General features: G+C 35.0%; 2 protein-coding genes and 2 pseudogenes across 2 annotated transcripts in view; all 4 read left to right on the forward strand.

Annotated features, from left to right (window-relative positions):
- LOC149170756 (uncharacterized) overlaps nucleotides 1-200 on the forward strand; it is an 889-nt gene extending 689 nt beyond the window's left edge. The window contains exon 1 of the mRNA XM_089427348.1: nucleotides 1-200. This exon is cut by the window's left edge and continues 689 nt beyond it. Within this exon, the coding sequence (XP_089283474.1) occupies nucleotides 1-44 (44 nt within the window). The 3' untranslated portion in view covers nucleotides 45-200.
- A 21,948-nt stretch (nucleotides 201-22,148) lies between these two features.
- On the forward strand, nucleotides 22,149-22,557 carry LOC149170757 (uncharacterized). The gene has a single exon (XM_089425716.1). It carries the CDS (start codon nucleotides 22,210-22,212, stop codon nucleotides 22,555-22,557), a length of 348 nt encoding a protein of 115 aa, XP_089281842.1. The 5' UTR covers nucleotides 22,149-22,209.
- A 9,220-nt stretch (nucleotides 22,558-31,777) lies between these two features.
- On the forward strand, nucleotides 31,778-33,090 carry LOC149170758 (uncharacterized; annotated as a pseudogene).
- A 938-nt stretch (nucleotides 33,091-34,028) lies between these two features.
- On the forward strand, nucleotides 34,029-35,251 carry LOC149170759 (uncharacterized; annotated as a pseudogene).
- The last annotated feature ends 36,838 nt before the right edge of the window (nucleotides 35,252-72,089 follow it).

Genomic DNA, 72,089 nt, shown 5'->3' on the forward strand with positions numbered 1-72,089 from the left:
GCCAGGTCATGTTATTTGACGGGGAAATTTTTTCTGCTGCTTGAGGACTGTAAACTGCCGGCGGTTTTGAAGTTTGAATGAATGCAAGATTTGCTTATTTCTGTATAGCCGGTGCTTCAATCTGGTGCGGACCAGAAATAGATATGGGATACAAACAATGCTTGTACCATTAAAAATTTCTTTTATTTATTTTGTGCAAACTGTGCGACATTGTTTTTTTGGCATTCTTACAAATTTGGTGTCGGACATGGCGGATTAATCTTAACTATGGCGTAATTCATCCGAAATTCGTTTTGCTGGATCTCCTCGGAAAAAACAAAATGAAATATGATACCTGTCCAGAATTATTTTTTTGGCCTAACATCTCAATTTAGGTTGTTAAATGTTTGCTATGGCTTCTTATTAATCCCGATTTTCAGTTATTTTAATTCCCGCGATCCACTGATAGTTCTGGTCTGATGCTTTAAGCTGTGGATTAACTGTTTTATTAAAGACTAATTTTGTGAATATTATATGATCGGTATATTTAAAGAGGTCGAAAACGAACATTCTCTTTTTATTATAATAACATTTTTTCAGTTTCAAATTCAACCCTTACCAGCAGTCTGTGACATTGGCGATGACCTTATCCTTTTTATGTTCAGCGGAGGAAAAACAACCGAAAGAGGCAAAATCTGTGTCTTAATTTAGAAATAGAAATGCTCCAGATCTTTAAACATTATACCATATTTATTTCATCTAGAAACAAAACCTATTTATTTCATCGTGTTGGATTAAAACATTTTGATACTGTCACTTGTAATTCCGATGGCCGTCTCTGCAATGTTTGCAATCGAGGATTCTGACTTTTTGCCAGTGTGCAACTTTTGATTGTGTTAATTTTGTCTGTGTGTACCCACCACTATCTTCACTATTTCCTTTCGATCAGTTTCAGAAAACATAAATATACTTCTTCCAACCTGCTTTATCCACCGTTCACTCATTCTTTTCACTTTTTAACTTGATTTGAATTCGGGAACTGTGTACAACGCTGCGTGTGACCACTTATAGGATGAGAAAATCCCGGAAACAAACTTTGATTGTATATTTTGCTCTTTACAGAACTTTTGAGAAGTTCAATTCAAATATTCTATGTCTTGATGCAGAATTATTCTGTACTCTGTCTTTCCTTGTTTTTCCACCATTTTTTTTCAAGTTAATTTTGTGTTTGTGGTGGGGGAGCTGCATACTTTATTTTTTTCTTTTCTGTTTGAACTTAAATTTATTATTCATATGTTTTCACTATTAATATTCAATTATTTACTAATGGTTTATACACTTGCTTACAATTTATGAATTGACTATTTAATTATCTATCATTTATTTTAAAATTATTATATAAATTTAACATTAAAAAAATATTATAAATTATTAAATATAAATATATATTTAAAATTAGAAATACTAATACATTTCAATTTTAAATAACACGGAATTAAATTAAATTAAATAAAAATTAAATACTAAATATAACGAGATTAAAAAAATATGATTAAATGCAATTTAAAAAGAAATAATACATTACATAAAATAAAATAATTATAAAATTACAAAAACCTTAATCCTTATCCATATTTTTAAATTTGATTTACAATTTTCCTTTCGATATCTTATATAATATATTTTATTATTTAAAATTTTCTAATATTCGATATTCATTTTCGAATACATTTTTATTTTGTTATTTTAATAATTTTAATTTTACGTATTAAGTTATTTATATTCTATATTCCTCTTTTACATTATTCATTATTTTTCTTATCACACTGTATAAAATAAAATAATTATAAAATTATAAAAAAAAACTTAATCCTTATCCATATTTTTAAATTTGAATATGAAATTTACAATTTTCCTTTCAGTATGTTATATAATATGTAATATTTTATTATTTAAAATTTTCTTAAATTTTCTTATTTTCGATATTCATTATAGAATACATTTACATTTTTATTTTGTTATTTTAATATTTTTAATTTTACCTCTTAAGTTATTTATAATTTATATTCCCCTTTTACATTATTCATTATTTTTCTTTTCACACTTTAAGGCATTCCTTTGTTGCTATCGATGTTGATCATTGGACACGACCATCAAGCCTTTCTCCATTGTCCATGCCTTGGCACTAACCTTATAGGATAGGTGTGTTGTAGGTGGCATTGTGGGTAAAGTTTCATAACTTTGTATGTTTTGTTATATTTATATTGGATGTGTTTTTTTGTGAGTTTGAGTGAATAGATATTGTTCACCCCAGTCAATGAAGGTGTTGTCTTTTCGAGCTTGCGGTGAGCAGACGTTGTTCACCTTAGCCAATGCTCGCTCTCTATTTTCATTTTCCTTTGTTAAGTTAAAAAAATGTTTTGCACAACCATTGTTCGTTCGCCTTCAATCTCGATGCAATTGACTAAGGCACATGATATGAAATTAGTGGTTCGACATATGATATGAAATTGGTGGAACCATTGGATTGTTTACCATTTGAAACTAGTTTAGTTGTAGGTGAGCTAGCTGAAGTGCTAGAGAAACGAGAATTCACTGGGGAAGAACCAAACAATGGCATTGAATTATCATTACAATGATCTCTAGTGTGATCACCATCAGTTTTTCTTTTTTTCCAAACACAACTTTTATTAACTCGGACACATTTTTCTTCTTTTTTGTGGAGCCGGTGCGAATTTTTTTATGAACCCCGACATCTACAGCCCGTTTGACACAATGATGGGCTCTGTGGTGGCATGCGATTTCACCTGTTCTTGATTCTTTTATGGGTAAGAAATATCGATTATTTTGTTATTCAAAGGCTCTTCATTTGAGTTTTCTTGGACATTTGCAACTCCAATTTTTCTTTTGTCGGGTTTGTCTATGGACAAGCACAACCATCAGTGGGAGCGAAGGTTCAGCTTCAATCGACCCATTCCCAATTTCTCTGTTGTGGGTTACATAATTCCTTATTTCATCTCCCACTATTGCACTCCGTTACTAGCCTCCTTTAATCGTCTCTATAATAACCTGTTGATTGGGTTTACTGAAATCTAATTAATTAAGGAATTATGTGACCCAAAAGCAGTTAGATGTTTCTTCCTTTTTTGGGTTGATGTCAATGTAATGGATTCTGGACATTCCAGCTATTAGAGTCCCCTCTACAACAACTAAACCAATGTATAAAACCTTGATATACTTTCAATGTATTCCTCTTAACATGAGCTCCTTTAATTCTTTTGAAACAAAATTATTTCCTAGGTAACCTTGAGTCTGATCTATTGGGTCATAAATATTTATGTGACTCTTCAAATGGAAGATATGGTAGAATAGATAGGATACAAGCATGAAACAGTTTTTGAACTTTGAAAGGGATAATTCTGATTTTCCAACATGCAATCCTATGTGCTTAAAGGAACACAACTCGGAAAAATAGGCCCATAACAACCATCATTAATAATCCTGAGTTGACAACAGTAACAACCTTATAAAGAACTTGTTTTCTCTTATGGTGAATAACATCACCTATGAAAATGCATATCCAAGCATAAACAACATGTTTGAAAAGACAAAACCAAGTAAAATATCGTTGCTCAATGTAAATAATTATATTATCAAGAGCATATGATGACATGATCATCTCAGTCTTGTTTCCAATTGTATCATTGAAAAGGCCTCCAACTATAGGAAAGTGAAAAATGCTTGCTGCTCTGCCACAAAACCTAATTTCTTAGGAAAAGGTGTTATGTTCAACCAACTGAACAAGTAAACCCATCTATCTTATCCCTTTAACAAATTAGATAAATTCACAATTCACTTGATTTTGTTTGAGTGTAATCAGAGACAGTAGAGGAAGGCCAAAAAAGCAAGTTTGTGAGTTCAACTGAGTATTGTGTAAATGTTCACCTTTTAATCGCCTTCTTCATTACCCGAAGCAACAACAACTTAATTTGGAAGTATGCAATAGATGGACCATAAAAGCGCAACAGAATCTCAAAAATAAATCTCTAGCTATATATCCAAGAATTCTCGAAGGAACTCAATCGAGCTACCAGAAGGCGAAGTATCCATATTCGATTACTTTGAAAATGGAGTGAATCACACCAAAACATTTAATGAAAAGAGAGGTATACAGTTGAGCTACTAGTTCCAAACATTGTGAATTTTTTTGCCAAAGTGACTGTTTGACATAATATCAGAAACATCATAACTGAATCCATGTTTGTCCTCCCGTATTTTGTCAAAACCTCCCGATCTTCTTCTAAAATGCCACATTTTGCTTATATATCAACAAGGGAACTTTCAGTGAAGACATTTATAACTGATCCAATTTTTATGATTTGAGAATTGATCAGCTTCCCCTTTTCAACAATAACTAGGGCACTGCAAGCACTGAGAATGCTCGAGCAGGTCAACTGAAATGGTTTCATGACAATTCGCTACATTTGCTGAAAGAGATTTCAGAGCATCCTCACTTTGCATATTCTCGGCATATATTGTTAAATTCAAAGGAGGACAAATGCAGCCATTGTGAACTCATGTGGTGGAAGATCTCGACATCTGTTTTAGTTGGCAACTCGCTTTGAACACACTTTCTGGGATTTTTTTAACAAGTTCATAACTATAGGTGAAATGCAGGGGCTAATAGTTGTATGTTGTTTCAAGCTAGCGGTTGCACTCCAATGAAACGTTGCCACCTAGCCACAGGTTGTTTGGAAAAACAGCCCATTGTGAACCCCCCTTTGTTAAACTTCAAATAAATGGGGGTCCCACAATTAAACTGTAATCGTTGATATTTGACCGCCAGCGCCCTCCATTGAAACCTGTAGGGAGCTTATATCTTGTTCATTTTTATTTGTGAGTATGAAATATATCCCACATTGATCGGGTGGATGAGTTTTATGATGTTTATATACACCCTAACTTTCATCTTTGGTAGATGTGTGCTGCACCATATGGTTCTATTCTCCTGTGGCTTGGCATTTGGTAATTGATCGACTTTAATGAAAAATTACTTGTAACCCTAGAGATGAAAAGACAGCGTGCCCACCGATTGTGGAGGAGAGGTGGGTTGTGAAAAGACAGCGTGCCCACCGATTGTGGAGGAGAGGTGGGTTGTGGTTATTGATGGAATGATTTACCCTTGGAGATAGGGATTATTCAATTTTTACCTTTTAGATAGACATCATCCATGGCTGCGTAATTTCCTCTTTTAAATTTCTTATATACAAAATTTATATTACAAGGAGATTGTATGGTGCTAAGACTATATGATATTTGATAACATTTACTTTCAATATTCTAATTTTAATGTCAATATTATGGAAAGTTATTTCTTTATTAAACGTTATTTAAAAAAAATTATTTTAGCAAATGGGGTAGCAAGCTAAGTGGGCTTGATTGTGGGGAAAAACTCCACAGTTAAGCGCGCTTGAGCCAGAGGAGTTCTGGGATGGGTGACCTCCTGGGAAGTCCTGGTTACCGGGTGCAAGCCCCGGAAGTGATGATTGATGCTATGTGATTCGTTCTCCACATTTCACTAGTTTCAATCCCACTTCTTCACCCCTGTGAGCATCACCCGATGCAATGAGTGCTAAGTGAACTATTCAAAAATCATGAGAAATTAGTCACTTTACGACTACCTCTCATGGAAATGGTCATACTTTGAATGACTTACTTAACACAGTTGAATCCCAAAAATGATATCTAATATAATGCACTGCGAAAATCCCCCATACATAAAATTATTTTTAAGAAATTGTCAAACTATTTTTCATTGTTTAAAACTTCATTTTGGTTGAATATAAACAAATCGGCTAACCACTCAAAATTAGAAATATTTGATAATAGTGAAAATTTATCCACATATAAATCACTAAGTTATTATTTTAAATGGTATGGTTTTCTTAAATATAATGACGAGTCACTGGGAATTTGTAGATAACAACAAATAATCACTTTGTTCACTACAATTAAAAATTGAATTATGAAAGGTTCTTGTCATTTAGGAAAGAAATCTTACACACTTAAATGAACAAGAATTTTTTCTATCTATCTAACTATCTACATATATATATTTAAAGAAAAATTATTTTAAATGGCATGATTTTCTTAAATAACAATGATGAGTTAATGAGCATTCGTGAATAAAAACCAAAACCAATATTCTATGCTCACTACCATTTTCAAAGGATGTTGGAATCCAATCATTTATATATATAACTATATGAAACGTTCTGGGTATTCCTAGAATATACCAAAACCCGTGAGAGATAATCTATGAATGTTGATTTTTGAAAATGAAAATTATTTTATTATCCTTTATTTCATTCATGTATGGATTTTTTAAGATCATTTCCAAAGTTTTAATTTTTTTCTCCTCCAAAACGCAAATATATAATGCTAAGAGTATGAGAGGGTCATGATTAACCTTAATGGAAAACATATAGCTTCTTTTTTATCTGTGATGAGCATAGTTTTGAACAATAAAGTAGATGTTTCGACACTTTGGCAAGATCTTATTCTTGTTAACTCTCGAATTCATGAGGCAATGCCTCTTTTAGGGAACTATATGCTTGTCATCATTGCATGGAAATGGCTCAATGAAATCTCCTCTCCCTCCCCTCACACATTATACAAAGACCCTAATTTCTTATCAAGAAATTTGAACAAAGTATCCTTCTTTAATACTTTTGTGACAATGATTTCATTGAAAACACAATGGTCAACTAGGGCCTCATGATAACAAAGGTTGACTCGTCGCTAATAAAAATGACTTGATCCATCCTTCAATATATTCTCATCCATGACATCTCTTGGATAGGTAACAAATAAAATGTTTCAAATAGACAGATTCTTTCTACTAGGTCACATCATGTAAAAGAGGAGAAGTCAGCCTTATTACCCATAATCTTTCCAATGTGACCATCCAGTGGATGAAAAGTTAAAACCTTATATGCATGTTTTTCTCAGATAAATACAAAAAGGGGCTAATTTGTCCCTTTCAAAATGATTTGAAGTCGGCTATATCAATGCGACTGAATTATACATTCACCAATGGTTTGTTTACAGACAGCATGAGACATAAGGGAGGTCTCACAGGAAGAACTTGGAATGCATCCTCATTGGAGTTTTACAAAGGTATGTGGTTTGAAGTGTTTGTATGTTAATATTTTCATGGCCTCTATGTTTCATTCTTTACAAGGAATATGTATTTGGAGTCATACTCTATTGTGTAAGATTCTATGGAAGTGGTCGTTGTCTTGATTATGCAACTATTTAGTTTTGTTGTAGTGATTTAATTGTAGCCTGATTGTCAATTCTAGATATGCTTGTCCACATTTTTGAAAGGTATTTTTTTTACAATCATATACTAAGAATGTAAAAAAAGAGTAAGATATTTGTTTCTATATATAAATTCCCTTGCAATGCATTTTACTTATTCACAAATTTTCAAGGTGCACCATGAATCACTCTCACATAGGCCAAGTGGTTATGTATCATAATATCATTTCTAAGGTTTTAAAGTACAGTAACAAAAAAATGATGAATGAAGAATTTTTTTTATAGAAATGTCATTGATGCCAAAATTATATATTGATCTATAAAAATTATGAAACATTTGAATCAAATGTGAACACAACTAAGAGACAGTTAAACACCAAGGTCATTCTTATTGCAATCATTATAAAGTGTATCCTGGTCAGTGAGGTATGCATTCTAAAATTTGAAGGAAATTTCCTTCATCCTTTATTTTATTTAAACGTTTTGATGGGGATTTGATGTATTTGAGATTCATTTCCCAAATTTTCTATGATAATGCATTTACATTGAGTTTTTTATTACGTTCAAAATAACTTGGATGAGATTTTTAAATGTAATTAGTGGTTTTAGTGACTCAATTATATAATTTTAGTGGTATAGTGGGCACCCAAATTATATATTTTCTTGGAAATTCTTCTGATGGTGTGGGAACAATTCATGTTCGTATTCTTTTTTTTCTCAAACATGTAACCAATTTTCTCACTCTCCCTCCCTAAGAAAGAGTAAGATATTCCTCTTGGTTGATGAAAATCCTCATTCAACAATTAGCTCAGTGAGAATGAATACTATAAATATGTCACAAGTGGGATTTAAACCCAGATGGGGAAATAATTATTCTTCCTACCAATAAGCCAAGCTAGTAAACCTTATTGACAATTCTTGTTTGTAATTTATGGAGAAAATTTGTGATTTAATTAGGAACCATGATATATTCTTATGCAATCAAGGTATTATTTTCTTCTTGCCAAAGCAATTGAATCTCATGAGTTTATATTATTGTTGAAATATCATGCTTCGAAAAAAAATTGAGTACAAATTTACAGATTCTAGGTGAACATTGTTAGAAATCCTTTTTCATGTTAGAATTGTTTAATGCTATTAGTGTTTTTCAAAATTCCCTTTTCACACATTTAATATTGTGGTTATTGGAAAATGATGAGTGTAAATATCTATTTGAGTTTAAAATACGATGTGTAACTATTATAGTAGAATCCCTGTTCAAGGTGATGGCTTTTAAAAGTTCAAATTTATATCATAATTGCTAAAGATTGGCATATTATTCTAGAAAGGATAATATATAAATATCTAGGATGATATTGAAGAAGAATGTTCAACTTATGATGATTACAAATATCATAATCAAATGCGACGATATGTCTTCAATATACTAATTTTTTTACGAATAATGTACTATTTTGGAACGCTGAGAGGTGTATATATCCAAGATAAATTAAAATTATTGGAGTGAAGATCAACTAAAGTGTATGTTGAAAGACATCTACTTTCCATAATCAGGTTGGAATTTTTGTCTCATATGCTATCATAATAGCTTTGGTTGGTTGGACTTGAGGAAAGGTTTGCACTCCTACATTGTTTATTGTTGGAGAAGGTGGACAAGAGAGGAATTAGCCAATAATTATATGTATACTTTGAATTGTATCTTATTTCATTTTCAAAAGAGAAGCTCAATATTGATGGTAAAAAGTTGGAATTAAAGAAAAATAAACAATAACATTAGAGTGACAAATGTAGAAAGAGAGAGAGAGAGAAGAGAACTGGTCTAGTGATACTCTTAAAGCCAATATCCCGCATGAGATCTAGATTGATGGTCAAGCTTTTAAAGTTGGCGAATTCACCTGCAATGCCTTGGAAACATAATGCTCTTTTTTTGAAGTGATGCAACAATATTTCCAAGGAAAATTTTAAGGATGGAAAATTATCTTGAAGTTTAAAAAATTGGTGAATCTCACTAGTCCCAAATATGCAAAATATAAAATGTTTGTTGATGTATTTGTAAAAAAATTCAAATTTATAATGATTTTATATATACTCTATATATAATGTTAGCGATTTTTAAGGTAAAATAATTTTATAATGTAAAATTTGGGCGAATCATTTTTATAAAAAATGGAAATTGGAGGATCTTTTTTTTGGAAACATCATGGAAAATTAGCCCACCTGCGAATATTAGCCCCTAAAATTTTCCATGAATGCTTCATATGTAAATTGTAGCCCAACCAATATTAAGTTTGAAACTCATATTATAATACTTGACATTTCATATAATATAATTTGCGGTTGAAATTATTTATAGTTGTACTTGATATTATTTAGTATTGACATTAATATATGTAACTTTGTGTTTTCATATTAGATGAATATATACATTGCACGACATTTTTTAATTTAGTTGCAAAATCATACTAATTAATTTAAGTTAATTAGTAATGAACACATGAAATCAATCTATAACTATTAAATTAGTAGTCTATATTGATTAAAGATGAGCACAAATAAAATGAATATACAATGACTAAATTAGTCGTTTATAATGATTATTAATGAAAGTAAATGAAATGAATATAACCTACTAAACTAGTTGTTTATATAATGAATATGAAACTACCAAAAAAAGGATAAATGACTATTGTGAATGAAAAAATTGTGATTACAAATGATGACTAAATTTTGCATATATGTGAGTATTAGTAGCTAATTTACAGTATCTTATAACATGACCAAAATTTAGTCATATTTCTTTTGTCATTAATTGGTTTTAAATGATGACTAAAATTTACATGTATATGACTATTAGTAGCTAATTTACATTATCTTATAATGTGACCAACAATTTGATCATATTTTATTAGTCATTAATTGATTTTTTCGGCGATCTGAAAATGAGATCTTAAATCAATATTAAGGTATTACAGACTCATGTGTAGGAATGCCTATATTAATTAGTACAATGGATCGAAAAGATTACGAATAATACAGACATTTAAAAATTGGAAAACATAACAATTCAACACATCAACATAGTAAATAATCAAGGAGTTCACAAGACTTCATGGCTACGTCTCCTGATCCAACTTTCAGTGTCGACCTCTATATTATGTCTTTAAGAGCAGAATATTACAAGTGTGAGTTCAAACAGAATCTTAGCACAACAGTGACAAAACAACAGGGATTTACTCAAAATCCTCGAGCCTAAAAGAGTGCACAGGCTCTCCCTCTTGCTCTCTATCTTCTGCTTTCTATTCCGCTCTCTTCTATGTCCATGCTCCCCTCTGTGCTGCCATTGAATGACTTTTAAGTCTCTTGACCCTGTTTGTTCGCCTTCCCTCTTCAGACTCTCTCGCTCCCAGCCGTTGTCCCTTCATCTCCTTCTTGAATGTTTAACAATCATTGCAAAACACTCTAAGGTATGGTGGCCACCTATTTTCAAACGGAAGGGATCAGCGTGGGTGAAAATCCCAAAGAATCGCTTCTTTGTTTACACAGAGAAATACATAGGAAATACTCTAAAACTGGTGGAAAATCTAACCAAGCTGGACTTCAAAAGATATAAAGTCCGCCCTATAATCCTCTCGGGTCCATGCTTGATCGCTATCGCAAGTCGCAACGCTATGATCATAATCCCTTTGTACTTGGTCCATAGTCGGAATACATAGAAATACATAGGAAAACACTTATTATCAGACTTCAAATTTTATACAGCCACACCTATAAACCCTGTCGGGTCCACCTTGATCGCAATCGCAAGTCACATCGGGCTATGGGTCAAACATCAATACACGGGGAAATACAAAGAAATCCGCAAAAACCAGACTTAAAATATATTTAAATCCAACCTATAATCCTTACCGGGTCCGGGTTTATCACATGTCACATATCGCGAGTCTTTGTATTGTTTCTAGTGCACTCACCGATCGCTGATCGCCGATATCGGCGTATCGCATATCAGCCCTTCACACTTCCACAGGCCATGGTCCATTCCCTTATATTGTTGAGATGTGATAAATCGCAAATCACATATTGCATGGTCTTCAGGCCTACGGGTTAAGTCCTCCCCTTTGGAATCTGCGATGCGATAATGTAATCTCCATCATTGATCTGCGCGCTCGATCAACGGTCCGTGTTAAGTCATTGGATCGTGATTGCAATTCCCACAAGGTTACCTCTGATACACTCCACTGGCCTGCTCTGATGCAATATCCTGATTTAATCTCGGTTGTTGATCTCTTTCAATCCGACGACTCTAGTGCAACGAGACTTCAACCTCTGCTTAGCTTTGTTTTTGTCCATTCCTTAGTGTTTTCCTTTGATATAATTTTTCATGATAGTTTTATATATATATGAGGACTTAGACTTAGAGGGTTTTAAGATCCATTTTGGATCACGCCTTCCCACTAAAAAGCTTTTGGACCACCAAAAGTTGGTTTTAGGCATCGATCAAGTGAGGATACTGCTCCCTCACCTGTCTAACTTCTATCCATCATGCTTTGCTTGGATTTGAACCTTTGAGTCCCACTCTCAGGTACTCAACATCCCCTTGATGCGTAGTTCTTACCTTCTTGTCTAGAATTGTGTCCTCCTGTAACTCATTGAGATACTCAGGCAACAAATACCCAATAGAAGGCAACTAACTTTGCTCTTCAGGATCTTCAATCAATGAAGGTTCATACAATCTCAAGTTTTCAACATTAACGACTGAATATATCTGCATATAAGCTGGTAAATCAAGGCGAAAAGCATTTTCACTAATTTTATCAAGTACCTTGAAAGGTCCATACCTTATTTGTTTTAGCTTCTTACCTTCACCTTGCATTCTGTCTTTGTTGATGTACAACCAGACTTGATCACCAACTTGAAAACTATGCTCAACTCGATGCTTGTCATGTCTAGCCTTGTACTTGGCTTGACTTCTTTCCAGCTATTCCCGTACTGCCTGGTGAATTTCCTAGATTTTTTCAATGAAATTGGTTGCTTTGTCCACATTACTGTGTCCATCAATTGTTGTGTCTTTACCAAAGACAAAATCCAAGGGAGACTTTGGTATAAAACCAAAACAAGTCTGAAAAGGAGATCTATGAGTAGAAGAGTGCTTGGCACGGTTGTAAGCATGCTGCACATAATACAAATGCTCATCCCAAAGCTTGGGATGCTTGCTGCAATAGCCTCTGAGCAACGGGATCACTATCTTGTTGACCACTTCTGTCTGACCATCTGTTTGTGGATGAAATATTGTGCTCTTCTTCAACCTGGTGTCCATCAACTCCCATAGATTTGACCAAAACTTCCCAACAGATCGAGAATCTCGATTAGATACAATAGAAGTGGGTAACCCAAAGTGAACCAATACATTTTGAAAGAACAACTTTGTTGTTTGTTCAGCTGTAACTTGCTTGTTACATGGTATCAAAATACACATTTTACTGAACCTATCCACAACAACATACAAATAATCATGACCTTTCCTAAATGTTGGCAATCCCCCAACAAAATCCATGGAAGAACTTTCCCAAGGACGAGAAGGAATTGGAAGTGGAGTGTACAAGGCTAATTTCCTATTATTGGGCTTGTTTGTAGCACATATAGTACCCCCTTTGATATATCTAGAAACTGTCTCATGCATTCTTGGCCAATAATAGAACCTTTGCAATTGTGCAATTGTTTTACTTACACCAAATGAACTGATATAAGAGAAGTATGTGCTTCTCTAATTATGTTAACTCTTTTAGTTTGTGGAATGCATAACTTTCCCAAATGATATAAGAGTTGGTCCCTTACATAATAATCCAATTCTTCTACTTGCTTGCCATGACTTAAAGTTGCATATACATCTTTAAAATCTACATCTTGAGCATATTGTTCAATGTAACTTTCATGCATTACTGAGTTATGCTTAAGTATAGTAGATGCATTTATGATTGGTCTTGATAGCATGTCTACAACCTTATTGTGTATGCCCTTCTTATATCTGATGACAAGATGAAATTTCTCTAGAAAAGCCATCCACCTATAATGTCTTGATTGCTGCAATTTAGTTTGTGAGTGCAAATATTGAAGTGGTTGATAATCTGTATGTATGATTGTTTCTTTACCCATTAGGTAATGTTTCCACTTTTTCACACTTTGTACTAATGCATACAATTCTTTATCATATGTGGGATAATTAACTACTGCAGAAGTAAATGTCTCAGAATGATAGCATATGGGTTTTCCATGTTGCATCAACATTGTTCACATGGCATAGTCACTGGCATCTGTCTCAATCTCAAATGGATGTTGAAGGTCTGGAGTGCTAGTAATGGTGTTGTACTAATTTTCTCCTTTAGGGTGTCGAAGGTTTTCTGCTATTTGCCTCCCCACTTAAACACCTGTTTCAATCTTGTTAAAGCATGTAATGGAGCTGCAATCAAAGAAAAGTTAGCAATAATTTTTCTCCACTATTGTGCTACCCGTAGGAAACTCCTAACCTCTGTAGCAGATTTGGGTTTAGGCCAGTTCACAATGACTTCAACCTTAGAGGGATCTATCTTCAATTCACCATCCCCTACAATATGACCCAAATAATTTAAAGATGTTCTGCCAAATTCACATTTTGACAGTTTTACATAGAGATTTTCTCTTTCTAAAACATCTAAAGCTGCTTTACATGCTTTCCATGGTCTTCCCATGTCTTACTAAAAGCAAGAATGTCATCTAAATAAACAATTACAAAGTCATCAATAAATGGTTTGAGTACATCATTCATAACTCTCATAAATGTAGCAGGAGCATTAGTTAAGCCAAAAGGCATAACCAACCATTCATACAGTCCTTGCTTTATCTTGAAAGCAGTCTTCCATGCATCATGTTCTGCAACTCTGACCTGATGATGACCCCTTCACAAGTCCAACTTAGAAAAGTAAACGGCTTCTTTCAATTAATCTAATAAATCATCAATATGAGGAAGAGGATAACGATTCTTGATCATTATTTGATTTAGTGCTCTATAATCAATGCACATTCTCCACGAACCATCTTTCATTCTCACCAGCACGACTATAGATCAACATGGTGATGTACTTGCTCATATAAACCCTTTATTGAGCAACTCCTGTACCTGCTTCTTTATCTCTGCATTCTCTAAAGCTAACAACCTGTACATTCCAATGTTAGGTAATGGAGCATCTTATTGCAAATAAATATCATGTACTATTTCTCACTTGGGTGGCAGACCTTTTGGTTCTTGAAATAGAACATCATACTCTGAAACAGCTTTAACTAAATCAGCTTTCTGTTTAGAATCACAACCTTCAAATGCATTGGATGTTTCAGGATCCTTTGCCTTTATAACCATTAGTAAAAATGGCTTACTTTCATTCAAAATTCTTTTCATCTTTTCTGAATTTATGAGAGAATATTTATCTTTGATTTTATGAGCTCTTACAATATACTCTATTCCATATTTAGTGAGTTGATACTTATTTTCAGCTCTATAGAAAATAACTTTCCTATCATACAAGTATGGACTTCCCAAAACAATACCACATATATCCAATGGAACTATATCTAACTCGGCCTCATCTAAAAATATTGATCCAATAGCAAACCAAAGTTTACATTGTCTCGTTACTTGTAGCTTTGTTTTATCACACACCCGACCTAATGGATATGGCTTCTCATGAGGTTTTGTTTGTAATCCCAATTTCCTTACAATTGTTTCAGAAATCAAATTTACTTTTGATCCACTATCAAAAAAAGTATCAATCTTATTGTGCTTGGAAATTACTCTAATATGAAAAAGCTCATTTCTTTCCCTCTCATTACTTTTATTATCAACAGATTGTGCAAAATTACTTGTGGATGCTTCAAAATCTTTACCTTTAATACATGTGGTTGTAACTGTTGTTTCATCGTCTGAATCTGATCCCAAGTCCTACTGAATAGTAGAAACATTCTTTTTCTTCTTTCCACCAAACTTCTTAGGTTTCTGTTTTGGATGCAAAAACCAGTAGTGTGCCTCATCATGTCCTTCTTTCTTGCAATGAGTGCGCGAAGGTTTATCCTTCTGTACATTGTTTGCTTTCCTCTCCTTCCATTTCAGTTTCTTCTTTTCCTTGCTCTTGCTTACAGAATATTTAGATGATCCCCCAACCTTTGGGTTTACATTCTTACCTCTAGCTTCTAGATGTGTGGCTTGAACTGATACATCATCTAAGCTAGTGGGATTAAACATGAAAATAGTATGCTTTAAATAGCTATGAAGACCACCTATATAATTCATAAAGTCTCTGGTGAATCTAATGATATACCTAGATTTAAAGCTCTCTTTCTGAATTCCTGAGTATAACTCTTTACACTCTGACCCTTCAACTGACAAAGAGTTTGCCAACTCATCATTACCTGCTGCATGTAAGCTAAAGGATAGAATTTCTTTTTGATCGCATAAACAAATTAAGTCCAAGTAGAAATGATTTTACCATGTTTTTGTAGATCAGCTTGTGTCTTTCCTTCCCACCATACTAGTGCAGTTCCTCCAAATCGAAGGCTAGCCAGCTGAATCTTCTTCCTTTCTGAATCAACGTTCTGCACCCTACAATATCCATCATTTTGTCTTATCTAATTATCTAGCTTTTCTGCATTGAGTTCTCATCATAAATTGACAAGTCAAACTTCACAACTAATTTGATTAAGGAGGTTTTCTTCTTCTTCTTAGAAGAGCTAGAAGATGATGAGGATGATGAAGGTGATGATGGAGGAGATGGTGGAGGAGGCATTCCTCCTTTTCCTTTGCCTTCTAGAGAGGCAACTAGAAAAGGTTCCTCTACTCCTTTGTTTGGTTTAGGTGTTGAAGTGCTTCCACCTCGACCCTTCTTAAATTCCAGATACATCTCTTCCACCATGGCTTGGAGTGCCTTAAAACTTTCTATAAATTGAGATTCTGATCCCAATGGAGCTTCTTCGACCATTCTCCTATGAGAATAGACTCTTCTAATCTCTGGATTAGCCTCAACAGGTTCTCCTTCTCCTAGTCCGTGCTTTAATCTAGTTAGCATTCAAAATCCAGCACAAACTTGTCTAACCTTAATAAAACCAAAACCAAATGCTCTGATACAACTTGATCTGAAAATGAGATCTTAAATCAATATTAAGGTATTACAGACTCATGTGCAGGAATGCTTATATTATTTAGTGCAATGGATCGAAAATATTGCAAATAATACAGACATTTAACAATTGGAAAACATAACAATTCAACACATCAACACAATAAATAGTCAAGGAGTTCACCAGACTTCCTGGCTACATCTCCTAGTCCAGCTTTCATTGTTGACCTCTATATTATGTCTTTAAGAGCAGAATATTACAAGTGTGAGCTCAAACAAAGTCTCAGCACAACAGTGACAAAACAATAGGGATTTACTCGAAATCCACGAGCCTAAAAGAGTGCACAGACTCTCCCTCTTGCTCTATTTCTTCTACTTTCTCTTCCGTGTTATCACCTAGATTGACCTCAGGCTAAAGGGAGGCAATTCCATGGTAACCACAAATCATTCTTAGGCTGGTTGCTAGCCCTACCAGGTCGGGAGAGGGCTCTCTCTGTAAGGATCTCAGTCAAGATGATTGGATCAGGTAAAGAATTTTAGGCTGGGTATAGTAGCTCAAAACGTTTTGATTGAATTTATTGGGGTTTTGCTAGATCAGGTGGAGCTGGGCAGTTTAGGTCTGGGAAATTAGGTCAGAAATGCAGGGTGTTCTATGGGGAAAGGTAGGCATAGGATTTAGCACTTCAGGCTTAATAGTGTGAGGTGTTTAAGACTGATGAGGAGATGAGGATGGTATGTGACAATCACGAATCCTTCTCAAACAGTAGAAAACATGAAGATGTCAATCTCAGAATAGTTGATAAGCCAAAGCTTGTAAAGCTATCAAAAACATTGTCTCCCGAGGTAAAGGCCCAATATGTTAGATTACTTTCTAAATTTTCTAATGTTTTTGCATGGGATTATTCATATTTGAAGGTGTATGACAGGGATATAATTCAGCATACTATTCCCATCAAGCTAGATCAAAAGCCTTTCAGACAAAAGTTAAGAACGATTAATCCGAAGTTGCTGCCATCTACCGAGAAAGAGGTGAATAGATTGTTCAAAGCTGGCATCATTGTTCCAATCAGATTATTTAATTGGATTTCTAATTTAGTCCCGGTACGAAAGAAGACTGGAGAAATAAGGTTGTGCATAGATTTCTAGAACCTCAACAAAGTATCCTTAAAGGATAACTATCCACTTCCAAAAATGGATCATATTCTGCAAAGAGTAGTTGGAGCATCGCGAATGTCACTACTCGATGGTTACTCGGGCTATAATCAGATCTTGGTGCATGAAAAAGACCAAGACAAAACTGCTTTCACAACACCTTGGGGAACTTTTCAGTAAACTAAAATTCCATTCGGATTGAAGAATGCTAGAGCCACCTTTCAGCGAGCAATGAACATCGCTTTTGCTAATGAGAAGGATGTATTTTTAGTTGTTTATTTAGAAGATTTGACGATATTTTCTGGTTCTAATGATGAACACTTGCACCACTTGAGGATTTCCTTTCAGATTATATTTCATAGAAGATTTTCCATGGGAATACTGGAATCTTAGATTTTTGAAAATCTCCCTAGATCAAGCTGAAACACGATGTTTGTTTTAGTGAATTGAAATTGGACCGAATGAAATCTCAGTCTTGTAGAAATTTACAAGAGGTTGAACTTAGAATCAAAAGCCTTCTAGATTTCTTGGTGGCAACTTACTCTCAATCTTTTACCGCTTCATGCTTGACTCAGAGACTTCAGCCTCGCTCACCTATACGTCATACGAACACGGGAAAGCCTCAATCGGCTATACGTCATACGAGCAGGAAAAAATCCTCGAATGACATGTGAATCTGACTTTGACTTTTCAAACAACATGTGAAGTCGGCGGTGACTTTTCCATGTTTTGCATTTTAATCGGAAGAGAACGACAAAAATGGATGGCAGTGATTGGCCGGCTAAATAGTGTTATGCCAACCCAACTCTATAAAATAAACACTGTCGGTGAACCAAAGGTATAAAGTTCTTATCAATTAATAAATTCTAAACTAAAGATACAAAATTATTATCATAAATTTGTATTCTTATATTAATATAATAATAAAATAAAAGAGTAAAAATAGATAATTTCAAAATAGAATTAGCCTTAGCGTTGTGTTCCCAAAACACCACGTCATCCAAATGTCTAGCTTCGACGAACAGATATCATACATATCGTCCACGTAAACTCATACCTACAACAAATTTAATAAGACACAGACAACCTGGAAGCGCTATCTGTGTAGGCGGAGAACAACAAATTTAGTAAGCACACAGTCAACCTGGAAGCGTTGTCTATGTAGGCAGAGAACAACCCACGGTTAGAATTTTGATAAATTTTTGAAAGATATGTAAACATATTTTTTTATATTTATATTTTATCTTGGATTTTGAACAAATTTGTTCATATTTTTTCAGTAGGTCAGAAAAATTGAACTTGAAATTCCATTCAAGGATCTCATGGGATCCTAAATTTTAACCTGCATTTTTAAATTTGGTGTTTGTATTCGAACTCCAACTTGGAAAGTTGACCAATTGTCTTTTCCAAATTTGGGGCCATTTTACACGCTAACCTCGAAATTTGAACAACTTTATCACATTACTTTGGAGATATGGAGTTTGTATTCGAACTCCAACTTGGAAAGTTGACCAATTATCTTTTCCAAATTTGGGGCCATTTTACATAACAACTCTATCACATCATTTTGGAGATAATGGGTATTGGGTACATCTGGTCTTATTAATTAATAAGTCCCTAAAATTCTTATCATAAATTTATATTCCTATGTTAATAGAATAATAAGTAAGAGAGTAAAAGTAGATTGTAAAACATTATGCTAATAAAATAATAAGTAAGAGAATAAAAAGTAAATTGTAAAACATAATACTCATTGTGAGAAACCTCACAAATCACATTTAATAATATTTTTTCTGGTAAAAAAAACCAAGTGCAATTATAATGATATTGTGGAAGCTAACATACCAGACCTGAATCAAAATTAGATTAAGATAAACAACTTAGACTTATTGCCTTTTTGTCAATTAATTTTTTTTGACTTTGGAGATGTGCAAATTAGATTAAGATAAACAATTTAGACTTATTGCCTTTTTGTCAATTAGTTTTTTTGACTTCGGAGAGGTGGTTAGGGCTAGCAAATTACAATATGTTAAGTATGGATTCTTTTGGGAAATTGAGCTCCACATGCATGAATTAAATAGTCTTTTCAGATAATTTCATTAAAAACAAAATCAACATCATACAAAGAACATGCTAGCAAATCAATGCTTTATATTTCACTATTTTCTATTATATTATTTTGGACATTATTTTAAAACTAAATTTATGTCTAGTTTATTTAACACTTAACGCATGCATTAATGTTAAAATCTATTGAAGACATCATCATTAATTTAATGTGTGAACAATTTCATCTTTTATCATTAAAAATATATTACTAAATCAATGTTGTTTTGTATCAATTTATAATTTTGTGCAAATATTAATACTAATATAACAATATTTTTTTTTGTTAATTTTACATACAGAAAAATAGATTATCTTGCAAACTCAAATAAGAAATGATGCCTTACTTTTTTTATTTTTTAATTACATCTCTCGCTCCAAAACAAGATAACTCATCTAAATTTCCAATACTTTCAATTGCATAATTACAAATTTCCAATAAATAATCACATTTCCTAAACGTTTATATTTCAAATTTATAATTACTAGTTAACCAATTTCATAATATATAACCTATATGTCTTACATTCTTATCTTGGTTAACTTTTTATTTAAAAATAATCAAATATATTATCATATCCAATCATCATAGTTTTAAATAAATACAAATTTTTAACTCTTTAGTTTACATTTATTCTAAAGTTAATGAATGTTTAAATAGACTTCATAACTATTGGAGTAAAAATTAATAGTAAAAATAATATATTTAACAATAACATATATTTTAATATAATTATGTTTAAATTAGAGAGAAAAAACTAACTACTATATAACACTTATTTTATTTCATGATAAATACTAAAATATAGATAATTCCGCACATAAGGGCACTTATTTTATTTCATAGTAAATAATAAAATATAGATAATTCCGCACATAAGGTCATTCAAAATAGAGAACGTGGAGTTCCTCATTTGAAAACCAGGCATCTAGAAGCAAATCGGCGGACAAAAGCAGTGAACAAATAAGGACGGCACATTTTCGTAATAGAACTTGGAAAATTAAGGGCGACAACTATTGTTTGTCATTGACTCGATATTTCTAGATGGAAACATATAAAGGGACTCAGGAACCCACACAAATGAAAAAGTTGAAAGATGCACATAGAATTCAAATGTATTTCAGCGATATCTAAAAATTAATAAAAGGATCTAAAATTGTCCTTTTCTTTTGGTGTGGACAGGGGCCTATGCCCTGGTGTTATGCTTGAAATTCATAAAAGATTAAATCTGGATGGGTGGATGTCATTCATATCTTAAAATGAGTGCGGGAAGTTCCCACGTATGCCCGCCTATCCAATTGGGAATGTCACGCTCCCTAACGTCTCGTTTAGAAACTTATGCATGCGATATTTTAGCATGGAAGTTTGATGTGAATCTATGGGCAATGTTTTCCAATTTCATCTGTGCCAAATTACCTTATCACATTGATTACAGTGTATTTTTTATTTAATATAAAGCAATTCACGATGGGTTTTTCCTTAACAATAGCTTCGGTAATAAAATTAGCTTAAAATATTGCACTGGACACTATATTGAACTTAAGGCAACTTTTTAGGGGTTTTTCGGGTCAATAATGGATTCTTTCTGATCGTCTCGGTTTTTCTCTGTTTAAAGAAACTTTAATTAATGATTTAAAACATAAAATAGTAGCAATTTGAATGAACTAAGCATCATCAAATCGATCAGCCAGAGTCGAAAGTGACACACCTATGAAAGTTAATCAGCAATCTTACCTCGTTTTCGTCGGGCCACATGTTATCACGTTCGTGCAACCACTTCAAACGTTGTACGCTGAAGCCATTCAACGAACCACCAGTATTCCTAGAAGTTACACCGTTGGATCAGTCAAAGGATCACCAGTATTTCTAGAAGTTACACCGTTGGATCAGTCGTGCATTATTAGGTAATGCACGACTAGCCGGCCACAACCACATACACCTGTGGAGGTTGATCACCAGGCGGGTCAATTTTTTGACCACGCCCATGTCCTTAAGATTCCCAAATGTTGAGGGAATTTATAATCGATTTAAGCTAACTAGAATATTAGAGAATCTGCAATCAACTTAAGCTCACCAAATCTGTTAAAAATTTCCTATTTCAGTTGTATAAATATTTTTTAATTTTTTGACTAGGCCCATGTCCCTAAGATTCTAGAATATTGAGGAATATTGAGAGAATTTACAATCAACTTAAGCTAACTAAAATATTGGAGAATCTGCAATCAACTTAAGCTGACCTAAACTGTTAAAAATCTCCTATTTCAGTTGTAGAAATATTTTAACTAAGTGGATATGGTCAGAGAATTTGAATGGTTGATATTGAGTATCTAAACTCCTCTATTAGTCACAGAATTTGAATGGTTCATATAACGTTATATATAGCCAATCCTGCTATCCTCTACAAAAGTATAAGGAAAGACGAGCTCTTCGATGCAAGACAACAATAATCATCCCCTGATCATTGCAGCACCGTTGTGTTCCGTGTTCGAATCTCCAGGCCGTTTCTCGATCATGACTGAGGTGCTGCTCAGGAAACGCAACCGTGACCTCGAACCTCTGCCAGAGTCCATAGACGTCCAGGAGCAGAAACGCTTTCACGGCAAAAAAAGAGACCAGTTCCTTCATCTACTCCAATTAGATCAAACTTTAGCAGAAGACGGCGAAGAAGATGAATTCACTCCCAGTGAGCAGGCTGTAAACGGAGTCATGAGAACCCTGGAGGAAGAGATCGCCGCGACATGTTCCACTTCTTATCCTTCCCCAAACTTGGGGTATAATTCTGCGGCCACTGATAGCTCTGGCAACCACGAAGGCCTAACTCGAGATACAGACTCCGTCGTTGATTTATGTTATTGTTGAAATCGTAATTTCAACGCAGCTGGAAACATTGCCAGAAACCGGTCAGCAAACCCGCCGGAGAGTTCTCGGGTCACATTCCGGCAAAGGGACTTTTCGTAATTTTGAACCCGAGAAATTTTGGAGCTGACGCGTGGTTCACCCCTGACGTAAGCCAACGTAATTTTCTCGGGTGGTAAAGCTCTACAACAAAGTGCCTTCCGATATCGTTATCCGTCGTTCGATCTGGTCCACCTTTTTCATCCGTTGATTGTCTGAAGCTGCTCCAAACCTGCATACGGCAAACATTAATTTCATTGCGTGGAGTAGATCTAAGTTTTGGTTGACCATACGTTTTAAAGAAATGTCATAGTGGTAGGTAGGATATTGAAGTTTCTTATATAGAGCACGTAAGTTTTTTTTATGAAAAAGGTATGGTGCATTTAAACATAGGTATGGGCACGTTTTAATAGATGTCTATGTTTTTTTACGGCATGTATTAAAAATACAAAAATCGTATGTAATATGTTTGTGTGTTGACTTTTTATTTGTTTTTGTTGCACACGGGAGAAAGAGAACAACTGGTGTTCGCAGCAGCGAGAGAGAACCAGAGATGTATGCACAGCAGTGCTCAAAATATACTTTGTAATGTTCTGTTTTGACTTTTGTAATGGAACGGTGAAAATGCAAGGTGAAATGAAAATGTTTTATGTGCTGAAGGTTTAGTAATATCCATGAGCGCATTTGTTTTGGATGTAAATGTAATTTTTTTTTGATTTACAGTAGCGTGTAAAAAGAGTTTTACATCAGTAAATGTAAATGGAGATTTCACAGCAGTGAATATAAAAAGGATTTTACAGTGGTAAATCCCTCTCAGTAAAAGAGGATGAAGTTTGTATCAGTTTTTAATGAATAGAATGTTTTTATGGTGGTGAAATACTCTGTCTCTCAGTGAATTTTTTTTTAATCTTACCTGAGCACAAAAGATCCTGGAGTAAAAGAAACAGAGCATTGCCTCTGTGGTGTTTGTTTAAATCTTGGTTTTTGGTATTTTCTCCATTCAAAAATACCCAACAGTGGTATCAGAGCAGGCTTAGGCTCTTTAAAGAAGTTAAAGAAGCTGAAGGGAGAAGGTTGTTGCTGCAACAAAACTTCTCAGGCAGACAGAAGACTCAGACAACAAAGGATTCAGGTATTTTACAAAGTTTTTTTTGTGTTGCTGAAGAAGCAGTGATTTGTTTTAAACATAAAGTCAAGGATTTAGAGGCATAGATCAGAATGCAAGGAATGGCCAACACAAGCACTGGTATGGGTATGTTTAACACCCAGCTCCCACAGTTTAATGGGAAAAACTATGACTATTGGGCAATAACTATGAAAGCCCTGTTTGCCTCTCAAGATTTATGGGAAATAGTTGAAGATGGTTTTGAAGAACCAGCAGATGAAAATGAATTTAATAGATTAACTCCAGGAGAGAAGGATCAGTTGAAGATCAATAGGAAGAAGGATTCAAAAGCTCGTGTGTTGTTGTATCTAGCAGTAGACCAGAGTGTATTTCCAAGGTTAGCAGCAGCTAAGACAGCAAATGAAGCATGGGAAACCCTTAAGACAGCCTATCAAGGCATGGAGAGAGTGAAGACAACAAAACTACAATTGTTGAGAAAGGATTTTGAGAATCTGTGCATGAAGGAGTCAGATAACATTGACTCATTCTTCACTCATGTGATTGGTGTAATCACACAACTGAGAACTCATGGTGAAACCATTGAAGATAGAAGGATTGTGGAAAAAATATTGAGGGTCTTACCCTCAAGGTTTGATGCCATAGTCACCACCATTGAAGAGACAAAGGATCTCTCAAACTATTCAGTTGATGAGCTACATGCATCACTGATAACACATGAGCAGAGGTTGAGTAGGAATGAAAACTCATCTCTTGAACAAGCCTTCAAGACCCAGATGTCCTTTGGAAGAGGAAGAGGTCAAGGAAGAGGAAACCGAAGAGGAAGAGGCAGAAGCCAGAACAGAGGAGGAAGGAACAGCTCATCAAATGCACAAGGAAGAGGCAGCAATCCAAATCAGAACCAAGGCCAAGGCAGTAGCCAACAAAGAGAACAGTATCATGCTCAAGGAAAAAGGTATGATAAATCTAATGTTCAATGCTATTATTGCAAAAAGTATGGACATTATGCTAGTGATTGTAGAAAGAAACAACATGATATGAACAGTAGAAAAAATGCAAATGTTACAAGAGAAAACAGCAGTCAAAGTAATGTGTTGTTAGCATGTAACATGGCTGAAACAAACAGTGAGGACATATGGTTTTTAGACTCAGGTTGTAGCAACCATATGACAGGAAACATTGCCCTCTTTTCAGCCTTAAATCAGAATTTGAAATCAGAGGTCACACTAGGAACTGATAGTAAAGTGTCTGTTATGGGAAAAGGAGAAGTAAAAATATTTACAAAACAAGGAGAAAAGAAAACCATAGCAGATGTCTACTATGTCCCCGGAATGAGATGTAACCTCTTGAGTATTGGACAACTTGTCCATAAGGGGTACAATGTTTTCTTTAAAAATGATGTGTGCACCATCATGGATATACCACCCAGCAAAAGATGCATTGTTGAAGTGAAGATGACAAGGAACAGGATGTTCCCTCTCAGGATCAGGGCAGATTTGAAAAACAAAAATGAAATTGCAGCAGTCACCCAAGAGGCCTTCCAAAGCGTGCCAAAGGATGAAAATTGGTTGTGGCACTTGAGATTTGGTCATCTCAATTTTGGAGGTCTAAATTTGTTGAGCAGGAAAGGAATGGTAAGAGGATTACCATTGATAGAGAAGCCGGACAACCTTTGTGAAGGTTGTATATTGGGCAAACAACATAGAGAAAGTTTTCCATCAGGGAAAAGCATAAGGGCAAAGGCACCCTTAGAGATTATCCACTCAGATTTGTGTGGACCAATGCAAGCTCCATCATTAGCAGGCAACCTATATTTCTTAACATTCATTGATGATTTTACAAGGAAGACTTGGATATATTTCCTTAAAAACAAAAGTGAAGTCTTTGAGAAATTCCAAAACTTCAAAGCACTTGTGGAGAACCAAAGCGGACTGCACATAAAGGTATTGAGAACTGATAGAGGAGGTGAGTATATCTCAAATGAATTCCTAAAGTTTTGTAGAGAAAATGGAATTCATAAATAGTTTACAGCCAGGTACACCCCACAGCAAAATGGAGTTGCTGAAAGGAAGAATAGGACCATCATGGAGATGGCGAGGAGCATGTTGAAGGCAAAGCATTTGCCAAATGAGTATTGGGCTGAAGCTGTACATTGTGTAGTTTATATACTGAACAGGTGTCCTACAAAAGCAGTCATGAACAAAGTGCCAGAAGAGGCATGGAGTGGGAGAAAGCAAGGTGTCACCCACATGAGAGTTTTTGGGTGTGTGGCCTATGCACATATTCCAGATCAGCTAAGGAGGAAGTTGGACAGCAAAGGGGAGAAATGTCTTTTCATTGGATACAGTGAGGAATCCAAAGCCTACAGGTTGTATATCCCATCTACCAAGAAGTTTTTCGTCAGCAGAGATGTTCAATTCATTGAAGAGGAAGCTTGGGATGGAAGCATAGAGAAAACAGTGAATGTCAAGAACTGTTTGTCTCATGATGAAGATGAAGAGGAGGTGGCTGAAATGCATCCCCAAACAGCAGCGCCAACACAAGGACAGCAAGGGACACCATTGAGGATAAATGAGAGTGCTTCTCCAAGCACACCACAAGGAGGAAATTCAAGTGTATCTTCAAGCACTTGCACACCAAGTGAAAGAGGTAAGAAATTTAGAAATCTAAGCGACATTTATGATGAAGGAATGAATTCCTTATTTGCCTTGTATTGCCATGTTGATGATCCTATTCATTTCGAAGAAGCAATTAAAGATAGGAAATGGATAGAAGCTATGGATGAAGAGATGAATGCCATAGAGAGAAACAAAACATGGGATTTGGTTGAGCTACCAAAAGGCAAAGAAGTCATTGGTGTGAAATGGGTCTATAAGACCAACAACAATGCTGAAGGCAAGATAGAAAGGCACAAGGCAAGGCTGGTTGTCAAAGGGTACAAGCAGCAGTATGGGAGAGATTATGAGGAGACTTTCGCACCGGTTGCAAGAATGGAAACAGTGAGAGCAGTTCTGTCCATAGCAGCACAAAACAAATGGAAAGTCTACCAAATGGACGTGAAGTCAGCATTCCTAAATGGAGTGTTAAAGGAAGAGGTTTATGTTGAACAGCCTCTAGGCTATGAGAAGAAAGGTGAAGAGCACAAAGTGTGCAAATTGAAGAAAGCTCTTTATGGGCTGAAGCAAGCACCAAGAGCATGGTACAGCAGGATAGATTCTTATCTATTGGATAATGAATTCGACAAGTGTGAAGGAGAACCCACAGTCTACATCAAGGAAAAGGATGGTAAAATTTTAATTGTTGTCTTGTATGTAGATGATGTTATTTTCACTGGAAATGATATTTATCTTGTTGAGAATTTTAAATCAGTCATGAAGGATGAATTTGAAATGACTGACATGGGTTTGTTGAGATACTTCTTAGGCATAGAAGTAGATCAAAATGAAAAAGGAATTTTTATATCTCAAGCAAGATAGGTAAATCAAGTTTTGGGCAGATTTAAGATGGAAGAATGCAAGGCAGCAATCACTCCCACAGTGATGGGATTAAAGCTCAGCAGAGAGGACAACAACAAGGATTTTGATCCTAGCTTGTATAAAAGCATTGTGGGCAGCCTTATGTATTTAACAGCAACTAGGCCTGATTTAATGTATGCTGTTAGTTTAATTTCCAGGTTCATGGAGAGGCCGAAGGAGGCACATTGGCAGGCAACAAAGAGAATTTTAAGGTATGTCAAAGGTACCAAAATGTTTGGAATTTTATATAATGCCTCAGAACATTCAGATTTGGTTGGATACACTGATAGTGATTGGGCTGGAAGTGTAGATGATCAGAAAAGGACTTCTGGTTATGTTTTTCATATGGGTTCAGGAGCCATTTCATGGGCTTCTAAGAAGCAATCCATTGTAGCATTATCTACAGCAGAGGCTGAATATGTGGCAACTACAGCAGCAACATGTCAAGCAGTATGGATGAGAAGGATGTTGAGAAGCTTAGGCCAAGAGCAGGCAAAAGCGATAGTGATCTTTTGTGACAACAGCTTAGCTATTGCATTGTCAAAGAATTCTGTGTTTCATAAGAGAACGAAACACATTGATACAAGGTTTCACTACATAAGAGAATTGGTGAACAATGGAGAAATTGTCCTAGAACATTGCAGGACTCAAGAAAAGGTAGCAGACATCTTGACAAAGCCATTGGATCAGAAAAGCTTTGAATTTTTGAGGAAGTGTCTGGGTATGACCGAATGCCCAACTGTTGAAATTAAAGGGGAGTGTTGAAATCGTAATTTCAACGCAGCTGGAAACATTGCCAGAAACCGGTCAGCAAACCCGCCGGAGAGTTCTCGGGTCACATTCCGGCAAAGGGACTTTCTGTAATTTTGAACCCGAGAAATTTTGGAGCTGACGCGTGGTTCACCCCTGACGTAAGCCAACGTAATTTTCTCGGGTGGTAAAGCTCTGCAACAAAGTGCCTTCCGATATCGTTATCCGCCGTTCGATCTGCTCCACCTTTTTCATCCGTTGATTGTCCGAAGCTGCTCCAAACCTGCATACGGCAAACATTAATTTCATTGCGTGGAGTAGATCTAAGTTTTGGTTGACCATACGTTTTAAAGAAATGTCATAGTGGTAGGTAGGATATTGAAGTTTCTTATATAGAGCACGTAAGTTTTTTTTATGAAAAAGGTATGGTGCATTTAAACATAGGTATGGGCACGTTTTAATAGATGTCTATGTTTTTTTTACGGCATGTACTAAAAATACAAAAATCGTATGTAATATGTTTGTGTGTTGACTTTTTATTTGTTTTTGTTGCACACGGGAGAAAGAGAACAACTGGTGTTCGCAGCAGCGAGAGAGAACCAGAGATGTATGCACAGCAGTGCTCAAAATATACTTTGTAATGTTCTGTTTTGACTTTTGTAATGGAACGGTGAAAATGCAAGGTGAAATGAAAATGTTTTATGTGCTGAAGGTTTAGTAATATCCATGAGCGCATTTGTTTTGGATGCAAATGTAATTTGTTTTTGTTTTACAGCAGCCTGTAAAAAGAGTTTTACATCAGTAAATGTAAATGGAGATTTCACAGCAGTGAATATAAAAAGGATTTTACAGTGGTAAATCCCTCTCAGTAAAAGAGAATGAAGTTTGTATCAGTTTTTAATGAATAGAATGTTTTTATGGTGGTGAAATACTCTGTCTCTCAGTGAAATTTTTTTTTAATCTTACCTGAGCACAAAAGATCCTGGAGTAAAAGAAACAGAGCATTTCCTCTGTGGTGTTTGTTTAAATCTTGGTTTTTGGTATTTTCTCCATTCAAAAATACCCAACAGTTATCTCCTGGAGGCTTCAGATGACGCTCTCAGCATTCCTTCGAGCCCCGTTTGGGACATAACAGAAGAATTATGCCGATCTTTGGAGGAAACACAGGAGAGTTTGACGGGGAATCCAAATTTTAAATCGCTTTGTGAAAACTGGCACTTCGTGGACGAATTCGAAAACTATGAACTGTTCGAATTCTACGAGCATGCCTGGGATGCGACCCATCTTGAGGATCATCTCAACATAGATTTTGTCAGACAGGTCACGTTATTTGACGGGGAAATTTTTTCAGATGCTTGAGGACTGTAAACTGCCGGATGTTTTGAAGTTTGAATGAATGCAAGATTTCCTTATTTCTGTATAGCCGGTGCTTCAATCCGGTGCTTCAATCTGGTGCGGACCAGAAATAGATATGGGATACAAACAACATTTGTACCATTAAAAATTTCTTTCATTTATTTTGTGCAAATTGTGCGACATAGTTTTTTGGCATTCTTACAAATTTGGTATCTGACATGGCAGATAAAGTTTCAACATCTTTCAGATTAATCTAAACTATGGTATAATTAATTCGAAATTCATTTTCCTGGATCTCCACGGAAGAAACAAATTGAAATATGATATCTGTCCAGAATTTTTTTTTGCCTAGCATATCAATTTAGGTTGTTAAATGTTTGCTATGGCTTCTTAATAATCCCGATTTTCAGTTACTTTAATTCCCGCGATCCACTGATAGCTCTGGTCTGATGTTTTAAGCTGTGGCTTAACTGTTTTATTAAAGACTAATTTTGTGAATATTTGATCGATATATTTAAAGAGGTCGAAAACTAACATTCTCTATTTATTATAATAACATTTTTTTCAGTTTCAAATTCAACCCTTACCAGCCATCTGCGACATTGACCTTATCCTTGTTATGTTCAGCGGAGGAAAAACAACCGAAAGAGGCAAAATCTGTGTCTTAATTTAGAAATATAAATGCTCCAGATCTTTAAACATTATACCATATTTATTTCATCTACAAACAAAACCTATTTATTTCATCTTGTTTGATTAAAACATTTTGATACTGTCACTTGTAATTCCGATGGCTGTCTCTGGAATGTTTCCAATCGAGGATTCTTACTCTTTGCCAGTGTGTAGCTTTTGATTGTGTTAGCTTTGTCTGTGTACCCACTGTCTTCACCTAGAGCATATTTTCCCTCAGTTTCTAGTGTATCTTCACTATTTCCTTTCGATCAGTTTCAGAAAACATAAATATACTTCTTCCAACCTGCTTTATCCACCTTTCAGTCACTCTTTTCACTTTTTAACTTGATTTGAATTCAGTAACTGTGTACAATGCTGCGTCTGAGCACTTATAGGATGAGCAAATCCTGGAAACAAACTTTGATCGTATCTTTTGCTCATACAGTTTAAGTTTACAGAACTTTTGAGAAGTTCAATTCAAATATTCTATGTCTTGATACAGAATTATTCTATACTGTGTCTTTCCGTGTTTTCTCACCATTTTTTACAAGTTAATTTTCTGTTTGTGGTGGAGGAGCTCTCCATATTTTATTTTTCTCCTCTCTTTTCTGTTTTCAACTTAAATTTATTGTTCATATGTTTTCCCTATTAATATTCAATTACTTACTAATCGTATGTTCACTTGCTCACAATTTATCAATTGACTATTTAATTATTTACAATTTATTTTAAAATTATTATATAAATTTTACATAAATTTTTTTTCATAAATTATTAAATATAAATTTATATTTAAAATTAAAAGCGACCTTCTTACTTTTCAACGGCGAGAAAGCAACGGCAACTTCCATTACTTCAGTTCCTTGGTCCTTTATGAAGTCAGGTTCATTAGCACTTAGTTTTATTGATCGGTACTTTATGGTTGAGGATGACTGGATACATCGTTAAGGTGGTGAAACAGGGGTCAGGGACTCTTTCTATTCCTACTAAGAAAGAGAAGAGAGATCGTTCTTCAGTGGTTTTAAATAACACAAAAGTAAATTAAACAAAAAATAAATAACTAAATATAACTAAATATAACAAAATTTAAAAAAAAATTAATACATTACATAAAATAAAATATTTATAAAATTATAAAAAACTTAATTCTTATCCATATTTTTAAATTTGAATACGAAATTTAAAATTTTCCTTGGCATATCTTATATAATATATTTTATTATACTATTTTATTATTTAAATTTTTGTTTATTCATTATGGAATACATTTTTATTTTGTTATTTTAATAATTTTAATTTTACCTATTAAGTTATTTATATTTTATATTGCTTTTCACATTATTCATTAGTTTTCTTATCAATCTATAAGGCATTCCTTTGTTGCTATTGATGTTGATCATTGTACATGACCATCAAGCCTTTCTCCATTGTCCATGCCTTGCCACTAGACCGTATAGCGTAGGTGTGTTGCAGGTGGCATTATGGGGTAAAGTTCTATAATTTCATATGTTTTGTTATATTTACGCCGTAAGGCGTTTCCCTCTGAAATGAACTTTCCTAAAATCTACTTGTCATCCCTATGTGCCCTTAGATTATGTGTTAGACGATTAGATGATTGTTAATCGTTCAATCAAAGGAAGGTAGTTGAGTGGTTGGAACTGTTCACGATATTTACTTGATCAGTCTTCAACTTTCTGAGCGCTCGGAGAAAAAATCCATTACTGTTTCCTCCTTGGAAATCGCGTGAGCAGCGCAAGGAGTGTCCCAAATGGATTATATAGAGAATCATGGCGGTGCGAGGGCTCCTTTATCAAGGTTATCTTCAGGCCACACTTACTACACACTCGAATCTCTGCAAGGCGTTACAACTCTTCCCCCTTACCATTCTCATCAACATCGTTGTCTTCCTCAGCATTTGCTCTCCGCCAATCTGTCCCCATTCACATGGGAGGCAGGGAAATGCCACCTACCCTTTCTCCTCGATTGGTACCCATGACCTTAGAGACACGATGATTAGGGATCCCTATAGACAACCCATTATTGACAGAGAACCCACTTTGAATATTATGAATTTTGGGGCAGAGCCTATTGGATATTCCATTGGCCATTTGCAGAGCTTGAACGAGTCTGTGAATCCAACTCAGCAATATCAACAGCAAGAATTTGTTAATCAAACTTCACCTCCACCTCCGATCTATCGACATCAGTCACGCCAACAAGAGGTATTTGTTTTTTTTTTCAAATTTCCATTCCACATTGTGCAATGTAGACATCCTTTTTCATTCACTTCTTAGCCTCTCAACTTTGAACTTTGTTTTCTGATTCAGTAGTGTATCCATTATTTTTCAACCTTTTCTTATTGTGCTAGAAAAGTTGTTTACTATTTCAGTAATTTGTCCATTCTTTTTGTTTAGTAATTGAGCAATGTTTGATATTGTGGGAGCCTTTATCACTGTTGAGGGCAATACCACATTCACTAGGCACTAAAACAACCTCTCTGTTGTCTTTCTGAGGCTGGGAAAATGCAGAGAGGTTGATCTTCATATTGGAAATTATAGATCATACTATTTTTATTACTAACATTGGGTATGCTTTTCAGATTTTCAAGTCCAGGTTGGGTAAGAACTCAGATTCTAGATTGCAACCAAAGTCTAAAAACAGGGCACATAAGGAGATCCAAGCATCAAAGATATGGATGCTAAGACTCCAAAGATCCCTGGGTGGTGCTCACTCTGTGATGTTACCTATAGAACAAAGGAAGTTCTTCACAAACAACATGTGTTTGGGAAGAAGCACCAGTCCAGGTTAAAAAATTTGAAGGAAAAGGGTTCAAAAGATGTAGTAAAGCCACAAAAAAAGCAGCCACAAGGACTGGTGGGGTGGTGTTCTCTTTGTGAGGTTAACTACGGAAGCCTAGAAAATCTTCATGAGCTGCATATGTTAGGGAAAAAACACCTATCCATGTTAGGAATGGCAAAGACAAAGGAGCAGGAGACAACAGAGACTGGCAAAGACAATGTTCTTGGAAAAAGAAAAGATGATTCAGTGAAGGAAGAAAGAGATATGCCACAAGTTACATAAAGGAGATGCTGCCCATGCCTAGCTTACAGAGGATGGGAATTCTGAAGCCCATTTATCGGTCTATGGTGAGACAGAAAGTGTTGCTGGTCGCAAAGTTGCAGAAGAAGATTTTGTCAAAGCCCAAGATGAAGGGGTAGATTAAATGTTCCAAGCTTTCAACCTGTTGAGCGTAAAATGGTCTGTGTTTTAGGGTTTGTGGACATTAGATTTCAAAATTTTCTTTAAGGTTTTGTGACAGTTGAGACACTTCAGGATTGCAGAACAGAAATCCCTGGAGATTCATAAGAAATGTTTTTGAACATGCTGGAATTAAATATTACGTAGGGTTGAATTTCGAAAATTTTGATGTGATTCATAAGAAATGTTTTTGAACATGTTGGAATTAAATATTGTGTAGGGTAGGATTTAGAAAATTTTGATGTGATTCTAAACTTTCCATATGTAAACAGTTCTTAAGGTGGCTGTGATTACGAAAGAAATTGATTAACCTCTTTGCAAGTTAATTCGTTTATCCTTTCAATGTTGAAATGTTTTTAGAGAAGGTTCTCTGTAGAAAGGGGCCTCTGTAAAACTGAATGGGGATCAACGAACAGAGCGGGATGTTTCCATTTGTGCTAGTAAATTGTCTTCTGAGCAAATTCATCTGTCTAAACTTGATGGAAATATCGCTTCTCCAGGTACTCAGTGTTCAGTTTACATTACAGTCTCCCATGCAATATTTCTTGCAAGTGCCTAGATGGGTAGATTCACGTGTTGGCTCCAGAAAAGTTCAGTTTATTAATGTGGACTAAGTTCTTTTGTTGCAATTTTTATGTAATTCAGGAACAAATGACCGAAAGAGGAACAATCCCGAGGATCAACCAACAGAGCAAGATGTTTCCACTTCTGGTGGTAAATTCTCTTCTATACGGATTCATGTGCCCAATGGAGTGTCCCAAATGGATTATACAGAAAATCATGGTGGTGCAAGGGCTCATTTATCAAGGTTATCTTCAGGCCACACTTATTACACACTGGAATCTCTGCAAGTCATTACAACTCTTCCCCCTTACCATTCTCATCAACATCGTTGCCTTCCTCAACGTTTTCTCTCCGCCAAGCTGTCCCCATTCACATGGAAGGCAGGGCAATGCCGCCTACCCTTTCTCCTCGATTGGTACCCATGAGCTTAGAGACACGATGATTAGGGATCCCTACAGAAAACCCATTACTGACAGAGAACCCACTTTGAATATTATGAATTACGGGGCAGAGCCTATTGTATATTCCATTGGCCATTTGTAGAGCTTGAACCGGTCTGTGAATCCAACTCAACAATATCAACAGCAGGAATTTGTTAATCAAACTTCACCTCCACCTCAGATCTATCAACATCAGTCACGCCAACAAGAGGTATTTGTTTTTTTTTCAAATTTCCATTCCAGATTGTGCAATGTGTCCATCCTTTTTCATTCACTTCTTAGCATCTCAACTTTGAACTTTGTTTTCTGATTCAGTAGTGTATCCATTCTTTTTCTACCTTTTCTTATTGTGCCAGAAAAGTTGTTTACTATTTTAGTAATTTGTCCATTCTTTTTGTTTACTAATTGAGCAATGTTTGATATTGTGGGAGCCTTTATCACTGTTGAGGGCAATACCACATTCACTAGGAATTAAAACAACCTCTCTACTGTCTTTCTGAGGCTGGGAAAATGCAGAGAGGTTGATCTTCATATTGGAAATTATAGAGCATACTATTTTTATTACTAACATTGGGTATGCTTTTCATATTTTCAAGTCCAGGTTGGGTAAGAACTCAGATTTTGGATTGCAACCCAAGTCTAAAAATAGGGCACATAGGGAGATCCCAGGCATCAAAGATATGGATGCTAAGACTCCAAAGATCCCTGGGTGGTGCTCACTCTGTGATGTTACCTGTAGCACAAAGGAAGTTCTTCACAAACAACATGTGTTTGGGAAGAAGCACCAGTCCAGGTTAAAAAAGTTGAAGGAAAAGGGTTCAAAAGATGTAGTAAAGCCACAGAAAAAGCAGCCACAAGGATTGGTGGGGTGGTGTTCTCTTTGTGAGGTTAACTGTGGAAGCCTAGAGAATCTTCATGAGCTGCACATGTCAGGGAAAAAGGACCCGTCCATGTTAGGAATGGCAAAGACAAAGGAGTAGGAGACAACAAAGACTAGCAAAGACAATGTTCTTGGAAAAAGAAAAGATGATTCAGTGGAGGAAGAAAGAGATATGCCATCCAAGAAATGCCACAAGTTACATAAAGGAGATTCTACCCATGCCCAGCTTACAGAGGATAGAAATTCTGAAGCCCATTTATCGGTCTATGGTGAGATAGAAAGTGTTGTTGGTCGCAAAGTTGAGGAAGAAGCTTTTGTCAAAGCTCAAGATGAAGGGGCAGACTAAATGTTCCAGGCTTTCAACTTGTTGAGTGTAAAATGGTTTGTGTTTTAGGTTTTGTGGACATTAGATTTCAAAATTTTCTTTAAGGTTTTGCGACAGTTGAGACACTTCAGGATTGCAGAACAGAAATCCCTGGAGATTCATAAGAAATTTTTTTGAACATGCTGGAATTAAATATTACGTAGGGTTGAATTTAAAAAATTTTGATGTGATTCATAAGAAATGTTTTTGAACATGCTGGAATTAAATATTGTGTAGGGTAGGATTTAGAAAATTTTGATGTGATTCTAAACTTTCCATATGTAAATAGTTCTTAAGGTGGCTGTGATTACGAAAGAAATTGATTAACCTCTTTGCAAGTTAATTCGTTTTTCCTTTAAGAATAAATTCTAGCAGCATGTTCATGAGAAATAACTCCTCAACCCTTCCTAAAAACATAAGGTGTAACATCCCGTTACGAATGCAATCAGTGGCTCGTCCATTGCAGAATGTCAGACATCTACCTCTACAAATGCATCCAGGATAAGTTGTTGGGCCGCCACCTGTGTCACAGTCGTTACCATCAGAGACTCCATGTAGTATCAATTGCACAAGAAACAAGTTAACTTAGGAGTCCTTGGAGCGACATGTCCCAACAGTGCAGTTTCCTCAACTGTGACCCCAATCCGACTTGATGCCACTGCAACAGAGCAACATGTCCCGACCCCTATCTGACCTAATGCCCCTGCAACAGAGCAACATGTCCTGACCCCTATCCGACCTGATGCCCCTACAATAGAGCAACATGTCCCAAGGTGCAGTTCCATTAACTCTAGGCCCAATCCAACTCAATGCCAGAGCAACACGCCCTAGGATTGCAATTGCATTAACTCCAAACCCAATCCGATTAACATGTCCCAAGGGTGCGGCTCCATTAACTCCAACCCGATCCCAAAGAAACATTATTCCATAAAAACAGTTCCATTTACTTCAATGACAATACTATCAACATGTCCCAAGGGTGTAGTTCTATTAACTGTAGTCCCAGTGTGACCCAGTGAAGAATTTGTTGCTATTTTGTTGAACACATATCTAGGCTGTCCTTTGGTAGCAGTTGATGTTGGAACTTGGCAGGTTCATGCTTCTTCGTGAGACCAATATAAATGTACTGTTTCAATGTCGTTGGTGGCAGATTTATGCAACATGTTTGATCATTTAAGTTTAACAGATTTGCCTTTTATTTTCCTACAAAGAATTTGCTCTTTATATGTGCTGGAGTTATTGGGATATTCTTTAGGAACTAGCAGGCATGCAAATTTATATTTTTAAATCCCTAATTCTCCTCATCATTTGCAAATTGTTCGTCTTCATCTATGCTCAGAGAAGACAACTTAGCTTCCGAAAGTTTGTAAGACAGAAAAGGAAAATTTTAGAAAATATGGAGGTAATAATAAACACCCTGTGGTGTCAGAACAATGTTTTCTCGGGTTTCTGTTGAGCAATAGCATTAGAGAGCCATATATTGGTGAGGGACCTTTAACCCAATGCATCAGTGGCTTCATACAGGTGTGATTGGGGTGCTCATCTTTGTATGCAGAAGAAAGGAATGTCATTGATACATTTGTGATTATTTCTTTCAACAGAGCTCTCTGGAGTGTTATCGATCCCAGGTCTGGCATTTACAAAATGTGGCTCAGCTCTTAAAAATGAGGTAACATTCTCTGCATTTTTAGAAAAGAAAGAAAAATTGAACACTTGTTTCTGCAATGATAGAATATGGATATGTTGTTTGCATGATATCAAGGGAAATATCTTATTCAGCTGACATATTCCTTACCTTCCCATGCTATTTGTAATCGTGTTGTTAAGATACTTAATAGTTTTCTTATGCACAACACTCGTGTGAAATTTGCTAATAGTGATTTCTGGTCAAGTTTCCCAGCAGATCTATTTGTAGCCTGAATGGCAGTCACTATTTTATCATAGAAATCTATACTTGAAAAGTGTTGATATTACATTCATAATAAGGCCTCATGCTAATTTGAAATTAGTCTTGAATCCCTACACATTACACACTTTAATTTATGTCATAATGGAACCATTTTTACACCCAGTTTGATGATTTAATGCACCTGTTCGAGATATTCAACTCTATTTCTTCAGATTGAATGCGGTTGTGGGAAGTCATGAAGTCGTTGTCGATGATGGTTAGTGTAATAATTATGTTGTATTTGGCAACAATGTTGAAGATCCAGTAGCTGCTCTTAATGTACAAGGATGGAACAACTCTTGATTTCATTTTTGGGAGGTATCATCTTTTCTTCTCCGCATAGAGATATAAGCTACGGAGGATGAGTGGATGGCTATAATGACTTTGAATGTGTGGTAATCCTCTGGATGGTATTTATTCTGAGAATGTCATGTGCTTGAAAAGGTTTCCAAATCAAAAGACAACGCAACTTGGATGTACACATTCTTAAGGAGAAGGCCATAATGAAGGGTTCATCTTTGTCATTATCTGTATTAAAGATCCTTTGCATACATGCCAATGAAGAATTTGTTGCTATTTTGTTGAACACATATCTAGGCTGTCCTTTGGTAGTAATTAGTGTTGGAACTTGGCAGGTTCATGCTTATTTGTGAGACCAATATAAATGTACCGTTTCAACGTTGTTGCTGGCAGATTTAAGCAACATATTTGATCATTTAGGTTTAACCGATTTGCCTTTTCTTTTCCTACAAATAATTTTCTCTTTATATTTGCTGGAGTTATTGGGATATTCTTTAGCAACTAGCAGGCATGCAAATTTATATTTTTAAATCCCTAATTCTCCTCATCATTTGCAAATTGTTCGTCTGCATCTATGCTCAGAGAAGACAACTTAGCTTTAGAATGTTTGTAAGACAGAAAATGAAAATTTTAGCAAATATGGAGGTAATAATAAACACCCTTTGGTGTCAAAATAATGTTTTCTTGGGTTTCTTTTGAGAAATAGCATTAGAGAGCTGTATATTGGTGAGGGACCTTTAACCCAACGCATTAGTGGCTTCATACAGGTGTGATTGGGGGTGCTCATCTTTGTACGCAGAAGAAAGGAATGTCATTGATACATTTGTGATTATTGCTTTCAACAGAGCTCTCTGGAGTGTTATTGATCCCAAGTCTGGCATTTACAAAATGGGACTCGGCTCTTAAAAATGAGGTAACATTCTCTGCATTCTTAGAAAAGAAAGAAAACTAGACATTGTTTCTGCAATGGCAAAGTATGGATATGTTGTTTGCATGATATCAAGGGAAATATCTTATTCAGTTGACGTATTCATTACCTTCCTGTGCTATTTGTAATAGTGTTGTTAAGATACTTAATAGTTTTCTTATGCACAACACTCATGTGAAATTTGCTAATAGTGATTTCTGGTCAAGTTTCCCAGCAGATCTATTTGTACCGTGAATGGCAGTCACTATTTTATCATAGAAATTTATACTTAAAAAGTGTTGATATTACATTCATAATAAGGCCTCATGCTAATTGGAAATTAGTCTTGAATCCCTAAAAATTACATAATTTATTTTATGTCATAATGGAACCATTTTTACACCCAGTTTGATGATTTAATGCACATGTTCGAGATATTCAACTCTGTTTCTTCAGATTGAATGCAGTTGTGGGAAGTCATGAAGTCATTGTCGATGATGGTCAGTGTAATAATTATGTTGTATTTGGCAACAATGTTGAAGATCTAGTAGCTGCTCTTAATGTACAAGGCTGGAACAACTCTTGATTTCATTTTTGGGAGGTATCATCTTTTCTTCTCCCCATAAAGATATAAGCCATGGAGGATGAGTGGATGGCTATAATGACTTTGAATGTGTACTAATCCTCTAGATTGTATTTATTGTGAGAATGTCATGCGCTTGAAAAGATTTCCAAATCAAAAGACAACGCAGCTTGGACGTACACATTCTTAAGGAGAAGGTCATAATGAAGGGTTTGTCTTCCTCATTATCTTTACTAAATATCCTCTGCATACATGCCAATGAAGAATTTGTTGCTATTTTGTTGAACACATATCTAGCCTGTCCTTTGGTAGCAATTCTGCATGCACCATTGAAAGAAACTTCTGAATGTAGGGAATTGGTGATGCAACATATATTCATTATGTGAGTAATACGAAGCGGAATATAGAGTTTCCCCAAAGAAGTTGAGGAAGATGAAGCCCTAGAAGAAATTCTTATCAAGGCATTCATGGATTGGAGAAGCAGGTCAAATATGGAAGCTTCTAGCTACTTAGGGTGTTTAAACTCCCATGAATGATTTATTGGATTGGGGATGTTGTAACATTTTCTTGGAAAAATGATATAGTTAAAATTTTTGAGATTTTCCAGAAATCCACCAGCTTTATTGGCTATTCTTATTCTCATAACAATTGGTATATGGCCCAAATATTTTTTCACTATGTTCTTTGCATCATAGTCGATCTGTATTCAAGATATTATAGGGTTGTATTACTCAATGATTATCAATGGAATACCTTAGTGTTAGTACTATGACAGGGGAATTATCACCTTTTGTTGCATCTATCACACAATTTTTTTAATTGCACCAACAAAAGTCATTGAATTGTAGTCATAACAATGCCAGGGTTCTGTAATGAATTTGAGGCATATATGTTCATAGAAATGAGATGGAACAGTGAATGGATGGGAAAGCAATATTCTATTTACATTTCGTTTTATGATTGTGATATTGTCAATGGAAATTAGATTAAACTTCCTCATTGGTCATATCAAAGATCTCCTAGGAATATGTTTTATTGCCAAATAGAAGTAGATATTCTATACTTCTAATTAATTAGTCATTCACTAGTGGAGAGAACTCAAGGATGGATCTTCTTACAATCCTTAGTTTTGGTGTTGAATTCACTGGTTGAAAGGGCATTTTCCAGAGGCCAATAATGATTCCGACTGCCATCTTAGTTACATTGCAAGGATCAAAGGATGACACATTTGTTTTTTGTTTGTCTCAATTTGCTTAATTTTGAGAAGCTTGACAACATGTTATAAAAAGGATCAAGAGATTTGCAGACCCACGAACCTTAGTAATTGTATATATGTTAATGCTGCATTGAGATATTGGGGCTGTGAAATTCAAGTTGGAGCTCACGTATATGGTACATTCTACCCAGTTTCCCCTTACTATAGAATCTAGATCAATCAATATATCAAATGATGATATGCTTTTCCTATAGTGACTGCAAGTGTGTCTTTTCTATCAATGGATTCTACAATAAACTAGGACATTGATTTGAAATATTTGAATGCAGATGAAAAAAATCTACTTACAATGAACAATGACAGTGGGAGAAACATATCACTAGTGATATTTGATCAAACCAATAATGAAAATATGGCTAAGTTATGAGCAGAGGCAGATGTGTGGACAACCAGGGTCCAGTAAGATGAAATTAGTGAAGGTTGAAAAAAATGTAATATGCAAAGTCAGAGAGGTAATATCAGAAATTTACAATTGCAGACACGGTTGACAGAGCCAAGAGGTTCATTTTTGCTGGGTGTTTTGGTGACCAAAATGTAGTAGAAAAAGAGGATGAATTCACTAGGATTAGATCCATGATTTTGTTGAGAATTTACCAACCAAGTCGCAACAAAAGGGAGCACATTTTTAGTTGGCAAGGCACTCATCAAATCGCTGTATTGAAGGGCCACAAAATGTTGTTGACAGAGGCGCGATTTCGCTGGGGAAATAGCAACCAAAACACAGTAAATTGTAGCACAAATTAGTCGTGGAAATTGGTATGGTTTCACTTGGTAAAAGGTTCATTGAATCTGTTGTTTTAGGGGCCATTAAATGGTAGTGGTTTGTGCAATGGTTTGCAGAGAAAAGCATAAGAGACACAAATAGAAACTAAGTTAGAAAATAGCCAAGAAAATGGCTAACCTAAGAGGATCATAAATGTGCCAGAAATATGAAATTTTGTTCAAGTCAATTTGGAGTATTGTTTATTTGGATTACAAGTCAACTAGGTGTATATTGTGAATTGGTGAAGCTCACCACCAGGGAACCACCCCACACAATTCCACTTTTGGTTTTTGTCATCCCACTTTTCAAATCTCAACAACGGACTGAGAGTGCCAACAAGAAAATATCCATGTGTTGAAGAAACCAAGCATGTCACCAAGAATCAAACACAAGTGCGTGCCAAGAAAGAGTAAGTGTGCCGAGGAAGAGAACTTATGAATATTAAATGCACAACGCATCCAATAAAGAGATGAACACATTTCCATATATATGTTTTAAAAAATATTTTAGTGTTGGAACTTGGCAGGTTCATGCTTCTTCATGAGACTAATATAAATGTATTGTTTCAACGTTGTTGGTGGCAGATTTATGCAACATATTTGATCATTTAAGTTTAACAGATTTGCCTTTTCTTTTCCTACAAAGAATTTTCTCTTTATATGTGCTAGAGTTATTTTGATATTCTTTAGGAACTAGCAGGCATACAAATTTATATTTTTAAATCCCTAATTCTCCTCATCATTTGCAAATTGTTCGTCTGCATCTATGCAAGAAGACAACTTAGCTTCGGAACGTTTGTAAGACAGAAAATGCAAAGGAATATGTTTTATTTCCAAATAGAAGTAGATATTCTATACTTCTAATTAATTATTCATTCACCACTAGAGAGAACCCATGGATGGATCTTCTTACAATCCTTAGTTTTGGTATTGAATTCACTAGTTGAAAGGGCATTTTCCAGAGGCCAATCATGATTCTGAATGCCATATTAGTTACATTGCAAGGATCAAAGGATGACACATTTGTTATTTGTTTGTCTCAATTTGCTTAATTTTGAGAAGCTTGACAACATGTTATAGAAAGGATCAAGAGATTTGTAGACCCACCAACCTTAGTAACTATATATATGTTAATGCTGCATTAAGATATTGGGGCTGTGAAATTCAAGCTGGAGCTCACGTATATGGTACATTCTACCCAGCTTCCCCTTCCTATAGAATCTAGATCAATCAATATATCAAATGATGATACACTTTTCCTATAGTGACTGCAAGTGTGTCTTTTCTATCAATGGATTCTACAATAAACTAGGACATTGCCTTGAAATATTTGAATGCAGATGCAAAAAATCTACTTACAATGAACAATGACAGTGGGAGAAACATATCACTAGTGATATTTGATCAAACCAATAATGAAAATATGGCTAAGTTGTGAGCAGAGGCAGATGTGTGGACAGCCAGGGTCCAGTAAGATGAAATTAGTGAAGGTTGAAAAAAATGTAATATGCAAAGTCAGAGAGGTAATATCAAAAATTTACAATTACAAACACGGTTGACAGAGCCAAGAGGTTCATTTTTCCTGGGTGTTTTGGTGACCAAAATGCAGTATAAAAAGAGGACGGATTCACTAGGATTATATCCATGATTTTTTTGAGAATTTAGCAACCAAGTCGCAAAAAAAGGTAGCACATTTTTAGTTGGAAAGGCACCCATCAAATCGTTGTATTGAAGGGCCATGAAATGCTGTTGACAGAGGCACGATTTCGCTGGGGAAGCAACAACCAAAACACAATAAATTTTAGCACAAATTAGTCGTGGAAATTGGTATGATTTCGCTTGGTAAAAGGTTCATTGAATCTGATATTTGAGGGGCCATTAACTAGTAGTGGTTTGTGCAATGGTTTGCAGAGAAAACTGGAAGAGACAAATAAAAACTAAGTTCAAAAATAGCCAAGAAAATGGCTAACCTAATAGGATCATAAATGTTCCAGAAATATGAAATTTTGTTCAACTCAATTTGGAGTATGGTTTATTTGGGTTTCAAGTCAACTAGGTGTATATTGTGAATTGGTGAAGCTCACCAGTAGGGAAACACCCCCATGCAATTCCACTTTTGGTTTTTGTCATCCCACTTTTCAAATCTCAGCAGCAGACTGAGAGTGCCAACAAGAAAATATCCATGTGTTGAAGAAACCAAGCATGTCACCAAGAATCAAACACTAGTGTGTGCCAAGAAAGAGTAAGTGTGCCCAGGAAGAGAACTTATGAATATCAAATGCACAACGCATCCAATAAAGAGATGAATACATTTCCATATATATGTTTTAAAAAATATTTTAGTGTTGGAACTTGGTAGGTTCATGCTTCTTCATGAGACAAATATAAATGTATTGTTTCAACGTCGTTGGTGGCAGATTTATGCAACATATTTGATCATTTAAGTTTAACAGATTTTCCTTTTCTTTTCCTACAAAGAATTTTCTCTTTATATGTGCTAGAGTTATTGGGATATTCTTTAGGAACTAGCAGGCATGCAAATTTATATTTTTAAATCCCTAATTCTCCTCATCATTTGCAAATTGTTCGTTTGCATTTATGCAAGAAGACAACTTAGCTTCAGAACGTTTGTAAGACAGAAAATGCAAATTTTAGCAAATATGGAGCTAATAATAAATGCCCTGTGGTGTCAGAACATTGTTTTCTTGGTTTCCTTTGAGCAATATCATTAGAGAGCCGTATATTCTTCAAATTGGTGAGGGACCTTCAGCCCAATGCATCAGTGGCTTCATGGGATTAAATGTTCCTCTTCTAATGGTGGCAGATTTATTCAACATATTTGATCATTGAAGTTTAACAGATTTGCCTTGCCATCACATTCATCTCCTCCAAATTCAACTGAATTTCTTAATGCTGTCTCATTTTCTTCTTGCAATCCTTTGGGAAAGATTCCTATTTCCACCACAATCTAAGTGAAGATGGAACGGTAGCATTAAGAATTTCTAAAGTGATTTTTCCCTTATTTTCTTATCACTTTGGGAAATAAATTAGGGTTTATTAACATATTCCTAATTATTCACTGCATATCTCTGTACAAAAAGCAAGTCCGTTTGGAAGGGCATCAGTCTGAATACAAAGAGCAGTTTGCCCTTATTTATTAACTGTTCAGTTAGGTTGGATAAAGAACCATCTAGAAGATGGAAGCAGAATATTGAAGAAACCAGTTCTATTTGTAGATTTTGGGAAATCCTCTAAAGACCCAGGATTCAGCATCGACTAGAGAGACAATCTATTTGATATGGTTTATAAACAAATATATGCTTCTGCTAGCATGGGAAGAGCACGTGGAGGAGCCATGTTCTGGCAGCTGATGGCAGAAGGAATGAGTTCATATAGAGATGGTATGATATTGTCTTGTCTCAGAGTCCTTCCACAACATCTAACACCAATATGATGCATGTTCACTCAGGAGGATGCACAAAGACTTTATTTGTACAAATTAGTCCCCATGAAAATGACATGGGAGAAACTTTGTGCTCACTGAACTTTTCCAATAGAGTTCAAGGATTAGAGCTTGGTCCTACTCGGAGGTAGCAAGATGTACGTTTTCACTGTAGCATGGTCCTTGCCTTTTCTTGATATTTTTCTGACTTACAAAATTGTCAAAAAACATTAATTAATGTTATCTGCTATTGCCTTACGGCGTTTCCATTACAACATCTGACCCAATTGCTAAATGAGCCAAGATACTGAATGAAAAACAACAACCCACTACAAACTTTTACTGGAGGAAAACAACAAACCCTGCTATGAAATTATGTATTGAGACTACTGATGGTTTTTCCATAGAAGCTAAAGAGAATGCTTTGGTTTGGTATCATCTTGATGCTGAACTAGATTTTTGATCTTGCTAATCCAAGGAGGTGTTTAGATAATTTGGAGAGTGTGTTTGCAAACAAGCAAGTGAATGTCAAAATTGTACAACATATTATTGAGGTTTTTGTTTATAGGTCTACTATGGGGTCAAGGTCTATGGAGAAATATTCAATAGTTAATATTGTATAATGTGTATGTTAGCTACAAGTTTATGTATGTAAGCTAATGATGGCTTCCATCAATTTCAATCTATGCAGTTTCTTAGGCACGCGAAGATTCTACCTCTACAATTTGGTCATGGATTCAAAACAGAGCAGTAAAATGTTGATAATAGAGATGGCTTTAGTGGTGTCTATGACAAAGTTGTTCACATGAAGGAGATTATTTTCCGTGAAGCACATGCAGAGCCATATATGAGGGAATTGACTGCCAGTGATGTTTTCATAGGTACATTCATAACTCTTGTTGGAAAAGAGAGGGTAGGAAAATAACGTACAAATATTGAGAAACACCAAACACAATGGATTTCCAATTATTGATGTACTCCTATATCATTGTTTTATGGCATTAGGATATCAAAGAGATGAAAACCATGGTTTTTGATAGCTATACTTGTATGAAACCAGCTCACAAAAAGATAGAAAAGAGAGATCAACACCTTAGAATTCAACCTCTTCGAGGGGGAAACCTCCTTTACATTACACAAATGAACAATTCTTTGATGATACAAATGAAAAGACTTCCTTTCTATATATAGGAGTCTAAGGGGTCATAATATAATGAGAGCCGACATAACAATAATAATGTAAGGGCACAATAATAACAATAGTGGGCTTCTATGGGGCATAATAGTAACAACATGGGCACTAGATGGGTACATCAATATAATAAGGGCGTTGTACTAATAACAATAAGGGGTTACGCTAGTAGTATAGGGGCCTAACATGCCCCTCTCCTTCAAAAAGTGTTGTCCTCAACACTTGAGTAGTTATTGATGCTTCTGTATAAAATTATTGTCCTCCCATGTGGAATCTTCAGAAGGTAAGTTCTTCCACTTGATGAGATACTCTGAAATTGATCGATTTCGTAGTTGTTGGGTTCTTGTTTCTATGACTGCTCCAGGTTCCAATATGATTTTCCTTCCTCTTCAATTTCTGGCAATATTATTTGAATTGAGTTCTTTTGCAACTTTTGAATAAGTGGCAATACTTCTTCATCCTTCTTCCATTCATCCCTTGCTTCGCTTATCCAATCTGGTTGGATAATAGAAATAGCACAAAACAATGCTTCCACATCCTCATCCTTTCTTGAGTGTGCATCTGCAACAAAATTTTTCTTCCATTTTCTATAGATGATGTCAAAGTCATAACCCAACATATTTATGACACATTTTTGTGTTCTTCTAAAGATAATAGTTGTTCTAAAAAGTATTCAAGACTATCATGATCCATTTTTACCTTGAGGTGTCTTCCCATTTGGTAAGGTTGCCATTTCTTAAGTGCATGTAGTATTGCCAACATTTCCTTCTCATAAATAGCTTGCTTGGGATGTAGTAGTAAAAATACCCAATCATCTACATCAAAACATTTTTCACTACGATGTTGATCTACCTGTTGTTTCATTCGATTGTGCACCAAAGTGGTGTTATCCTTTAAAAGTTGGAGAACTTGTTGTTGATGCTGGATGTGATCTTTCATTGATTGAACCTTTTTCTTCTTGATATGTCCTTCTATCTTTAGAGTTTGAGGAGTGGTAATTTCTTCCAATCCTTTACAAGATATGGTCGGGTTCATTTCTTGATGCTCGATGTGATCTTTCACTTCTTGAACATTTATCTTCTTTATATGTCCTTCTATCTTGATAGTTTGAGGAGTGGTAATTTTGAGCAATGAATTACAAGATATGGTTGGATTCATTTCTTCTTTCTCGATGTGATCTTTGACTTCTTGCACCTTTTTCTTCTTGATATTCCCTTCTATCTTGAGAGTTTGAGGAGTGGTAATTCTTGCCAATGCTTTACAAGATATGGTCTGATTCATTTCTTCTTTCTCCGGGGTTGGGTTTTGGCTTATACCCTCTTCTTTTGATGTTTCTTGATCCTTGTCTTCCTCCTCTTCATACTCTATGTAAAATAATTTCTTCTCAGCACACTTATGACCTTTAGTGCATTTGCTATCACAATTGTAACAAAGCCCTTTTTCTCTTTTTTCTTCTAATTGTTGTGGTGTAACCCTTGTAGGTTGTGGAAGGCTAGGAAAAACAACACTTCCATCTCTATAGTTGTGAGGGGTAGACTTCCTTGTTGCCATAATTTTACTTTCAACTATGTCACAAAGCCCTTTTACTCTTTCCAATTGTTGTGGTGTTGCTCTAAAGAAGGTGTTGATATTTGTATCCTCATAATGTGTTATCATTTCCTTCGTGAGAATTGACCACGTAACAACTCGTTTATGAGAACAAAGCCCTTTATGCAATAAAAATTGATCCGGTTCTAAATATGAATATGCAATACATACCTTTTGTAACAGTGGTACACCATGTAGATCAAAATATTTCTCCATCTAAAGTATCCAATTTACCGGATCCTTGCCATCAAACTTCCTCATATCGCCTTTTCTTGATTTTAGGAGCTCGATCTTGAAATGACTATAACTCTGTAATTTTTGTTCTTCCAATTCTAAAATTGTGACCTGCAGTAGCCCTCTGTGTCCTCTTTCCAATGCCACCAGTTTGATCGAATTTAGATTCTCCAAGACAGAGTTATGCACAATCCCCCAAGATGACCTAATTATAGAGCTTTCCAGAAGAGCGAACTTGAATGAAGTGCCACGTCCCACTGTTTCAACCTTTGGCTCTAAAATATATATATAAGAAACTACAGTCTGTCCTCTTTCTGTACCTTCTTATGAAATTTCAATCCGATGCTCAGAGAGAAAGTTATGATGATTTTACCCAGGTCGCTTGTTTGGAATGTAATTCAGGATTCTGAAAAAAGACCAACTTCCTCATATCATATCTCCGCAAATATAGCGCAAAAAGCTCTGAAATTCAGACCCAAGATTCAACGTGATTTCCTCTCAAATGGGTTTTTTTTAAGCTTCTGAAACGTCTCAGAAAAAATATTATAGCAAAAATTCCACGATGACCTGTTTGGAGCAGCGAAACCCTAGAATCCAAAGCTCTGATACCAAATGTTATGAAATCGGCTCATAAAAAGATAGAAAAGAGATATCAACGCCTTATAATTCAACCTCTTCTAGGGGGAAACCTCCTTTACATTACACAAATGAACAATTCTTTGATGATACAAATGAAAAGACCTCCTTTCTATATATAGGAGTCTAAGGGGTCATAATATAATGAGAGCCGACATAACAATAATAATGTAAGGGCACAATAATAACAATAGTGGGCTTCTATGGGGCACAATAGTAACAATATGGGCACTACATGGGTACATCAATATAATAAGGGGGTTTTACTAATAAAAATAAGGGGTTACGCTAGTAGTATAGCGGCCTAACATTCCTACTAAGTGAACATACATCATATTGGTGTTAGATGTTGTGGAAGGACTCTGAGACAAGATTATTCACTGCATATCTCTGTACACAAAGGAAGTTTGTTTGGAAGGGAATCAGTCTGAATACAAAGAGTAGTTTTCCCTTATTTATTAACTGTTCAGTTAGGTTGGATAAAGAACCATCTAGAAGATGGAAGCAGAATATTGAAGAAACCAGTTCTATTTGTAGATTTTGGGAAATCCTCCAAAGACCTAGGATTCAGCATCGACTAAGACAGAATTTATTTGATATGGTTTATAAAAAAATATATGCTTCTGCTAGCATGGGAAGAGCAGGTGGAGGAGCCATGTTTTGGCAGCTAATGGCAGAAGGAATGAGTTCATATAGAGATGGTATGATATTGTCTTGTCTCGGAGTCCTTCCACAACATCTAACACCAATATGATGCATGTTCACTCAGGAGGATGGACAAAGACTTTATTTGTACAAACTAGTCCCCATGAAAATGACATGGGAGAAACTCTATGCTCACTGAACTTTTCCAATAGAGTTCAAGGATTAGAGCTTGGTCCTACTCGGAGGTAGCAAGATGTAAGTTTTCACTGTAGCATGGTCCTTGCCTTTTCTTGATATTTTTCTGCCTTACAAAAATTGTCAAAAAAAATTAATTAATGTTATATGCTATTGCCTTACGGCATTTCCATTGCAACATCTAACCCAATTACTAAATGAGCCAAGATACTGAATGAAAAACAACAACCCACTACAAACTTTTACTGGAAGAAAACAACAAAGCCTGTTATGAAATTATGTACTAAGACTACTGATGGTTTTTCCATAGAAGCTAAAGAGAATGCTTTGGTTTTGTATCATCTTGATGCTGAACTGGATTTTTGATCTTGCCAATCCAAGGAGCTGTTTAGATAATTTGGAGAATGTGTTTGCAAACAAGCAAGTGAATGTCAAAATTGTACAACATATTATTGACGTTTTTGTTTATAGGTCTACTATGGGGTCAAGGTCTATGGAGAAATATTCAATATTTAATATTGTATAATGTGTATTTTAGCTACAAGTTTATGTATGTAAGCTAATGATGGCTTCCATCAATCTCAATCTATGTAGTTTCTTAGGCATGAGAAGATGCTACCTCTGCAATTTGGTCATGGATTCAAAACAGAGTAGCAAAATGTTGATAATAGAGATGGCTTTAGTGGTGTCTATGACAAAGTTGTTCACATGAAGGAGCTTATTTTCCTTGAAGCACATGCAGAGCCTTATATGAGGGAATTGACTACCAGTGATGTTTTCATAAGTACATTCGTAACTCTTGTTGGAAAAGAGAGGGTAGGAAAATAACGTACAAATATTGAGAAACACCAAACACAATGGATTTCCAATTATTGATGTACTCCTATATCATTGTTTTATGGCATTAGGATATCAAAGAGATGAAAACCATGGTTTTTGATAGCTAGACACTTTTTTTTTTGTAGTTTTTCCAGATGTCTAGGAAAAGAGTAATTAATTTATCCTACGAATTTTACCACTAATTATATTTTTACATGAGGAATTAACCCATGGATAAAGTAGAGTATATTTTTCAAATAAGTTATATGAAACAAAAGGTTTTGTAAACCATACTTCAACATATGACAAAAATTTCTCTTTCAAAATTGGATAAAAGGACCATTGGATAACAGGTGGCATAGTTGACCCTGTTTAAAGGGAGGTCAATAGATTTTCAAGAATATTTACAACAGATTCAAATTTGCAGGCAGGATATCAACAATCAAAGAATCAATTTCCAATTTGATGGCAGAGGATTTTCTATCATTTCCATATTCCTTGTAACAACTTTTTATTAATTTTATTTTAAGTTTACTGTTAGGGTTTTATTCCTAAAATCTTGTAACAGCTTGAAGATTATGTTTTTCCTATATATTCTTTCATTAGAATATATATTTGTAATGTAAGGGAGATTGGATTTTGGTGTTAAAAACCCAGGTTTGTATACTATAGAAGCTTGATAAAGTAATCCTTTTTATGCTTAGAAAACTGGCTATTGCTAACGACTACCTTGGCATTTTGACCCCACAGTGGAGGATGCCCTTTACATACCTAACAAGAAGGGTTCTTTGAGAGTAAGTATAGCTATTAGTTGAATTCCTATATCTAGGCTCCATAATATTGTTGAAATCTTGTAATTTGGCTGTTTTGTGATAATATTTGATGGAATTATTGTTCATATACCGGTGAATATTGATCAATATGAATGATTTTCCTTTCACAGTTCTTGTGTTTTGATTCTTTATGAATAGGAATTGATTCATTCAACTAAAACTGGTATTGTTGATTTTGATGGTACTTCTGTTCTCCAGCTTGATGATTGGGTGTTGTGCCGAATTTACAAGAAAAATGGTCATTCTCAAAGAGTACAAGGGGTAGAACGAGATGAATCACCAAGTGCACATGAAGTGATGGCTTCTTTGCCTAATATTGATCAACAAAATAAACTGCAACTGCCCAAAATTTCCTCTTTCAATGGGTTGTTGGAGAGTGACGATCCTTTCTTAGATGGTTTTTTAAACGATGAAGCCATGGATGGCTCTGCATCAGATCTGTAAAAAATTTTGTGCATATTAGATATAAAAGATTTGAGTTTTGGGTTATCAAAGCTATAGATTGGGAACTACATGGATTGCTTGATAGGATGGTTGGTTCGATTTGTATATCAGGATTGCTAGCTTCTTTATGGTGGTAGTGTGAGATCAATTGGAATTGCTACTCGTTTCATACTTCAAGAGGGAAATGAATTTCCCAATGATGGTGGTTATGAAGGAACCCAACAAAAGCACAGAGAATAGCATAGCTGATTGAATAAAAAAATCAATTATGTAAATAAAAATAACACACCCTACAAAGTGATGTCTTCTTTTTCTGTAAGGTATCATTTTATCAGTATTTTATATAACATAAACAGTTAGCAGAGCTACAAATGTGAAATGTTAATTGGTCTCTATTAGTCAATTCTAGTTTCTGCCCATATGGAATACCGTCCAGTGTGTTTCTTTGCAAAATAAACACATTGCTAAATAGTTATTTTTCAATAGCGAGTTACTGCTGCAACTCCACGTTGTAAATGCTAGAGCCTGTGTAAGGAGACCTCCTTATCAGTATATGTTGTGCTACAAAATTCTTGGATTATATAGTTTATTAGGTATTCATTAGGGCATACGACACATTGGCCAGGGTTAGATACAACGAATTAGATTCCACCCACAAAGGTAGCATAGTATTTGGTTCTCATTGGTTGGCCACAGGAATCTACAATATGGTACAACAAGTTCTATTTGATGTATACTAATATAAATAGTGTACCTTTTTATGTTTTTGGCAACGATAATCCTTGACTGTTCATGGTTCTAATTGGATTTATGGTTTAGCCAAGGTTACACCATTTTGGGTTTTGTAATATACTCGCTAATCCTGGATTGTTCATGGTTCCACTTGGATTATGGTTTAGCCAAGGTTTCACCACAATCCAAGAGATTTTGGCTTTTGTAATATAGTCAATATCAGAGAAAATACAAATGACCCAGAATATCATAGAAAATACAAACGACCCAGATCCATCAAAACCTTGAAAGTTTGTTCATGAACTCTCCGAATCTGGTATAAAATGTGTACTGTATTTGAAACTTCAATTTGCCATTAAATTAATGGGACATGAATTCCCACAAAGGAGTTCAGAAAGGTGCTATTAAGTTGAGCTTTCAACTTGTCATTCAATTGATGGACACTGAATATTAAATATAAGATAGGTATATAGGAGTAGCATGTGAGTGTCAGTCTTATAAAGAAGATTCTTTTTATTATTAATAAAAATATAGATAGTTTCATTTTAAAGGGTTAGAAATATGAGTTATAAATACAAGACTTAAAGGGTTGTAAATATGAGTTATTAATTGTTTTTATGCAAAACCTGATAAATAGCAATTTAGCAATTTATTTTTAATTGAGTGACTGAAATTCATGTTTCTTTAGGTTGAAGGTAAAGCCACTAAAGTGGAAAAAATTGTGATGCCAATAATCAAAGGGATTGTGATAAGAAATTTAATATTCCAAGAAGAGGAGGTAGTAGTAGATTCTAAATAAATTAGCAATGCAACAACATAAATGTTTGCAACAAATTTAGAGAGATCCACCTTGTTGAATAATGCACACACTACATGGATAATGGATTTTCGCACTTTATGCCTTACGACGTTTCCTTTGCAACATCTGGTGCAAATGCTAGTTATATTGAAAGTGTTTTTTTGTGAGTTTGATCACTTGCATGTGAGCAGACATTGTTCACTCCAACGAATGCCCGATCTCTATTTTTACACCGAAGGTGTTTTTTTGCAGGTTTTGGGTGAGCATACACTGTTCACCTAAGCCAATGCCCACTCTCCAATTTCATTGTTCTCTGTCAAGTTAAAATCCAACCCGTGGAAACGTTTTGCGCAACCATTTTTTGTTCGCCTTCTATCTCGATGCCATTGACTAATGTGCATGATATGAAATTAGTGGAACCGTTGGATTGTTTACCATTTGAAATTAGTTTAGCCATAGGTGAGTTAGCTGAAGTGCTAGAGAAACGAGAATTCATTGGGGAAGAACCAGACGAAGGCATTGAATTATTATTACCATGATCTATAGTGCAATCACCATCAATTTTTTCATTTTTCCAAACACAACTTTTATTAACCTTACACCTTCTTCTTCTTCTGCAAAGATCCAGTGTAATTTTTTTTATGATCCCCAACATCTGTAGCCGACGTTTGACACAACCATGGGCTCTTTGGTGGCATGTGATTTCACTTGTTCTTCTTTGATGGGTAAGCAATATCGAAGATTTTATTATTCAAAGGCGAAAAGCATAACTTATTGGTTGTTTCAGGCTCTTCATTTGAGTTTTATTGGACCTCTGCAACTCCAATTTTCTTTCGTCGGGTCTGTCTATGGACAGGCACAACGATTACTGGGAGCGGAGGTTCAGCTTCAATCGACCCATTCCCAGTTTCTTTGTTATGGGTTACATAATTCCTTAATTCATCTCCCACAATTGCACTATGTTACTAGCCTCTTTTAATCATCTCTATAATAACCTGTTGATTGGGTTTACTAAAATCTAATGAATTAAGGAATTATGTGACCCAAAAGCATTTAGATGTTTCTTCCTTTTTTGGTTTTATGTCAATGTAAAGGATTGTGGGCATTCCAGCTATTGGAGTCCCGTCTACAACAACTAAACCAATGTTGTAAAACCTTTACATACTTTCAATGTATTCCTCTTAACATGAGCTCCTTGAATTCTTCTGAAAAAAAATTATTTCCTAGGTAGCCTTGAGTCTGGTCTATGGAGTCATAAACATTTTTGTGACTCTTCAAATGGAATATAGGGTAGAATAGATAGGCTTCAAGCATGAAACAATTTCTCAACTTTGAATGGGATAATTCTAATTTTACAAACATCCAATTCTATGTGCATAAAGTGCAACACAACTAGGAAAAATAGGCCCATAACAACCATCATTAATAATCCTGAGTTGGCAATAGTAAAAACCTTATAAAAACATGTTTTCTCTTATGGTGAATAACACCACCTATGAAAAAGGCACATCCAAGCATAAATAAAGACAAAAATAAGTAAAATATCATTGCGCAATGCAAATAATTCTATTATCAAGAGCATATGATGAGATTATCATCACAGTCGTGTTTCCAGTTGTATCATTCAAAAGGCCTCCAACTATGGGACAAGTGAGAAATGCTTGCTTCTGTGCTACAAAACCTAGTTTCTCAGGAAAGGGTGTTATGTCCAACCAACTGAACAAGAAAAACCATCTATGTTCTCCCTTTAAAAATTGAGCTAAATTCACAATTCTCTTGATTTTGTTTGTGTAATTAGAGACAGTAGAGGAAGGCCATAAAATCAACTTGCCAGTTCAATTGGGTATTGTGTAAATGTTCACCTTTTAACTGCTTTCTTCATTACTTGAAGCAACAACAACTTAGTTTGGAATTCTGCAATAGATGAACCATAAAAACTCAACAGAATCTCAAGAATAAATTTCTAGCTATATATCCAAGAATGCTTGGAGGAATTCAATCGAGCTACCAAATGACAAAGTATCCATATTCAATTACTTTGAAAATGGAGTGAATCACACCCAAACATTTAATGAAAAGAGAGGTATTCTGTCAAGCTATTTGTTCCAAACACTGTGAATGTGTTTCCCAAAGTGACTATTTGACATAATATCATAAACATCACCACTGAATCCATGTCTGGCCTCCCGTATTTTTTCAAAACCATTTGATCTTCTTCTAAAATCCCACATTTTTCTTATATATCGACCAGGGCACTTTATACGAATACATTTATAGTTTATCCAATTTTTATGATTTGAAAATGGATCTGCTTCCCCTTTTCAACAATAACTAGGGCACTGTAAGCACTGAGAATGCTAGAGCAGGTCAACCAAAAGGGTTTCATGCAAATTCACTACATTTGCTGAAAGGGATTTTAGAGCATCCTCACTTTGCAGATTTTGGGCATATATTGTTCAATTCAAAGGAGGATAGATGTGTCAGTTGTGAACTCATGTGATGGAAGATCTTGACATCTGTTTTAGTTGGCAGTTGGTTTAGAACGCACTTTCTAGGATTTTTGAACAAGTTTATAATTATGTTATTGTCATGAAATGGTATGGAGTAAACTGAAGGTGGAATGCAAGTGGTAATAGTTGTATGTTGTTTCAAGCTAGGGGTTGCACTCCAAGGAAAAGTGGCCACCTATCCACAGGCTGTTTAGAAAAACAGGCCATAGTGAACCCCCCATTCGTTAAAATTTTAATATCTCGGGGTCACACAATTCAACTGGGATCATTGATATTTGACCGCCAATGCCCTCCATTGAAAGCTGCGGGGAGCTTATATCTTGTGACTTTTTTATTTGTGGTTATGGAATATCATCACAGTCGTGTTTCCAATTGTATCATTCAAAAGGCCTCCAACTATGGGACAAGTGAAAAATGCTTGCTGCTCTGCTACAAGACCTAGTTTCTTAGGAAACAACTGAACAAGAAAAACCATCTATATTCTCCCTTTAAAAACTGAGCTAAATTCACAGTTCTCTTGATTTTGTTTGACTGTAATTAGAGATAGTAGAGGAAGGCCATAAAAGAAAGCTTGTAAGTTCAGCCAGGTATTGTGTAAATTTTCACCTTTTAACTACCTTCTTCATTACCCGAAGCAACAACAACTTAATTTGGAAGTTTGCAATAGATGAATAGGCCATAGCGAACCCCCCTTCGTTAAAATTTGAATATCCCAGGGGTCACACAATTCAACTGTGATCTTTGATATTTGACCGCCGATGCCCTCCATTGAAAACTGCAAGGAACTTATATCTTGTGCCTTTTTTATTTGTGGGTATGGAATATATCCCACATTGATTAGGTGGATGAGTTTTATGGCATTTATATACACCATAAATTTCATATTATTGGACGTGTACTACACCAAATGGTTCTCTTCTCTTGTGTCTTAGCGTTTGGTAATTGATAGACTTTAATGAAAATTACTTGTAACCTTAGAGTTGAAAAATCAAAATTTTTAAATATGAAACTTAATACCAAACAATGTTCCCACTGATTGTGGAGGAGAGGTTGGTTGTGGTTATTGATGGAATGAGTCGTGCAAGCAAATTCAAGATTACTGACTCTTTCACCACTCACTGGAATCATGTGCTCTCCAAATGGATTCTAATTTATTTCCCCTTGGAGATAGGGATTATTCAATTATATATCTATATATATATATAACCTTTGAGATAGACATCAGTCATGGCCGAGTAATTTCCTCTTTCAAATTTTCTTAGATACAAAATTTATATTGCAACTAGATTGTATGGTGTTAAGACTATGTGATATTTGATAACATTTACTTTCAATATTTTAATTTTAATGTCAATGTTATCGAAATTTATTTCTTTATTAAATGTTATTGAAAATAGAATTATTTTAAGAAATTGCCGAATTATTTTTCATTGTTTAAAACTTTATTTTGGTCGAATATAAACGAATCAGTTAACAACTCAAAATTAGAAATATTTGGTAATAGTGAAAATTTAAATGGTATGGTTTTCTTAAATAACATAACAAGTTACTGGGAATTTGTAGATAGAAACAAATAGTAACTTTTTTCACTACAATTAAAAATTTAATTATGATAGGTTTTTTTCATTTACAAAAGAAAAGTTACACACTTAAATGAACAAGAATTTTATATATAATAAGAACAATTATTTTAAATGGCATGATTTTCTTAAATAACAATGATGAGTTAATGAGCATTCATGAATAACAACCAATATTCTATGCTCACTACGATTTTCAAAATATGTTGGAATCCAATAATTTATATATATAACTATATGAAACATTTTTGGTATTTCTAGAATATACCAAAACCCGTGAGAGATAATCTATGAATTTTGTTTTTTGAAAATGAAAAATATTTTAGTATCCTTTATTTCATTGATGTATGGAATTTTTAAGATCATTTCCAAAGTTTTAATTTTTTCTCCTCCAAAATGCATTTATATAATGTTAAGATTATGAGAGGGTGATGTGGGGTCATGATTAGCCTTAATGGAAAACATATAGCTTCTTTTGCATGTGTGATAAGCATAGTTTTAAACAATAAACTAGAAGTTTCGACACTTTGGCAAGATCTTACTTTTGTGTACTCTTGAATTCGTGAGGCAATGCTTCTTTTAGGGAACTCTATGCTTGTCACCATTGCATGGAAATGGCTCAATGAAATCTCATGTCCCTCCTCTCACACATTATACAAAGACCCTAATTTATTATCAAGGAATTTGAATAAAGTATCCTTCTTTAATTCTTTTGTGACAATGGTTTCATTGAAAACGCAATGGTCAACTAGGGCCTCATGATAACAAAGGTTGACTCGTCGATAATAAAAATGACTTGATCCATCTTCCATTATATCCTCATCCATGACCTCTGTTGAATGGGTAACACATAAAATGTTTAAAATAGACAGATTCTTACTACTAAGTCACATCATGTAAAAGAGGAGAATTGAGCTTTATTACCCATCATCTTGCCAATGCGACCATCCAGTGGATGAAAAGTTAAAACCTTATATGCATGTGTTTCTCAGATAAATACAAAAAGGGGTTAATTTGTCCCTTTCAAAATGGCTTGAAGTCGGCTAGATCAATGTGACTGAAGTATACATTCACCAATGGTTTGTTTATAGACAACATGAGAAATAAGGGAGGTCTCACAGGAAGAACTTGGAATGTCTCCTCATTGGAGTTTTACAAAGGTATGTGGTTTGAAGTGTTTGTATGTTAATGTTTTCATGGCTTCTATGTTTCATTATGTACAAGAAATGTGTATTTCGAGTCATGCTCTATTGTGTAAGATTATATGGAAGTGGTTGTTGTCTTGATTATGAAACTATTTAGTTTTGTTATAGTGATTTAATTGTAGCCTGATTGTCAATTCTAGATTTGCTTGTCCACATTTTTGAAAAATATGTTTTTACAATCATATACTAAGAATGCTAAAAAAGAGTAAGATATTTGTTTCTATATATAAATTCCCTTGCAATGCATTTTACTTATTCATAATTTTTCAAGGTGCACCATGAAACACTCTCACATAGGCCAAGTTGTTACGTTTCATAATATCATTTATGAGTTTCTGAAGTACTGTAATAAAGAAAAATGATGACTGAAGAAACAATTTTTAGAAATGTCATTGATGCCAAAATTGTATATTGATCTATAAAAATTATGAAACATTTGAATCAAATGTGAACACAACTAAGCGACAGTGAAACATCAAGGTCATCCTTAGTCTAATAATTATAAAGTGTATCCTGGTTAGTGAGGTAATCAGTGTAAAATTTGATTCCCTTCGGCCTTTATTTTATTTAAACATTTTTATGACGATTTGATGTATTTGAGATCCATTTCCCAAATGTTCTATGATAATGCATTTACACTGAGTTTTTTATTATGTTCAAAAGAATTTGGATGATATTTGTAAATGTATTTAGTGGTTTTAATGACTCAATTATATAATTTTAGTGGTATAGTGGCCACCAGAATTATATATTTTCTTGGAAATTCTTCTGATGGTGCAAGAACAATTCTTGTTCGTACTCTTTTTTTTCTCAAACATGTAACCAATTTCCTCACTCTTCCACCCTAAGCAAGAGTAAGTTATTCCTCTTGGCTCATGAAAATCCTTATCTAACAATTAGCTCAGGAAGAATGAATATTATAAATATGCCACATGTGGGATTTAAACCAGATGGGGAAATAACGATTCTTCCTACCAATAACCCAAGCTAGTAAACCTTATTGACAATTCTTGTTTGTAATTTATGGAGCAAATTTGTGATAGCATTAGGCACCATGATAAATTCTTATGAAATCAAGGTATTATTTTATTCTTGTCAAAGCAATTGAATCTCATGAGCTTATATTATTGTTGAAATATCAATCTTCCAAAAATATTTGAGTACAAATTTACAGCTTCTAGGTGAACATTGTTAGAAATATTTTTTCATGTTAGAATTGTTTAATGCTATTAGCGGTTTTTGAAATTCCCTTTTCACACATTTAATATTATGGTCGTTGGAAAATGATGAGTGTAAATAGATATTTGAGTTTAAAATAAGATGTGTAAATATTACAGTAGAATCCCTGTTCAAGGTGATGGCTTTTAAAAGTTCAAATTTAGATCATAATTGCTAATGATTGGCATATTAATCTAGAAAGGATAATATATAAAGATCTAGGATGATATTGAAGCAGAATGTGAAACTTATGATGATTACTTATATCATAATCAAATGCAACGACATGTAGGTGCTTATGCATATGTCCTCAATATACTATTTTTTTACGAATAATGTACTATTTTGGAATGTTGAGAGGTGTATATATCCAAGTTAAAGTCAAATTATGGGAATGAAGATCAACTAAAGTGTATGTTGAAAGACATCTACTTTCCACTTATTCAACTTGGACTTTTTATCTTATATGCTATTGTAATAACTTTGGTTGGTTGAACTTGAGGAAAGGTTTACACTCTTAAATTGTTTACTATTGGAGAAGGTGGACAAGAGAGGAATTAATCAATAATTATCTATATACTTTGAATTGTATCTTATTTCATTTTCAAAAGAGAAACTCAGTATCGATGGTAAAAAGATGGAATTAAAGAAAGAGGAGAACAATAACATTGGAGCAACAAATGTAGAAAGAGAGAGAGAGAAGAGAAATGGTCTAGTGATACCCTTAAATCCAATATCCCGTATGAGATCCAGACTGATGGTCAAGCCTTTAAAGTTGGTGAATTCACCTGCAATGCGTTGGAAACATAATTTTAATGTTTTGAAGTGATGAAAAACTATTTCATGTTTAAATTGTAGTCCAACCAATATTAAGTTGGAAACTCATATTATAATACTTGACATTTCATATAATATAATTTATGTGTTTAAAATTATATAGTTGTACTTGATATTATTTAGTATTGGCATTAAGATATGTAACTTTGCGTTTTTCACATTAGATGAATATGTACATTTTATGGCATTTTTAAATTTAGTCACACAATTATACTAATTAATTTATGTTAATTAGTAATGAACAAATCAAATCAATCTAAAATTACTAAATTAGTAGTCTATACTGATTAAAGATGAGCACAAATAAAAAGAATATACAATGACTAAATTAGTCGTTTATAATTATTATTAATGAAAGTAAATGAAATGAATATAAACTACTAAATCAGTTTTTTATATAATGAATATGAAACTACTAAAAAAATATAAATGAATACTGTAAATGAAAAAATTGTAGTTACAAATGATGACTAGATTTTGCATATATATGACTATTAGTGGCTAATTTACATTATCTTATAACACGACCAAAATTTAATTATATTTCTTTGGTCATTAATTGTTTTTAAATGATGACTAAAATTTACATATATATGGCTATCAGTAGCTACTTTACAATATCTTATAACGCGACCAACATTTTGGTCATGTCTTTTTAGTCATTAATTGGTTTTATGGGGTGATCATATAGTAGTATATTTAGTCATTAATTGTGGCAATTAATGATTAAATTGATGACCGAATGTATGACTAAATATACTACTAGATGATAAGTTTGAGACAATCAATTAATCACTAAGATAAATATGACTAAAAGTTGGTTGCATTATAAGATACTGTAAATTAGCCACTATTGGTCATCAACTGAAAAATGGTTGTTTATATTCAAATTTTAGTCATTTTTAAGTAACTAATTAGCCATTTTGTATTTGTGGATTTTCTACTCGTGACTGTTTTTAATCTGCATATCCATGATCCGATCGGTTGTGGCATGTTCCATGTAGTCTGGGTTTAGCTCTATTGGTGTGAGTTGTTTTGCAATGTTTGATGTGTCCTGTAATGGTGGAAATTATGGCCGAAGGCTTTCCACATTGAACATTGGGTGAAATACAAAAATTGGGGAATGTTGAGCTCAAAAGCATTATCTCCCATAACCTTGGTGATATTGTAAGGCCCATATCGGAGTGGTCTAAGCTTCTGATGGTCACCAATAATACATTCTTTCTACAAATGAAACTAAATTATGTCACCCACATGAAGCTTGTGTGGCACCTGATGTTGATCATGTCGCTGCTTGTACTTGGTATTAGACTTCTCTAAGATGTCACAGACCTACTAGCAAATGTGCTAGATGCATTCAATAAAACCGGTTGCTTTATCAACCTCAAATTGTACATGTGTGGATTATGTCTATGCAGTCACAGGAGGCATGGAAACATCAATCAGACACAATGGTTGAACTCCCAAACCCACTTGAAAGGGACTACGAATAGTGTGTTCAAGCATTATTTGGTTTTGATAAGTTAGTATATTTGTCAAAAATAAATTCAAAATATTAAGTTAGGATATGGATGAAAGAAAAAAAAATGCTAGAACAGTTGTATATTCTATATGCATCCATATCAAATAAAATGTTAGGAGTTAGTTTCCCTAAAGAATGAAGGCAAAAGGAAAACAAAAAATGTTAGGAAAGAAAACAGAAAATATATGATTCAGTTTCAAAATAGAATAAATGCAAGGGCTGCTCTTTTTAATGCGCCACATTAGAAATGTTAAGTTTTTATTAATTATTGATTAATTTCCTAATAAGGTATTAATCCTTGTTATAATCTTTTGACATTAAATTTTATTGTATATCGCACATATATATGTGTAGGCCAAATTCGCTAGACAACAAAATATCATGTCAGCTTTAAATAAAAGGAGCGCATCATCGGACGATCGATCTACTCCCTGCCCAGATCAACAGCGGGGAGAGACTTCACACCCCCTCGACCATTTATCATTAACGCGATTGGGAGGGTGTCCGCAAAGTGTTTTTAATGGCGGACGCCCCAACCCTATGGGTCACCACTTTATAGCTCTACACGCCCCCGATCAAAACCATAAACCATTCCTTATGCCCTCCGCAATCTGCTCATGGGTTTTCCTCTGCCAACGGTCCTCCATATCGCGCCTTGACCGTTATCCCTTAACCAATCCAATGTTTTCATCTCATTTTCTCGTTTCCAAGTCATCATATCCGTTGCCACCTCACATGCCCATTACCCTACTATCATGCCCATTCCTATTCGTCTGTTATGGCTCCGCTCCTATACATTAAAGTTGCTACGGTCATAAATATAACCATTGGCCCATCCCTACATGTTATAAATACACCTAAGCCCACCTCTTTACTGTTATTTGCATGTGAAACTGTTTTCTGCAGAACCTTTCCCTATTCGATCAATCTGTCACCAGAGTCGCTCTTTCTTCTATCTGTCAGCATGGCCGCAAAAGGGAAAGTTAAAAAGAAGAGTACTACAAACCAGCCCAATCTTGACCATATTCCTCTCGTTGACTCTCTTTTCAATATTGCATACGGCAAGTGCAAGTTCAATTTCCATGAACTACACCTATCGCTCAAACAAAAATACCTTGACCAGCGAGACCCAATTAGATTCTGGGAATCTCTGTTAGCTTTTTTTAGTTTCCCAAAAACACATGATTTCCCTGACCTAATTCCTTGGTTCCAAGCCAAATATGACCTTGTAAAAAGAGCAGTGGTGGCTCAGAATGGAGACATTCTGATCACTATCTCTGCTGAAACCATAAACCATATGCTCCTAATTCCTCAGTTAGACTCTCTCAGCCATTTTTCACTAGCAACACTTATGGATCTATACCATAAGTTAACCTTTCCACAGAGAGCCCAAATATTTGAATTTTTTTTACCTCAGAATGCAAAATTACCAATAAGGAATCCACCCTACCCATATTCCATGTTTCCTAAGGGATCCAGACATTGTATTTCTCTGCTTTCATACTTGTTAGGATATCCAGATGACCGGTCTGTTGATGAAACTATCCTTGGATTCCTTTCCATCTTTAATAAAGATCAACAACCAGCATTCATGTATAATTACAACCAATTCCTAGCTAATAATATACATGAACAATTCATGAATTTTATTGTAAAAGGATTGTTCAGTTACAACTCTGTAATTTTTCACATGATTCTTTTTCATCAGGGAGATTTTACCTATCAAGATCAGAAAATAGGATGAACAAGGAGTGAATCAATCAGTGATACATTGGACCGAAATATTCAGGACAACTTCTACCAGCTCTTCATTTTCAGATTTTGTAGATACATTCATACATCCAGTGGCATAGCTCCTCAACAGTCAAACAAAGCCAAGGATTGGATATGAGATAAAAAGGATTTTACACTTAAGTGAGCAGACTAAAACTGGTGACTGGTATTTATACATGAACTATATAGAGATAAGGGTATATGGTTGTGAGCTTGCACCATATAAGTTTCCCAAATATGTTCCTATGAGAATATTTTCTCTAGAATATATTAGGTAGATGATCAACATGGATGACTTGCACTTTGTGTCAGAGAAAAGGAAATCTCAATTCAAGATCAAGGTAAAGATAGGATCATTCATTTGCAACACCAGATCAAATGGTGTTGAGGCAGATACATAGTTAAAGAAGATAAATTTCTAGCCTAGATTTACTTTGTCTTATGACCCTTTTGGTATTATTTTTGCATTGAGAGTTGAATTAAAAATGACTCCTTATAGTCATACTCCAAGACCAAAAATATAAAATTTCATGATTCAAGAGTAGTGGGTTGATGGGACACTTCAAGAGGCAGATGAACAGGTGATATCCACCCCCACTGAATAGACTCCATTTGCTCAGAGAAATGAATATAAAAGAGTAAGAGAGGAGACTTCATCTACTAAGAAGATCATTAAAGGATTCATTTTTCAATAGAAGAAGCCAAAGTTTGGCTTTGTCACATCAACAGAAGAAAATCGACCAGTGATAATTGATCTCGGAGATTCAGAAGTTTCTACATCAGAAGGAGTTAGTGCTTCAACAACTCCTCCTACAACTATTGTTTCAAAAACTCCTCCTACAGCTTCACCTTCTATGGAGCCTCTAGAAATCATTCAGTCCACAGGAACCAGTTCCTCTGATGATCAAAACATATTCTCAAGGTTCCTTGAGATCAAACAGAAGAGCAAAACTTTGAAGTCTAATGTATATAGCAAATTCTGGAAACAAACATCAACTTCCCAGCATAAGCTTCTTTCTAATTTTGACAGTGAGAAAGGCAAAATGAAAATGGCTTTCTTGCAAGCCCAAATTCCATTTCCTAAGTCTCCATTAGATTATAAAAAGACTGTGTTTTCATTTGATACCAGTCAAATTCATCCAATTGACAAGATTGATATGCACAGACAAACTAGTGAGATGTTGTTTTCTACCATGACAACTACAACTATGTCTCTTTCCAAACTTAGGATTGTCCTATCCAATGTTCAGTCTCATCTCAAGTTAGAAAATTTTTCTTCCTTAGCCAAAGATAACATAATAAAGGCATTGGAGGACTTTGTAATTGAAGTAGGATATGATCCCAAAGATGTAAATTCTACAAAGTTACTCCTCAAAAAGAAAGATGCAAACATTGTTTCACTCAAAAAACAGTTGAAGCTGCCTTCTACAGAAGATCCTCTAACAAAGGACATAGCAGAAAATAAACAGCAAAAGGAGGACAAGCTCAAGCTTATCATTGGGAAAAATATACAGCTAAATAAAATGGAAGACCAGATTGAAGAGTTACTAAAGGAGAAGGAAGAAACATAGCTTGCTATGGTTCTGGTCATAGCAGTCCCACTAGCCGTTGTAGGTATAGAGCCTAGTTCATCATCAAAAGCCATTGAGTCTACATCAAAAGAAGCTGATCTAGCCAGATTATCACAAGAATTGGCCATACAAAAACAGGAAAATGAGAAGTTACTGCAAAAGTTCCAAAGTTTAGAATTGCAGAAAGTCAAGAATGATACTTTGTACATGAAGGAGATGCAGAAGTCCCACAAACATGAACTTAAGATTCAGAAGTTGGAAAGTGAGTCCCTAATGGCAAATACTTTGGCCCATGCCAAGGAAAATATTTGGACACACATTAGCCAATCTATGACAGATGAATGTCCATCCATACAAATTATTTTTTAGAAACAAGAACTCATCACTAGATGCAGAGCAGTAATGGAAGAACATAAAGAAGCTTTGAAGACTAATCCAGTTGAAGCCACATATATGATCAAAGTGTTAAATTCAAAATGCAGAGAAGAGCTGGAATGAATAAATATTTATGACAAAACAACTACCATATTAGAGATTAGGAAGGTCTTACAAAAGAGTAATTTGATTAACCAATTAGAAACTAAATGTCAAACCCTGGATATTGTTGTCCAAAGGTTTCATTCAAAGTTTAATGTGTTAAATCAAAAGGGACTACTAGGATTGGTAGATCTAAATGATAAGTTGATCAAATTAGAAGATTATTGCAAGAAATTGTATACTATTGCAGTGGATAAAGCCATGTTTGTAGGAATCAAAGGACATATAATAGGGAAGGCCTTGCTGCAAGCCTTGGAGTTTGGTTTGACCATCAAGCATGAAATCATACATTTATTTCTCACCAAGCCAAATTTCAAGAGGTATACAAAAGTGGATGAAACATTTAGGAAGATGGTAAATTTGGAAATCCAAAGTGAACAAAGATGGAATCAATTCTATGAAACAATTAAGTAACTTCTGATCCTAACAGTATGACATCACATCAGCTTTTTCAAGCCAAATCATCAGTAGATTCCCAAAATATAGAGCCACCTCTTCAACAGTTTTTCGGTTCCTACAATATTGTCCTATTTTTGTAATTTTGTCCTATTTTGGTATGTTGTTCCAACATCACGTAGATATTTTTCAATTTTTTATATAAAGAACCCCTTTGAGTTATTATGGGTTGAACCCTTAAACAAACTATCAAGTAGATTTGTACTAAGTTAGAGAAATTTTTGGAATAATAACGGATTCTGGATTTATCTCATATGGTCTGCTTCTTAGTGAGTTATATTTCATGTTGTTCATTCATTATGTTTTCTTCATATAAATTAACTCCTTTACAGTTATCCGATCGAAAATTTAACTGAGTTTCAGTCTCATTTTCAATCCTCTATGAAATTGTGTTTAGAAAAAGAGAATAATTTAAAAAATTGTTTGTTATTGTGAGTTCCTCTCTAATTATAAATTACATTAGATATCTATAATAGTTTAATTATATTTTTTTGATTAAGAAAAATTTGTTTTCTTAATTTCTTCTTATAATTGGTTATGTATTCAGTTTGAATATTAAATGAATTTTACTTCTTCATGTTCTACTTTTCCACCCCCATTAAAATCAAATTATCTATGTGCAGTTAAAGAACAACCTTTTATTTTACTTGGAAATCTATTTGAGTTTACAAGAACCTATTTATAAATTGTTCACTGGTCATCCATCCATTCAAAACAACAAAACATTATAGATTCTTTGGTATAATTAATTGAGCTAGAGTTATCTCAAAGGAAAAGACAGTGGAGCTATGGAGACCTCTGTTATAGTTATGTTTCCCATAGAGAAGACTCTCATCCTAGGTTCATGGATGCCTGAAGTTGTACATGCGTAATATGTGCTCTATCATCCCATTGACGAATTTCGTTGATTGTCAGTATGGGGATGGTAAGTAGTTGACTTGGTGAGCTTGGTGTCAAATAGTGTCCAAATGCTCAACCAGAAAGTGCTTAGGAACATGTTATCTGGATCTGATATAATGGTCTGCGGGATCTCAAAATGTACCCACATTGGTTCAAAGAAGAGTTTGGCAGTGTCCTATGTTGTGATATTCTTTTTACAGGCCACTAATATAGCCATCTTAGAAAAAATTTCCACAACCATAAATACATAATCATTACCATGCTTGGTAGAAGGGAGGCTAGATAGATAGTCCATGGAAATGGACTCCTAGCATTGGCTAGGAGTAGGCAGAGGAGTGTACATGCCTTTCTTCTTGATGGTTGGCTTGATGATGACTTAGGAAGTGCAGGTTCTAATAAATTTGCCAACATCTAGTCAGAGTTTTGGATAATAAAAGTAAATATGGAGTGCAACCACATTTTTCTCCACACCAAAGTGTCTTATGACCCAACTGTAGTGCGTCTCCCAAATCAAATTGACATGCTCGCTTTAAGGAACACAAAGATGGCCCAGGTAGTATAATAATGCATCATGGAGGTGGAAATTGGGAACTTGCATTCCATCCACAACATCTTGTATGTGGTGGCAAACTCTTGATCATTTTTGTATAATTTTGGTCATCCAAAGGTCTTGTGGGAACAAGAGTGGAGACAAATAGCCGGTGCTACAACTGAAGGCTAGATGAGGCAAGTTGCAACATGACTGGTGCTTCCCTTTTTATATTTAATGTTCAAGTGAAATCGTTGCAGATATGTAGACCACTTCTGATGGTGATTGTTCTGCAACTTCCCTTGTGTCTATATAAACTAAAGATGTTGGTTATCGGTGTGGATGACTGTCTCCTTCCCCAGAATGTAATTTTTCCATTGCCAACACACCTTCACTCTATAATAAATCTTTTATCATAGGTTGGGTACTTCCAAATTGTATCGGAAAGTGTCTCACTATGATAGGCCATTGGATGCTTGTGCTGGGTGAGGATTCCACCAATAGCATAGTCAGAGGCATCTGTCTCAATTTCAAATGGATGTTGTAGGTCCGAAAATGGGAGTATAGGTGCAGAGTAGAGACAATGCTTTACTTCAACAAATGCCTTCTATTGGGAGTCAGACCATGAAAAATTTGCTTTCGATGCGCCCTTGGTAATATGACTCAAAGGCAAAGTTATATGGGAGAATCCCAACACAAACCTTTGATAAAATTTGCAAGGCCCAAAAAGCTGCAAAACTCCACTAGACTACTTGGGGCTAGCCAATCCTACATGACTTGGATCTTAGCCAAATCCACATGCACGCCTTGCTCATCTATGATGTAACCCATATACTGGACCTAGCTCATTCTAAAGGTGCATTTCTCCATGTTGGCACATAGTTTGTATTGTCACAGGGTTTGAAGGACTTGTGTTGCAAGTACTCCTCCCAACTCTTGTTGAAGATGACGATGTTGTCCAAATAAACAACCATGAATGAGTTGGTGAAGGACCACAAGATGTCATCCATCAACCTCATAAAAGTAACAGGGGAATTTTTCAACTTGAAGGGCATGACCAACCATTCAAAAAGGCCTTCCTTGGATTTGTAGGTGGTCTTCCATACATAAGTGGGATCTATTGGAACCTGGTGATATCCAAAATTTAGATCAATCTTGTTGAAATATTTGGCCCCCTTAATTTGGTCGAGAAGGTCATCAATCCATGGGATTGGATACCTGTTCCTGATAGTGATTTTGTTTAGTGCCTCATAACCAATGTAGAGCCTCAAGGTCCCATCCTTTTTCTGTACAAGTATAATCAGGATCCCATATGGTGAGGAACTTTGTCGGATGTTCCTAGTTTGCAACAACTCCTAGATTCACAATTTGATCTCATCATTTTCCATAATGGAGTAGTAGTATATTGGATCGTTGGGTAGCGGTGTCATGTGAGTCAGATCAATTGAATGCTTGACCTTGCAGTGCAAGGGTACCGTTGTGGGTGAGGAGAATATGTCCCTATATTCTTGCATGACCTTATCCACCTGCTTCTACTATGTGGAGGAACCCTTCTTGGAAGCCATGGATGTGGACACAATCTTCCCCTTACTTTCAGAGGAATAAAATAGAAAACAAACTTCCTAATCTGGGAGATGATCTTACTACATTGCTTAGTAAAGATAAAAGAGATGGCGGTAGGCGAGTCTATCTCTAGTATCATGTATGACTTATTACCCAATGTAATAATAACACTGTGAGGCCTAGATTCATTCACAACATTGACCTATATCTAGTCCATTCGATTATAATCCTTCCCTTAACACATTTTTACACACACAAAGGATCCAAGCTTATCCAACCATTGTTAAACATGACCAACCATAGTCAACTATTGTTGATCGTAGTCAACCATAGTCAACCACGGTAAATCATTATGAAACATGGTCAGCCTTAGTCAACAATGGCCAACCATACTCTCTCATAGTCAGTCATAGGGATGCATGATCAGTTGTGGTCAACACATTGTCAACTAAGGTCCATAATAGTAAACCATTAGAAAATCTAGTTAACCATGGGAAATTTTTTTCAGCCATAGTCAAACATGGAAAACACAACTAAACATGGTCAAGCATTTTTCAGCGATTGTTAACCACATGCAATCCTAGTCAACCACATTCAACCATAGTTGACCATAGTCAACATGGTTGATTGTGTTCAATGATAGGAAACTATGGTCGACCATGTGCAACATCATCAAACATGCTCATCCATGGTCAACCATAGTCAACCATAAATAATATGAGAAACCATGGTTGAGCATAGTAAAACATGGTCATGATAGTCAACCATTGTCACTATGGTCAACATTAGATAACCATACTCAATCGTGGACACCCATAGTCAACATGGTCATCTACGGTCAACCATAGTTAACCATAAACAAGGGAAGCCAATATCAAACATGGAAAATCATGGTCATCATGGTCAATCATTGTCCCAATGTTTAACTATGGTTATCCGTAGTCAACCACAAACAACCATAGTCAACATCATCAAACAATGGTCTACGATTGTTAATCATTTCCAATATCGTCAACTAGGTAAACTATGTTCAACTATTTCCAACATTGTCAACCAAGCCAATCAATGGTCAACTAAAACCAACCACGGTCAACCATTCTCAATGTGGTCAACTATAGTCAATGTGATCAACCATTTTTAATGTGGTCAACTATATTCAATGTGATCAACCATTGTTAGAGTGGTCATCCATAGTAAACATGGTCAACCATGTAGGCCATGGTCAACCTGGTTAACATGGTGAGTCGTGTTCACCAGATTAAAAGTGGTTTTCAACCATGTACACCACATTAAAATTAGTTTTCAACCATGTACAATACATGAAAACCATGGTTATCCATGTACATGTATAGTCAACCATCGACAACTATGGTCAAATAGACATGACATGATCAACTAGATCACCATGGTCAACCATAGTCAACCACAATCAAACCAACTTAATAATGGTCAACCATGGTCACCATTGGCATCCATTATCAACACATAACCATATTTAAGCATGCTGAAAGTAGCTTGATAAATGTCAACCATAGTTATCCATGGTTAACCATAATCAAGTCTATGGTCAACATTGATTAACCATAATGAGCATGGTCAACCAAATTCATCTATTGTTAAACATTGACAACCATCTTCGCCAATAGTAAACCATGGATACCATAATCAACCATTTTCACACAAGATCAACCATGGTTAAACATTGTCAACAAGTACAACCACAGTCAACCATGTTCAGTCATGACCAAACCAATTAACAATCTTGAACCATGGTCAACCGTATTTAACCATAGTCAACTGTGTTAAACACTTATTATCTATGGTTACTCCTCATCAACCATGAACAATAATGGGTAACCTTCTTCAACCATCATCAACCATGGTCAATCATGGTCAACCCTCATCAACCATAGTGAACCATGGTTTATAAATCCCCTAAATAAATTGGTCAACTAGTATAACTAGATAATAAATATAGTTGATATATGTCAATTAAGACCATTAATTTCAATCATCATGCATTAACCCTGTCATATTTATTCTATTTCCAATACAATTTGAAAATTAAGAATGTCAAGTATTCTTGATGTCATTGACAACTCTTGTATTTTTCAAGGAAGGAACATCTAAAGTAATTGTTTTTAAATCTATAAGGAATTGTCAAGTACCGGCACAAATGAAAAGTTGAAATATGTACACGAATTTCACATTTCAATGATATCTTCAGCTTGGTGTCATAGATATGATATTTCTTCATATAAACATCTAAAATAGTCATTTTCTTTTTATATGGACGGGGTTTGTGACCTGGCATTGTACATGACCAAATAAACCACAGGTTTAAAATTCATAAAATATTAACTCTGAGGAAGTTGGATATGATTCGTATCTTAGAAGGCCGTAGTCTAACCTAACTGTTTTTTTGCCCTGAAAATTATGAAAACTTGGTAATATTTTGATAAATTTCGGCCAGGAATTTTTTAAATCCAGGTTAAAGTTGTTAAACTTCAAGATTTTGTGTGCCCTAGATATTTTTGAGGATTTTTAATCCAATTCCATTTTCAAAAACATGATTTAAACACTACTTCTGAAAGATTTGTTGAATTTTTTTTGCCCAGATTCCGGCCAAAAGTGGCCATCCTGGTAATTCCTCCGCCTTGGTAGACTTGTCCTCTTAGATGTGCGGGAAGATCCCACGTATTCCCACCACTCCATTTGGAGATGTCACACTCCATAAAGCCTATACTTTGTTTTCCTCAAAGGAAATGGGATGCTCGTTTACAAATTGATGTGTTTGTTTTCAGATCAAATGGAATGGTTGATCTGAATCTTTGAGAAAAATGTTTTCCAATTTCATGTGTTTGGAATTACCTTGTCACACTGGAATTTTCTTGAAAGATCACAGTGGAATCTTTATTGATGTTAAGGCAATATGTGAGGTGTCTTTACTTAACAACCATTTCGATAATAAAAATATTACACACTATATTTCAATTTAAAAGAACTCTCCGTTAATAATGGATTTTCTGTGGTGGTCTA

The sequence above is a fragment of the Pinus tabuliformis genome, chromosome 4_2 (genome assembly GCF_031772625.1).
Source record: "Pinus tabuliformis cultivar Carrire ecotype Pingquan chromosome 4_2, CPIR1, whole genome shotgun sequence".
NCBI classification, from domain to species: Eukaryota; Viridiplantae; Streptophyta; class Pinopsida; order Pinales; family Pinaceae; genus Pinus; species Pinus tabuliformis.

Coding starts and splice junctions, on each gene's coding strand:
- LOC149170757 (XM_089425716.1), top strand. CDS start 22,210: ATGACTGAGGTGCTGCTCAGGAAACGCAACCGTGACCTCGAACCTCTG.